This window comes from Mesocricetus auratus, unplaced genomic scaffold (assembly GCF_017639785.1).
Source record: "Mesocricetus auratus isolate SY011 unplaced genomic scaffold, BCM_Maur_2.0 Super-Scaffold_100007, whole genome shotgun sequence".
Lineage (NCBI taxonomy): Eukaryota > Metazoa > Chordata > Mammalia > Rodentia > Cricetidae > Mesocricetus > Mesocricetus auratus.
This window is the reverse complement of record NW_024429191.1, coordinates 36,994,382-37,065,471: the sequence shown is the minus strand read 5'-3', so window position 1 is coordinate 37,065,471 and position 71,090 is coordinate 36,994,382. Positions and strand designations below refer to the sequence as shown.

The 71,090-nt window shown below is 48.2% G+C and overlaps 2 protein-coding genes across 2 annotated transcripts; one reads left to right on the top strand and one right to left on the bottom strand.

The window, feature by feature from the left end:
- The first annotated feature begins 38,866 nt into the window (after nt 1-38,866).
- Hand1 (heart and neural crest derivatives expressed 1) lies at nt 38,867-42,189 on the top strand. Its single transcript, XM_013111600.2, has 2 exons — nt 38,867-39,645; nt 41,178-42,189. Exons 1-2 carry the CDS (start codon nt 39,103-39,105, stop codon nt 41,280-41,282), a joined length of 648 nt encoding a protein of 215 aa, XP_012967054.1. The 5' UTR covers nt 38,867-39,102; the 3' UTR covers nt 41,283-42,189.
- A 20,352-nt stretch (nt 42,190-62,541) lies between these two features.
- Nucleotides 62,542-70,765, bottom strand: Sap30l (SAP30 like). Its single transcript, XM_005067734.4, has 4 exons — nt 70,158-70,765; nt 66,810-66,932; nt 64,837-64,935; nt 62,542-62,811 (listed from the first exon to the last, which is right to left on the bottom strand). The coding sequence occupies exons 1-4, from the start codon at nt 70,353-70,355 to the stop codon at nt 62,683-62,685; spliced, it is 549 nt and encodes a 182-aa protein (XP_005067791.1). The 5' UTR covers nt 70,356-70,765; the 3' UTR covers nt 62,542-62,682.
- Between the last annotated feature and the right edge of the window lie 325 nt (nt 70,766-71,090).

Genomic DNA, 71,090 nt, shown 5'->3' with positions numbered 1-71,090 from the left:
ATTTAGTTAGTGTGCATGCATGTTGGGGGCAGAGCTGAGAGGACACCGTTCAGGAGTCAGTTCTCTCCTCCTACCAAGTAAGTTTAGGGGATAGAACTCAGGCTTGGCAGCAAGCACCTGTACCCACTGAGCCATCTAGATGGTCCCATAAGTAAATACAATTTCTGAATGGGTTGGGTGGTGGTGATGTATGCCTGTGATTCCATCACTCGGGAGGCAGAGGCAGGCAGATCTCTGTGAGTTCGAGGTCAGCTTGGTCTACAGAACGAGTTCCTTGACAGACTCCTAAAGCTACACAGAAAAACCCTGTCTTGAAAAAAAACAAACAAACAGACAAAATTGTGACTGGATTTATTACAAGGAAAAATATAAACAATATCTCCTTTAGAATGAAACTACAATGAAGTGAAAATCTGTGATCATGAATCCCATTTTTAAACTGGATATCCTCTTTGAGTGCTTGGTTTATAGCATAGGTACCAGCATCCTTAATTCAGGATGCATAAACCAAAACAAGGCTTGCCCGTGGTGGCTTAAATTGCAGCCTGTGCAGCCTGTGGTCTTAGTATCTCACTATGGTGCCTTCCCTCAGTCTATACCCAACACTCTCATCTGGTCCTCTCTGCTTGTCAAATACTCCATTCACCAAGACCAGGCTTTGATGCCCAAGCTTCCTCCATCTCTGCTGTTTGTCCTCTGCATTCCCATGAGTAAGACCCAAACTTCCCTGGGCCCATTATGGATGCATGCAAGGAACAGGGGTCTCCAGAGCCTCCATGCAACTGGACTGCACATACCCTGCTGTGCAGAGCAGAAACTGGCCTCACCCCAGGGACACTCACCTAGGTGTTTAAAAACTGATGCACCGAAAAACAAATGCATATACAATCAGAGATGACTGGGGCCTGTTGAGGCAGGGCGCTGAAACAGGGGAATGTCTTTGAAACCTCTGGGAAGTAGACTCCCAGGCCTACATAAGCAGTACCAGCAGTGAGGAACCAGGGACCCCATCACCCACAAGGGCTTCTGGGAAAAACCAGAAGACTGGGTGGAAGGGCATACAGGGCAGGACATGGGGTCCCTAAAGTGGACCGAGGGTCCAGAGGGCCTCTGCAGCCATTTTTGAGGCGTGCCATTTGATTCCTCTGTAAAGGAAGTGGCTGTGATTTACATTTTTAAAAGTGTTCTGGCAGGCTGGGGAGGATCAGAGGACCAAGAGTGGAAGCAGATGGGTCCTTATCTCTCCTTCCCCACTTTCTGGGCCAGCCTATGTCTTATCTTGCTTTCTAGAGAGCTCCTTCAGGCCAGGGAGGATGCCTGTCTCAGAGGTTGCAGAGCCCAGGCTGTGCCTGTCCATGGATAGGATGCTGTGTGTCTCCAGGCCCAGCCTCTGTCCCAGGGAAAAGTCCGGGACACATTCTGCTCTCTCTTCCTGCCTCCCACCTCCCCTACCCCGCCTCACTCCCTGGCCCCAGAACCAGGGAATGTTTGACAGAGGCACGTGTTCTCCAAACACAACTTGACGCATGATTTCAGGAGAAACACGCAAACAGACTTCTGCCGAGCATCCATCAGGCGAGACACAGGCTCTATAAACAAAGGCACAGCCGGTCTCCTGCTCTTCCATGCAGACGTTTTCCCTGTGAACCTGGCAGCCCCCAGTCCCAGCCTGACCATGTAGGACCAAAGCCCCTCAGTAGAGATTCCTGGACACATTAGTGCAAACCTATACTCCCAGTTTTGGGGAGGCTGAAGCAGGAGGATTGCTGCAACTTTGAGGATAGCTTAGGCTACATAGTAAATTCCAGGATAGCCCAAAATATGGAGGGAGACTCACGCACACAAGTAAGAAAGAAAATATGCTGGGTGTTGGTGGCGCACGCCTTTAATCCCAGGACTCAGGATGCAGAGGCAGTCGGATCTCTGTAAATTTGAGGCCAGCCTAGACTACAAAGTGAGTTCCAGGGCAGGCCAAGGCTGTTACACAGAGAAACCCTGTGTCAAAAAAACAAACAAACAAAAACAAAACAACAACAACAAAAAACAAGCTGGGCAGTGGTGGCACAGGCCTTTAATTCCAGCACTGGGGAGGCAGAGGCAGGCGGATCTCTGTGAGTTCAAGAACAGCCTCGTCTACAAGAGCTAGTTCTAGGACAGCCTCCAAAGCCACAGAGAAACCTTGTCTCGAAAAACAAACAAACAAACAAACAAAAAAACACCAAAAAAAAAAAAGGCAAATGCACACATTTTGTCATACGTGTTTTACCTAGATAGATTCCACTATGAGGTTAGGCTTTTATTCTCCAAACTTTTATGTGGGAAACTTCAGATACAGGGAGCAAGACCAGCCAATTGGGGCAGGGGCAGCCCAGGGAAGCTCTGGTTCTGTGTTCTGCTGGGTTCTATATGAGTGCCCCAACCTCCAGCATCTGGCAGGCTGGTCCCTACTCCTAAGTTCTACCTCCAAAGACACCAAGGTTCAGGGAAGGTAGCTGCCCCCGAGTGCTCTGTGAAAGATGAGGCTTGGAGCCTGCATTGTGGAAACAAAGTCTCTGCCTGGTTGTGTGGGTTGTTCACAGCTGCCGAGGAGCCTCAGTTTCCCCATGGGCTCAGTGGAATGACTGTCACAGCCCTGCCCCTCTGCACAACACCTTCTATGACTCCTAGTGGTGGGGGTAGAGGATGGGGCAGGATTACTATGCCCTGAACAGAATCAGTGGAATGTCATGCAGCCTGGTTCTGGGTTTAAAGCCCCAGGGGTGATGCTGGGCCTGGCCTCCTCCATGGGGAGACCCCCCACCTCGGGCTCCAGCCCAAATTGCCAGACACAAGTTTGAGAAGACCACCCCCCTCCAGGCAGGGTGACCAGGAGCCAGCCGGCTGGCCATTTGTCCACAGATGGGTGTGCAGATAGCAGGCGTCTGGAGATAAGGCAAGGGGAAGAGAGCCAGGCCAAGCCAGCCATGCAGAAGCCTGCGCTGGAGTAGTCCAGGCGCCTGCCTGCAGAGTGCTGCCTCCCAGCCCTGGGGCCAGCCCACAGCTCTCTCTGCCACACTTCCACAGGCCTGCTGTCCTTCCCTCTCCCGCACTTCCTGCCTTTGCCAAACTGAATAAAGCCAGCAAACTAACATGGATTTGTGAGAGGCTTACAGAGGGTCCTGGGTTAGTCCTGGAGGTAGCTTGGCAGTCAGCCTATGACGTCCCTGCCCCAAGTCCAGCCTCAGGAGGTTCAGCTGCACAGTGAAACAGAGACTCTTACTGTCCTACCCTTGGATGATGAAAAACACAAAGGTGGAAACATTAGGTCACAGCTAGAAACCAGTGTCTCTGGGATCCAATTTAGGCAGTCTGGCCTCGGGGGTGGCCTCTCTACTGCTTCAAGTGTCACCTATGATATCATTACAGGAGGAAAGAAAAAACAGCTGAGCCTATTTGATTTTTCGTTTTGTTTGCTTTTGAGATAGTGTCTCACATGGTCCATAGTGGCTTCAAACTTACTAGGTAGGCAGGCTGACATTGAATGTCTGATCTTCCTCCTTGAACCTACAGAGTGCAGGAATTACAGATAAGTACCCCACTCTGGGTTCATGCTGTGCTAGGGTCTGAACCTAGGACCGCCTGCACATTAGGTGAAAGCTCTACCAACTGAGCTGCTTCCCCAGCCCCCACATATTTCCATGTATGTTAACTTCGTGTTTGGGAACATAGAGGATCATACGGCACACAACCACATGTCAGATCACAGATAGGAGATTACGTCTTCTGGTGACGTGGCTGTCATGTAAGGTCAAGTCTCTGTCTGCAGAGTAAGGAGATTGATTGCTCCTTGACGCATTTCTCACAAGACTCCCTGACAGGAGATGTGATTATAGAGGCAGCACTGGGCAGCAGGGCAGGGCTGCTCTTTCATGCCCAAGCTATGATAACGAAAAAATACCCCCAGGCATGGTCAAATATTCAAGGCGGCCATTGCTCTGGAAGGTGTTCCTTGCTTAGGTCTGTGTGCAAGCCTGATTTGTTGTAATCAGATGAGCCATCGATAACGATGGAAAGTGATGAGTCAAAGTGATGGACGGATGGGTTGGGAAAGGGCGGAAAAGATGAATGGACAGTGAAGGCACCAGAGGAGAAAACAGAGCCTGAGCTGAGCATGGTGAATCTATGAATCTGGGACTAGCCTGGTCTCCATAGTGAGTTCCAGGCAAGTCAGAACTACACCACAAGAGCCTGTCCAAAACTACAACAAAATCAGAGCCCGAGCTGGGTGTGGTGGTACTCACCTGTCATCCAAATACTCTTGGGGTAGAAGCAGGAGGATCAGAAATTCAAGGTTAGTCCAGGTGTGGTGGCCCACGCCTTTGATCCCAGCACTCGGGAGACAGATCTCAGCCTGGTCTGCAGAGTGAGTTCCAGGACTACACAGAGAAACCCGGTCTCAAGCAAACAAACAAACCAACAAACAAATAAATACAATAAAAAGAAAGAAAAAGAAATTTATGGTTATCCTCAGATAATAGGAATTTTGAGACCAATTTGGGATAAATAAGACCATGTATAAAAGGATAGAGTTGGGAAGAAAAATATCAGAGTAGACCGAGACTATTAGTCACCTATGCCCCTCCCAGTTTAACAGGAAAGGAGAGGCCTGCAGAGGACAGGGACTTGACTGCACTCATAAACACACCAATGCAAGGCAAAATGGAAGGCTCAGGGCACTGGCTCCAGCCCAAGGCTCTGGACCCAAGAATGTGATGAGGCAAGGCAGGGGCTGGCCATTCCAGGAAACCTTTTTTGCTCTTGCAGATGGGGTTCTGGGGCTTGAGGGCAGGTTACCATTCAGTCTAATTTCTTTAGATGATGTTTGGAACATTCTGGAGACAAGGGACTCCCTAGGTCACTTGGTTCCTGGAGCTCTCAGTATGGCGGGTGTGCACGCTCTCTGTGTTGAGGCATGGGATCACTCAGCATGCAAAAGCCGACAGAGACAGAGATAGGACACTGAGTTATATAATTGGTTTTGGTAATTTTCACTCCCCTTCTCCTCTCTCCCTCTCTCCTGCTAGAATCCTCTCCAAATGCCTCTTTTTTTTTAACTTTTGCCTGGGCACAGGTGGGAATTACTCGTGGGAGAACAGGCCATTAGCAGAGGCTGCAGCACTGAATTGCCAAGAGTCCCTCAGGGAGGGTGCAGCCTCAGGAGTGCATCCCTACCCGGGATGCAGAGTGGGTAAGCGGATGGGCTCAGTCTTGTACAATTAGCCACAGCTGAGATGAGTTCTCGAGTGCAATGGCCAAGCCATGTCAAGATAACATCTTTTTGTAACACATTGCTCTTACCTTGGCTATTACATCCTTTCTGTAGACCCCAGCCTTTTTTCCCATATTACCTGAGTTTTGGAGGGAATGATATCGCTGTCCCACATAGGACCAAGTACTTGTCATCACTTAGTCTCAGTTCTTACCAGTTGTAGTTTCTGTATTAATCACTGCTCAATTCAGTAAGATACTTCCCTGATGAAGGCTGAGCACAGAACTAATCTCAAACAGTGACCTGCAGCTGGGAGTGACACGGTTCTGTAGACAGGACAGGCAAACAAAACCTAGCATGTGCCTACATCAGACTCCCAGACATAGGGAATGCGGACACATGCTGGCACATGGGTAACTGGACAAATGAGCCAGCCAGCTACTAGAAGATAACTGTCTTTTTTTTGTTTGTTTGTTTTTGTGGGGTTTTTTTTGTTGTTGTTATTGTTTTTTGGAGGCAGGGTTTCTCGGTGGCCTTGGAGGCTGTCCTGGAACTAGCTCTGTAGACAAGGCTGGTCTCGAACTCACAGAGATCCACCTGCCTCTGCCTCCCAAGTGCTGGGATTAAAGGCATGTGCACCACCACCGCCCAGCAGAAAACAACTGTCTTAAGAGCCCACGTGAAGTACCTGCTTCATTCAGACTCCAGAAATATGAGGTGGGGAGCTGGGGACAGAAGAAGCTGTTTTCGTTTTTTGTTTTTCAAGACAGGGTTTCTGTGGTATATGCCTTTAATCCCAGCACTTGGGAGGCAGAGGCAGGCGAATCTCTATGAGTTTGAGACCAGCCTGGTCTACAAGAGCTAGTTCCAGGACAGCCTCCAAAGCCCCAGAGAAACCCTGTCTCAAAAAACCAAAAAAAAAAAAAAAAAAAAAAAGACAAGGTTTCTCTGTGTAGTCTTGGCTGTCCTGGAACTCACTCTGTAGACCAGGCTGGCCTCGAACTCACAGAGATCCGCCTGCTTCTGCCTCCCGAGTGCTGGCATTAAAGGTATGCACCACCACCACTTGGCTCAGTTTTGTAAAATGAAATCTGGAGCTTGGGTGCACATTAATGTGCTTTTATGTGTGAGACAAGGTCGCATGTAGCCCAGGCTAACTTTAAACTCACTGTGTAGCTGAGGATGACTTTGAACTTTCTGATCCTCATTCCAAGAGCTGAAATGATGGGTGACTTGTGAGTATACATAATACCATTAAGTTGCATTAAAATTACTACACTAATAAGCTTTATATTACGTGTATTTTGCTACAGTCTTTAAGAAGATGAGGAAAAGCCAGGTGGTAGTGGCACACAGCTTTAATCCCAGGACTCCACAGCCTGGTCTACAGAGGGAGTTCCAGGATGGCCAGAGCTAGACAGAGAAACCCTGTCTCTGGGGGAAGGGGGGATGCGGACGAGCAAGAGGTGAAGCAGAGCCATTGTGAACCACACTCCATCTAACCCTTCATGCCTGGCAGTGGGAACTCAGAAGGGAACTGACAGAGAGTGCAGCCTCATGCATCTGGAGACAAGGACTGACTCAGCCGCCCAGGGGGGTGGATGCTACTCTGGGAAAGTTTGCCTGAAGCTCTGTCTCCCTGTGGACTGCAAAGTCCACTGCTGTCTTCTGGGGTGTGGTGCCCTGAGATTAGCTGGGTCACAAGTTAGGAAGGGGGTGGTAAGAGCAGACACTAGAAGCTGCCCAAACCTCTGTGGATCTGGCCCCGCTGTGCTAAGAGGGGCTCAGTCCTGAGGTCAAACACCATACTTCTGCCTCCAGATCTCCAGACATCTCTTCTCCCAAGGAGACTTCCTCCTTTCAAATTGTGACAAATCGTGACCGATGTCTCTCTTACCATGTTGGGAAACACAGCTCTCATCCCATCAGAAGAACCCAGAACAAGCTACCATGTATGGCCATGTGGTTGAGATACAGGACAATTGAAAGAGATGGAGGGAACTAGGAAGACGGGCCATTGATTTAAAATTTTACTGTGATAGAATACACAGAATCAGACATGCGCCATTTCATCACAAGAATGTGAGGGAGCAGGGCATTGGTGGCACATGTCGTTAATCCCAGCACTCAGGAGGCAGAGGCAGGAGGATCTCTGTGAGTTTGAGGCCAGCCTGGTCTACAGAGTCAGTTCCAGGACAGCCTCCAAAACAATACAGAGAAACCCTGTCTGGAAAAACCAAAAAATAAAAAATAAAAAAGCATACAAATACATACATAGACACACACACACACCTCAACTTCTATAGGTGGAGATTATCTCTGGAAAGATGTGAGAAATCACACAGTCTGTCGAGGCCAGTGGATGTGAACAGATGTCTATATGATTATATATATATATATATATATATATATATATATATATATCATATTTGAGTATGTTTTATTGGTGTTTCCCCCACAGGCAGTCCTTCAATTCTGACTGAACTTAGGACTCGGTCTGTAGACCAGGCTGGCCTCGTCTTAAAAAGCAAACATTAGGGAAGCAGGTGAAGAGATGGCTCACGGGTTAAGAGTACTTTAGGCTCTTCCAGAAGGTCTGAGTTCGGTTCCTAGTACCCGACTCTGTGACACACAACCTCCTGTAACTCCACTCCCAGGGGACCCAATGCCTTCTTCTGGCCCCTGTGGGCACTGTACTCAGGTGAGCAAACACACACATACACACACACACACACACACACACACACACACAGACTTAAAAATGAAATCTTTAAAAATAAATAAAGGAGTGTAAAAGTTTCCTTGGATAACACAGCACCCTGAAGGTACACAATGAGTTTGAGGCCAGCCTGGTCTACAGAGTGGGTTCTAAGACAGCCACAGCTGTTGCATAGAGAAACTCTGTCTTGAAAAAAATAAAATCAACTTAACAAGGTGATCTAGCACCCTGCCACTGTGTGCATGGAACAAGGTTTATGTTCTTTTTCTGTGTTTAGCGGGGAAACATAACTTTTTACATTTTAAGATATATACTAAAATATTTACACACAAAAAAGCAAACAAAATAAAACAAAACCCAGGGCTGGAAAGATGGCTCAGTGGTTAAGAGCACTGCTGCTCTTCCAGAGGACCTGGGGTCAATTCCCAGAACCCACATGGCAACTCACAACTGTCTGTACTTCCAATTCCAGGGGATCTGACACCCTTACACAGAATACGCGCAAGCAAAACACCAATGTACATAAAATAAGAATAAGTAAATCGTTTAAAAATTAAACCAGAACAAACAAAAACAAAACATACATATTTCAGGAAAAAATAGCCTGTCTGACCATGTTTCATGTTTCTGCCTGGGATTTACTGAGTTCTCAGCGTCCTTGAGGCATTTGTGTGATCTCAGTTGTTATCCTAAGGGTCTTTAATATCAGAGTGAAGCAGGGGGTGTCTAGGAGAGTCTATGGCCCTTAGAGGTCAGGGTTCTGCAAAACTTCCTGAGAGCTGAAACTCCCACTGAGGAGGCCACTGGGGGCCCTTAGAAGCTCCACTCCTTCCCAGCCCCCCTGTGACACAGCCTAGAAAAATCCAGACCAACCAGTGAACAACTCACGAAACTCAGTCTCCCCCTCTGGCAGTGTAGAACTCCACCCCAGGACTCACCTAGACCTCAGGGGTCATGGTGGAGACATAGGACCTTCACATCCTGAACAAAGGGTGTTGAGGGTGAGCTGGCTCTTCTTACGGGCCAGGGGTGCCTTTGTACCATCTTGTGTCCCCCAAAGACCCCCACAGAGCCCAGACTATTCATGGCGCCATGTCCCCTGCCCTCCCTCCAGGGCTCTCACTGAATTTTCATCAGAATTCATTGGAATAGCTCTTTAATTCCACATGCCTGGAGGAGCCAGGTGACGCCTCTCCCAGCTCTAGGGTCCCAAGAAGGATTGCAGAATCTCCTGGGCTGGCAGAGGTCACCTATGTTACCCAAGCTAGCAGCCCAAGACTCTCCAACCTACCCTTCCTCACTGTCACCCACTCTGGCCACCTCCTGCTCTCCCAGCAGGGACCCAATGCAGATTTGCTGGAGTACATGAGCCATGCTGGCTATAGCTCGTCACCTATGGCCTCCTCGAGTGAGTTCCACACCCCAAAGACTGCGCAGCTAACCTGCTTACCTCCAGCTATGTGCTCAGAAGAGTCTTCCTTACGAAGCTTCAGGCACTGCTTGAGAAAAGCCAGTCCACCCAAGACTACATTGCAGTTGCATGAGTCCACTTCAAAACACCAGGAACAGGCAAATGCCTAATGGCAGAAAGTAAGTTGATGGTTGCCAGGGACTGGAGATAAAGGGGACCCAGGAAAGACCCACTTCATGGTTTCAGTGTTCCCTGAGGGTCTGTTTCAGAATTAAACTGTGATGATGTTTAGGCGACCAACTTTGCTAAACTCCACAGAATTTTGAAGACTTTCAGCAGGTAACTGGAATGGCAACCAAATCCTATCACAATAAAGGTCATTTTAAAGTATTTTAATTGATTGGTTGGTTGATTGGGAGGTATGCATGCAGCATGGCATGCCACACCATGCATGTTGAGATCAGTGGACAACTTGCAGGCATTCATTCTTTCCTTTCACCACGTGGATCTTGGGGGGGGGGTGGAACTCGTCCTCATGCTTGACAGAAAGTACCTTAACCCTCTGAGACACCTTGTTACATCCAGGACTTTTTGTTTTGTTTTATTTATGACAGGGTCTCTAGCCCAGACTGGCCTTCAAATCTCCATGTAGCCGAGAATGGACAGGAACTTCCAATCCTCCTGAGTGCTGGGTACCAGCTATGTGCCAGCAAGTTCTGTTTATGCTGGCTTTGTGCTGGCTAGACAAGCCCTCTACTGACTGAGCCACCTCCGTAGTCCAAGACATTTCTTTTTAAAGATAGGAACTCAGAGCTGGGCGTGGTGACACAGGCCTTTAATCCCAACACCTGGGAGGCAGAAGCAGGCACATCTCCGAGTTTGAGGCTACCCTGGTCTATGGAGTGAGTTCTAGGACAGCCAGGGCTACACAGAGAAACCTAGTCCCAGAGGGAAAAAAAAAAGATAAGAACTCTCTAAGTCCAGTTACAGAGGATCTGAAACCCTTACACAGACATGCATGCAGGCAAAACACCAATGCATACACACAGAAAAACAAACAAACAAATAAAAAACCACCAAAAAACAAAACCAGAAATGGAATTTACTGTGTAGAGCAGACTGGTGTAGAATTCACTATGTAGACCAGGTTAGCCTGGGCCTTGAACTCACAGTGATATAATTGCCTCTGCCTCCCAAGTGCTGAGATTAAAGGAATGTGCCACCATGCCTGTTCCAAGATATTTTTTTAAGTGAACCGGGGAGCTGGAGAGCTGGCTCAGTGGTTAAGAGCATTGACTGCTCTTCCAGAGGACCAGAGTTCAGTTCCCAGCACCCACATGGCAGCTCACACTGTCTGTAACTCCAGTTCCAGGGGATCCAACACTGTCAACCAATGCACATAAAATAAAGTTAAATTAAATTTTAAAAAGTAATTTAAAAAGTGAAATGGACAGCAAGTGGCCTTGTGAATAAGACGTCCCTGGCGATGGTATTTGAAACTGCAATTCCTCTCTGCCCCCCATGCCAGCCTAAACTGCACTTTTGGTCCTCTGTTCTGTATATGCCTCTGTGTTGCTGTCTCTGCTCAAGTCATCATCCGCTTCTACTAGAATATCAGCAGGAAGTAATGTCTTGCTGGCTATTGTGCCCTCCATGTTTGACACGGAGCAGATCTGTACTGGACAGCTGTGGGACTCATCATGCATTTCATCAGGGTGAGGGCTCCCTGCCCAGGAGCTCTGAGAACTGAGGAAGCAAAGCCTCTGAGTGAGTGCCTTTGAACCAGAGTTGCACGCGACTTCACTTTCGTAATCCAGCAGCCTCCTTCTCATTCCTCACTCCCCACCTCACGGAGTCCTTCCGGGTTCCCTCAAGGACAGCCTCCTGCCACACCTTCCTCCTTCCTTCCACCCGGCACCTGGACTGCTTCCTTACTACACAGTATACAGTCCCCTCTTTGAATGGCTTGTTGACTTCCCACTGCTCTAGAATAAAGGTTGACATCACAGCCTGAGGTTTGAAGCCTGTTGGGACCTGATTGCCACCACCCTCCCCTCCTACGAGACCTTTCTCATCTCCAGAGTGTGTGCTGCAGGCAGCCTCTTTCTGTGCCTCCGACTGGAAAAGCCCTTGTCACACATGGCTGCTCCTAGCACAGCCGGTTCCCATTGCCCGCAATACTTGTTCTGTTGCTGTGCCCCTTAGAGATCAAGTTCAGCTTTCCTAATGGAACTTTCTCTGACCTGGAACTTGCATGTAGAGCACACTGGCCTTGAACTCACAGAGTTCTGCTTGCTTCTGCCTTCTAACTGCTGGGAAATAAAGTTATTTCTCTTGCTGTGTTTGTTTGTGTGGCAGTCTGACGTTCGTCCAAGCTGAACAGGCGCAGCCAGTCCTGGTGGGTACTAGATAAGAAACTGTATTCAAGGGCCCATACAATGACTCAGAGTGGGGCTGGAGAGATGGTTCAGTGGTTAAGAGCACTGACTGCTCTTTCAGGGGATCTAGATTCGATTGCCTTCAGATCTGGGTTCAATTCTCAGCACCCACACGACAGCTCACAACTGTCTGTAATTCTAGTTCCAGGGGATGCAACACCCTCACAAGCCAAATACCAGTACACATTAATAATAATGATGATGATGATGATCATGACTCAGAGGGTAAAAGCACATGCCATTAACCCTGACCACCTGAGTTTGATCCCCCGAAACAACATGATAGAAGGAGAACTGTCTTTTATAATGTTTCTTGTAAGTGCTCTTCTGAGCTCAGCATGTACACTGAAGTATATACACACACACAGAGGCAAGTAAAATTACTACCAGCAAATAAAGAAACAAACTCACACACTCACTGCTTTTCTGTATCTCCTTGCCATGCTTCCTGTCTGCCTTCTTTCCGGCTGCCAGGTGTCTCTCAAGTACCCCATACTCTGGGACTGGACTTCAGGCCTTGTGCCCAAAACATACCAGATAGTTCTGGGACAGCCCTTGGTGACATGGAAGGTGGGGGAGTCTTCAGGTTGGTGTTTTCTTTGTGGGTCTTTGGATTCTTTTTTTTTAAAAGATTTATTTATTTATTACATATACAGTGTTCTGCCTACATGCCAGAAGAGGACATCAGATTGAATTGCAGATGGTTGTGAGCCACCATGTGGTTGCTGGGAATTGAACTCAGGACACCTGGAAGAGCAGTCAGTGCTCTTAACCTCTGAGCCATCTCTCCAGCCCCGGGTCTTTGGATTCTACCAGCTGGCAATGGGCAAGTTGGTTGGAGTTCGGTTTTGGCTAAAGTATGGCACACCTACTGCAAAATCTCTAGGATGCTTGGCAAACTCAGATTACCAGGCCCAGGCTAGCTTGGCCTAGAATCTCCCAAGCAGCAGCAGTGTTGGCCCCTTCCAGGCCCTGAAGTACACAGGTGGTAACCTTCTAGTGACTTCCACTTTCTTATTACTGGTGGGGACTTACCAGGTTGTTTCTTCTGTCTTTTGTTTGCTTACTTGATTTTTTTGGTGTTGTCAGTTTTTTCAAAATGGGGTTTCTCTGTGCAGTCCTGGCTATCCTGGAACTCACTCTGTAGCCCAGGTTGGTCTCTAACTCAGAGATCTGCCTGCCTCTGCCTCCAAGTGCTGGGTTTAAAGGCATACGCCACCATCACCTGACTTGCTTATTTGTTTTTACTCTTGCTTTTCATTTAGCTCAGGTTTGCCTTAAACTTACCGTATAGCCAAGGATGTCCTTGAACTTCTGATCTGACCTCTTCTGACTCCTGAGTGCTGGGATTAAAGATGTGCACCACCATGCCTAGTCAGTCCATGCATGCTTGATGATACTTTCTTTTTCTTGTTCTTATTTCTTTTTTGGTTTTTCGAGATAGGGTTTCTCTGTGGCTTTGGAGGCTATCCTGGAACTAGCTTTTGTAGACCAGGCTGGCCTCAAACTCACAGAGATTCGCCTGCCTCTGCATCCCGAGTGCTGGGATTAAAGGCATGCGCCACCACTGCCTGGCTGCTTGATGATATTTTCAATATGCCAAGAATCTATCAGAAAGTAACTTTATGAGCTGAGGGCATCTGCATTTGATTCTTCCTGCCTTCTAAGTAGGACTGAATAAAAAGCAAAACTATATGGTCATGTTAGGGTTCCTGTGGGGGACTTTCTCAGGATTGCTCCTTCTCAACCCTCTGGAAAGCACACATATGTGCACACACAAACACATACAGTGGGTCTGTGACTTTGTTGGTGGTGTGAAATCTTAGCTCCTTACAGCATGGGGTATAGATCCTTGCCACCACAGAACCCCCAGCAGTTCAGGGCTGGCCTCAGCTAGGAATTCACAGCCCTCTTTCCTAATGATCCCTAAAGGGAGCCCTGGCCCCAGGACCAGCCCCAACCACACCTGTGGAGATGATTCTGCTGCCTGGGGGAAGGACAGCCCTGGCTTTCCCACCACATCAGCCGAAGCCTCCAGAGTTGCAAACTGAGGCCATATCCTACCACAGATGTGTTCAGTTTGGATCAATCACACGGAACATGTGTTTCAAGTTAGAACATTTAAAAGTGGGCGATTTGATACACTAATCTCACATTCCTGGCTGGTCCTGAGCATGTATAGTGTTTGGTGGCTTTGCACCCATGGTCCCAGGTGGCCACACTGGCCCCCAGGGTTAACACTGACAAGACTAAGATGACAGGACACTGCCCTCCAGCCTGAATAAGTCCCACCTGGCTCACTTTAGTCAATAACAGTTTAGCCCAGCCTTGGAAGTCCTGCTCCTCCTCTTGGGGGACTCTGAAGACACTGTACAGTGACCCATGGGCACATCTCCATGGGCTTCTGTAGGCCTTTCCATTGGCTGAAATACATCTCAAGTTGCCCGTGTGGTAGAAAATAATGGCATGTTAACATCCATAGTGTAGTGAGTGCTCATTACAAACTGGATACAAGCTAAGCTTTTCTTCACGCTTCCTTTAGGCCTTCCACCAGGCTTCCTACGTATGCCTGTCTCTGTTCATCTGGTAAAGAAACAAAGCCAGGCACTCGGGAGGCAGAGGCAGGTAGATCTCAGTGAGTTTGAGGCCAGCCTGATTTACATGCTGAGTTCCAGCAAGCCAGGGCTACAGAATGAGACTCGGTTTAAAGAAAAGAAAGAAAGCCCAGGAAGCTTAAGGCGCTTGAACAATTGACACCCACACCCGTAGCAAGTGAGGAGCCTGATTCCAAACTCCAACACTCAGCGTGCTGGGCCCTACTGCCTGGGGAGCAGTGCTGAGTTGCTGAAAGGTTAAAGTGTGACCCTAACACAGAGAAGGGACTGGCAAGATAGCCACAGCACATGGGAACAAATGTGGAAGGAACAAAACATGGTTTTGGGACCAGGGAGATTGAGTACTTGCCTAGAACACGCAAAGCTCTGGGTTCCGTCCATAGCACTGTATAAACTGGGTGCAGTGACTCGTGCTTGTAATCCTAACCCTTGGGAGGTGGAGGCAGGAGAATTAGAAATTCAAGGTCATCCTTGGCTAATGGTCAGAGTTTGAGGTCAATCTGGAATCCATGAGACCTTGTCTCCAGCCCCATGGTTAGGGGTCTAGACACAACTGGTCTCAAAGCCCAGTTCCTGGCCAGGACGTGGTTGCACATGCCTTTAATCCCAGCACTGGGGAGGAAGAGGCAGGCAGATCTGAGTTCAAGACCAGCCTGGTCTACAAAGCCAGTTCTAGGACAATCAGGGCAACACAGAGAAACCTTGTCTCCGTTGGAGGTGGGGGGCATTTCCTGGTGGTACTTGTTGCTGAATGTGCTTCAGAAGGCTCTCTGACCCCAGCTTTCTCTGGAATCTGAGAAATGGCACTTGGTGCCTGGCTGACTCTAACACTGAGTCATTGCATTGTGAGTGCTGTATCTGAGTTCCTTGGGGATAGGATCAGAAAGTTTTAATGTTAGCAAGAAGGGGTATTGCCAAAGCTGGTGTGGTGTGCACCTGCAATCCTAGCACTCAGGAGGCAGAGGCAAGAGGGTTGTAAATTGCAGACCAGCCCTGGGTTGTATAATAAAAGGCTTGTAAAAGAAACAAAGAACCAAAAAAAAAAAAAAAAAAAAAGACCTCGAGGTCTGGGGATGTAGCTCAGTGTAGAGTGCTTGCCTAGCATGACAAGGTTTGATTCTTAGCAACTAAGAGACCTAAGAAGGGGGAGGGAACAGAGGAAGAAGAGGGAGAGGGAGAGGGTAAGAGGGACAGGAGGAGGAAGAGGTAGGCTCTGGCTTGAGAGAAGAACTTCCTGATATGATGCTCAGAGAAGCCCAAGGAACCCTCACGTGTTTCCTGCACACTTGGCTGGCACTCTGTCAGTGGTCTCATTCCCCAGTCCTTATTTATTCTTTTTTCTTTATTTATTTATCATCTATTTATTTGTTTGTTTGTTTGTTCTTCTTATGCAGTGCTCACACCCAGAGACTGACACATGTTAGGACTTCTGCCAGCTGGGCTACATCCCCAGACCCCAAAGATTCGTGGTTATCCATTCTGTGTGTGTTTTATCCATTCTGGGATGCTGGGAATCAAGAGGTCAGTAATAAAATGATGGACCACCTTGACAGACAGCCCCTCTGGAACAACAAGCTTCCAGCTCCTTTTCTCTCCAGTCCTTGGCTCAGTGTCTTGGGACATGAGCCTTGGGTCACATTCCTACCTGGGTGATAATAGGTTAACTGGAAGCGAAGCTGGAGACAAAGATTCTTGTGCAATTCCATTATTGAGAAAACTGTCAGGAGCTAAGGAGGCAGGAAGCAGGATCACAGAGGGCAAGAGGCCAAAGATGTTTCCGGAGGTTGATCCCTGGGGAACTGTGGAGCATGAATTGCCTGCAGGACTTGCCTTGCTGAGAGGCCAGGAGACCCTGTGGATTCACAGTGGTCAGTCATCCACCCCAGGCCACCCATGGGGGACAGGATCGTACTGGAGGCCAGTCACCTGGGGCAGCCCCAGGAGGCAACAGGCAGCTGTGAGTGATCAGTCCAGTTACCCAGCCTTAACAGGGAAGCAGAGGAGGGGGCGGGTCTGGAAAGGGCCACCCGTTACAGTGTCCTTCAGCTCTAACATTATGGGGGGTATCAGGACCTAAGAAAAACTGTTATTTGCAGAGGAGGCTCTGCTGGGTTCAGGAAGCTGGGGAAAAATAAAAATAAAACAAACAAAAACCAGAACAAAAGAAAAGAAAAGAAACACAGATAAATCCTCCTCCCAGGCAGGGCCTGTCCTGCTCAGTGAAAGTCCTAAAACTAATGGTGGCTCTTATTCCTCATGGAACAGAATATGAGGACAGATATGTCAACCAAGAGGCTGGGTTTCTGAGATGCTGCATGCCCAGGGTGAGGTACAGGATCACCAAACCACATTTACGAAGTAGGCAACCCTTGGGCTGGGGGTGTGGCCCAGTGGGTGGAGTGCTTGCTTAGCAAGCAGGAAGCCCTGGTTTCTATCCCAGGACTTCATGAGAATCCGAGGTTCACTGTTACCCTCTGGTTTGAGGCCAGCTCAGACTGCATAAAACCCTTTCTCCAACAAAAACGCCTGGCTGTTTACAGTCCCAAAACTACACTGTGAGTGGCTTTTAAAGGTCTGGAAGAATTGCAGATTAAGCACACATTTTTCTTTTCCATACATTAAATTTTTAGATCTGGGGGCTGGAGAAATGTTTCTGAGGCTAAGACTATGCACTGCTTTTGTAGAGCGCCCAAGTTTGGCTCCCAGCACCAATATCGGGGTGGCACACAATCATCTGTAACTCCAGCTCCAGGTGATCCACTGTCCTCTCCTGGCCTGTGAGGGCCCCCCACCACACACAAACACAGACCCAGACCCAGATACACATCATTAAAAAAATACAAATAAATTTAAAAAATAAACAAAGAGCACTTATTCTTCTTGCAGAGGGCCCGAGTTCAATTCCTAGCACCCGCATGATGGCTCACAACCATCTGTAACACTATTTCTAGAGGATCCTACGCCCTCTTCTAGCCTCCTGAAGGCAAAACATTCGCATACATGAAATAAAATGAGTAAATCTAAAAACAAAAACAAAAATAAGCCCGCCCAAAACAGCAAACAAACAAACAAACAAACAAAAACCAAACAATTTAAAATTTGGAGTCAGGCAGTGGAAGTGCAAGCCTTTAGTCCCAGAACTTAGGAGGCAGAGGCAGGCCAGTCTACTATACTGAGGGAGTTCCAGGACAGGCGCCAAAGTTATACAGAGAAACCCTGTCTCGACCCCCCCACACAAACAAAACAACAACAACAAAAGATTGAAATTTGAAGTTGGATGTTGGTGGCACATGCCTTTAATCCCAGCACTAGGGAGGCAGAGGCAAGTGGATCTCTGTGAGTTTGAGGCCAGCCTGGCCTACAGAGCGAGTTCCAGGACAGCCTCCAAAACAATACAGAGAAACTCTGTCCCGAACCCCGCCCCCCCAAAAAAGATTGAAATTTGGAAACAGAGAGCTGGGTACAGAGTAAAGGAGCCTACCACCAAGACTGATGGACCTGAGTTTGATTCCCAGGACTCCCAAAAGTTGTTTTCTACCTCCATTCATAAATGGTGGCATATATATGTACATGTAACAAAAATGCTTTATAGTAATTTAAATTTTATTTCAAAACTCTAAGCATTTGAGAAGAATGGGAAATTATTTTCAAGATGTTTATAGAGATAAAAATTCAGCCCAGGCCAGAGAGTCCCATACAGTCTAGACTACAGAGAGTTCCATACAGCCTGGACTACAATAAAACAACCAGCGTGGCAACACCCCAACTTTCTCAGGTTCCCCCAAAGATGATCGATGCCCCCAGGTCAGCAGGAAGCAGTCTTAAGAACTCAACGTCCTTGATCCCGAAGCTGCCAGGTCTAACACCCCCATCTCTTTTTAATCATAAATAAAGGTGGGAATGAAAGGTTCAGGCATTACTCTGGCCTGCCCTGTTCCCTGGCAGGATGCACTCAGGCAGCACTCTGGCCAGCCCAGAGTTCCGTGAGAACCAGGCAGGTGCAAAGGACCCCTTTAAAGGACTGGTCCCTGCCCGCTTAAGCTCTCTTTTACTCTCATCTTCCTCTCCATCTCATCTCCTCTCTCTCTCTCATCTTATCTCTCAGCTCTGCACGGGTTGGTTACCTCTCACCCCCCTTTCCCTCCCTGTCTACCAATAAAACTCCACGTGGGAAAAAAAATTCAGCCCAGGTCTACAATAGAGAACTCCAGGACAGCAAAGACTACTGTTTTGTTTGTTTAAACAAAACAATGTGTGTATTATATATGCATATACAACAGGGTATTTTACTAATAATTATAAGAATTTCCCATAAATGGGGAATCAGCTGAGTGAATTAGATTTATCCACTCGGGGTATGGCATGGCGTGGTGATGCATGAATATAACCCCAGCACTTAGGAGGCTTACAGAAGATCCCTAAAATTTCAAACTAACCTGGTCTACACAATGATTTTAAGGCTAGAATGTTCTTCAGTCTTATAAAAACAAAACAACGCCCAAACAAACTTAGGTTGTAGTTTGACACTTCAGTTATAAAGTGAGATCCTGTCTTTACGAAAACAAGCAAAAACATTAAATAATAAAATATGAGCAAGTCTTGAGTATGATGTTTGATATCTGGTAAGTTTCAGGGCACTATGTACCCTTAAGATTGTGGAGAGCGTGTTTTCTGGACACTGGATAACTTAAGATCTTCAAAGGGACTTGTAAATGCATATTAAAACTTTATTGATGAGCTGGAGATGGCTCTCGGTGGTTAAGGGTGTTTGCTGTTCTTGCAGAGGACCAGCGTTTGGTTCCCAACATTCATGTCCTGCAGAACCGTTTATTACTCTGCTGCATGGAATCTGATGCCTTTCCCTGCCCTTCGTGGGCACTTGCATGAATGTGCGCGCACACACACACACACACACACACACACACGCACACATGTACACACACACACACCTACCTCTTAAAAATAAAAGCGAGTGATAGAGGAAGGCATCCCATGTCAACCTCTGACCTCTACATACATGTGCATGTTTACCTACACATACACTCTAACACACATTCATATATACATACACAGTAAAAGAAAAACACACATATGATGTCATGATCACACGAAACAAATAAACAACAAAACCCAAACTAACAACCATCAGTAATTGTGCCTCCATCAGGTACCCAGGTCCTGTGAAGTAAACATGACTCATTATCACCCTTCCTGACCCTAATAAGTGAGAAAAACAAAGAAGGGATAGTCTGTGATCTCGTTCTGGAAATGGGTGTTAGCATTGTTTTTACCCCCCCCCCTAATTCTGTATTGCTTTCTGTATGAAAACTAGTAAACTGAACAGGAACACAGTGACATGGTGAAGTGCTTGCCTAGAGTGTCGAAGCCCTGAATCCCATCTGCAGCACCACAAAGTGATAATGATGATGATGATGATGAGGAGGAGGAGGAGGAGGAGGAGGAGGAGAGAAGAAGAAGAAGAAGAAGAAGAAGAAGAAGAAGAAGAAGAAGAAGAAGAAGAAGAAGAAGAAGAAGAGCCCAGCACTTAGGAGGTGGAGGCAGGTGGATCTCTGTGAGTTCCAGACCAGCCTGGTCTACAAGATTTAGTTCCAGGACAGCCTCCAAAGCCACAGAGAAACCCTGTCTCAAAAGACAAAACAAAACAAAATGAAGAAGAAGAAGAAGAAGAAGAAGAAGAAGAAGAAGAAGAAGAAGAAGAAGAAGAAGAAGAAGAAGAAGAAGAAGAAGAAGAAGAAGAAGAAGAAGAGGAGGAGGAGGAGGAGGAGGAGGAGGAGGAAGAAGAAGAAGAAGAAGAAGAAGAAGAAGAAGAAGAAGAAGAAGAAGAAGAAGAAGAAGAAGAAGAAGAAGAAGAGAAATCTAACTGAGGGATAGCTCAGTAGGTAAAGGTCCTTACTGCCAAGCCTAGTGACCTGAGCTCCATCCCCAGAACCCACATCATGGAAAGAGAGAAACTATTCTCACAAATTGTCCTCTGACCTCCACACACCACCACTCCACAAAACATGTAAGCAAAATAAAAACATAAAATAGTAAATAAAGATCTAGTGGGGCAGTGGTGGCACACACCTTTCATCCCAGCACTCGGGAGGCAGAGGCAGGTGTGGATCTCTGTAAGTTTGAGGCCAGCATGGTCTACAGAGTGAGTTCCAGGACAGCTAGGACTGCTACCCAGAAAAACCCTGTATCAATACACAAACAAATAAATAAATATCTAACTGGACATGGTAGTGCATGCCTAATATACCAGTACAGAAGACTAAGGCACAGATTCCTGAGAACCATTCTCAGAAAAAAGTGTGAGTGTGGGGGGGGGGGAAGCCTGTGGTCCATTTGGAGTTGATTTTCCTACAGAGTGAGAGATAAGGACCCAGTTTCACTCTTCTACACGAAGACACCCAGTTTTCCCAGCATTTTTGTTAGAGGCTGTCTTTCTCCAGTGAGTATTTTTGCCATCTTTGTCAAGATTCTGGTGGCTGTAGATACCTGGTTTGTCTCTGTATCTTTTGTACATTGCCTTGAACTACATGTCTGTTTCTTGTGACCATGCCGTGATGGTTTTGGTCACTATGGCTTCATAATGTAATAGGAAATCTGGTACAATAACTCCTTTTAGGTCCTTACACTACAGTGTTTACTGAGTACTGTGCACAATGGTCAAGCAGCCATCAGTGAAGGAATGGACAAGGAAAACTGTAATGTATACACACAGCCAGTAATGAAGAATGAAGTCATATTGTCTGTGGGGAAATGGATTCAGCTGGAGACAATGATATCAAGCACATTAAGGCAATTTCAGAAAGTCAAATACAGAATGGCCAGATGGCTCAGCAGCTAACGCCATTTGCCATCTGAGTTCAGTCCATGGAATGCACTTGTGCCCTTGGGTACATGCCCTAGCCCTCAGGAGCATGCTCAAACCACACACACACACACACACACACACACACACACACACACTGTTTTTTTGTTTGTTTGTTTGTTTTGTTTTTTGGTTTTTTGAGACAGGGTTTCTCTGTGGCTTTGGAAGCTGTCCTGGAACTAGCTCTTGTAGAGCAGGCTGGTCTCAAACTCACAGAGATCCACCTGCCTCTGCCTCCTGAGTGCTGGGACTACAGGCATGCACCACCACCGCCCGGCCATACACTGTTTTAAAAAAGACAAAATGCTGGGCAGTGGTGGCACAAGCCTTTAATCCTAGCACTGAGGAGCCAGAGGCAGGTAGATCTCTGAGTTCTAGACCAGCCTGGTCTACAGAGTGAGTTCCAGGACAACCAGAGCTACCCAGAGGCACCCTGCCTCAAAAAACAAAAATGAAACAAACAAAAAAGACAAATTTGTTTTCTCTCATTTGTGATTCCTGTGTTTTATACAGTCACATAAAATAAATCATGAATGTAAAGATTAAATGAGAGAAGTGAAACTATGTAGGAAGACAAAGGGGGTTAAGGTGAGGGAAGGAAAGGAAGGATTGGGCTGTGGGCGAGTAAGCTGAACACAGCACTGAACATCTGTAAGGTTTTTTAGTTTTGTAAAATTAATTTTAAAACAAGCCTATATCTAACATCCTAGTCTGAGAGTGTATCTGCCAGGCCTGTGACAGAGAAGACTCAGGCCCCTAGATATGAGGGGGCCTCCACCAGAGTCCTCAGGGAGGGGTTTCCGGAGGGTCAGAGGCTCTGTGACATCTCTCAGGCTCTGGTCCCTGATGTCCCGGCATCCCTACCCTTGTCCCTTCCACCTTTATCAAGCCTCACACGTTTGGAGCACTTTGCTGTCGGACTTGACAGACCAAACGAAACAGAGGCGGGTGGCAGATAACCACAGCCTCTTCTTGCCACACATAGGCCTGTTGGCTTGTCGGACCTGCAAGCGAAGGCGTCTTACTTCTCCAACACATTCCACAGTCATGTCCCTGGGTCTCGAGCCTCCAGATCTGCTCCCCTAAGCCCCCAGGACTTTCACAGTAGAGACAAAAAGGGAACATTAGATTCCTCATTCCAAAGTCCCAGCTTTGCTGTGTGACCTTGGGCAAGTCCCACCCCTCTCTGTGCTTGAGTGTTTCTGCACCTGGACCTTGACAGGAATGGGGATGAGCTAAATAACTGCTGATACTCCCATCTTCTCCCCATGCCCAGGTCTGACTTCAGATCCCCCAGTTTATTAGAAACGGGAAAATGGTTCTTACATCTCTTGAGTGCCAGGTCAGAATCTCATGGCTGTGTCAGGCCAGAACCCATGATAAGAGCTCAAGAGGTGGGCATGTTCCCTCAGACCCAGGGCCCACCCACTTGAAGTGAAAATTTCACATAAACAGGGTGTGGAGGTTCATGCCTGTAGTCCCAGCTCTTGGGAGGTTGAGGCAGGATTGAGATAAGTTTGAGGAAAGCCTGAGCTATTCATAGTGAGTTCCAGTCCAGCCTGGATACATAGGAAGGAGCTTTTGTCTCCAAAGAAAACACATACACACACAAATAGATAAATAAATAATTTTTTTTCAAGACAGGATTTCTCTGTATTGTTTTGGTGGCTGTCCTGGAACTCACTATGTAGACCAGGCTGGCTTCCAACTCACAGAGATCCTCCTGCCTCTGCCTCCCTAGTGGTGGGATTAAAGGCATGCGCCACCAATGCCCGGTTTTGAATCCAGCCTGGTCTATAGAGAAAGTTCCAGGACAGGCTCCAAAGCTATACAGAGAAACCCTGCCTCGAAAAACCAATAAATAAATAAATAAGTAAATGAATAAATAAATGATAAAAGGGGAGTCAAGTCAGGCAGTGAGAATCAGAGGCAGAATCTGTGAATTCTAGACTACTCTGCCCTACAAGTGAGTTCCAGGACAGCTAGGGTTACACAGAGAAACCGTCTTGAAAAACAAATAAAAAAGAAAGAGAGAGGGAGAGAGGGAGAGGGAGAGAGAGAGAGACAGAGAAAGAGAGAGAGAGAGAGAGAGAGGATTGGAGAGATGACTCAGCAGTTAACACTGACTACTGTTCTTCAAGAGGACCTGGGTTCAATTCCCAGCACCCACATGGCAGCTCACAACTGTCTGTAACTCCTGTTTCAGAGGATCTGACACCCTCACCCAGACATACCTGCAGGCAAAACACAATGTACATAAATTATAAAGAGGGGGGAGGAAGGAAGGAAGAAAGGAAGAAAGAAGGAAAGAAAGGAAAAGAGGCCGGGCATTGGTGGTGCACGGCTTTAATCCCAGCACTCGGGAGGCAGAGGCAGGCGGATCTCTGTGAATTCGAGGCCAGCCTGGCCTACAGAGTGAGTTCCAGGACAGGCTCCAAAGCTACACAGAGAAACCTTGTCTCAAAAAACCAAAAAAGAAAAAAAAAGAAGGAAAGAAAGAAAGGAAAAGAGAAACTTGCTGCCACCAAACCTGATAAACTGAGTCTGATCTCCAGGACCCACACAGTGAAAGGAGAGAACAGACTCTCACAAGTTGTCCTCTGACCACCACATGTGCATGGGCACACCCACACAGACAAAATAGTAAACAAAACGTTTAAATCTAAAGATAAAAATAAACAAGAAAAAGTTTCACATAATGACACCTCTGAAACACGTTATGATATTTTCTATAGTTTATTAAAAACAAAATAACTCAGTAATAATCCATTAAGGACAGCTATGCCTATATTTCTGAACAAGGTGAGACCAACTCAAGCAATTACGTACGTAGACACGGAGCAAGTTAGGTACCCTAGCTTGTTGTATAGGAATGCATATGTGAGCATCAGCGGGGTGTCCATCTATGTACGGATTTTGACGATATTCACCTCCATTACTCTCACCGAGACCAATTTCCCCCAGGAGCCCCTAGTTTATAATGTTTACTTGTTTCTTGTGTGTATACACAAGTGCCGCAGTGGGAGAGGAGGACCACTTGTGGGAGTTGGTTCTCTCTTTTCGACAGGGAAATACTGGAGATCAAACTTGGGTTTATAGGCAGGGCAGCATGCACCTTTACCCATGAGCCTTTTCATTGGTTCCCTGCCTATGTTTATGCTGTGTGTGGTGTGTGTGTGTGTGTGTGTGTGTGTGCCTTTCTTGGATTAATTATGGTTGCTTGTATGACCATGGCTATTTGCTGTAGCATGGGGAACTTCTCAGTGGCTGAACCACGGAGAAAAGTGACTTTCTCCTTAGTCATGATTCTCTACTTAACATTTGACAATGCAGATGTCCCCACACTTTAGGAGTACACATGGAAGTAGGTAGGTGGGGGGTGACTTCTGGACTCTGGATCTGACTGCCAACCTTGACTTTTCCCAACAGACTGAGGTCTGACTTTGCCCAGGTTAGCCCAGCAGAGGACACACAGCAAAGGCTTCCAGAGATGATAGAATTCCATATCAAACACACCACTGAGACATCTCAGTCCCTTAGAGCTGAGTCCGGAAAGTGTTTTCTGTTCTGGCAGGAGTAAGCAAAGAGGCCAGACGCTGTGCAGTCTATGTTAACTCCACTGCATTAATGTGGTGAAAGCTTTAACAATACCTGATGGTAGACCTTTAAAAAATCAGCTGGTCATGCAGGGCAGTGATGGTGCATGCCTTTAATCCCAGCACTCATAAGGCAGAGGCAGGCAGATCTCTGAGTTTGAGGCCAGCCTGGTCTACAGAGCAAGTTCCAGGACAGTGAGGGCTACACAGAGAAACCCAGTCTCAAACAAACAAAAATGAGCTGGTAAAAGGAGAAAACTGCTATAGAAAGTATCCGACCTCCTCACAAGTGATTAAGACAAAAGCACAACTGCACCTCCTGGACAGGATCCCAGCACAGAAAAGGGACCTAAATAAAGTGGCGACATCTAAATAAAGCCTGGAGTTTGGTTTGACTGCAGTGCATCACTGTTAGTATCTTAGTTTTGATAAATGCACCTCAGCTGTGGAAGACGGCAATGTGGGAGAAGAGGAGGCAAATAGAAACTCTCTGCTATTTTTTGCACCTTTTCTGTCTGGAGTAGAAATCATTCTATCTAGAATTTGTGTAAAATAAGCGTGAGCGTGTTGATAATCCAAACTCTCTTGGAGAGGCAGGAAGATCAGGAGTTCAAGGTCATCCTCTGCTCCATATTGAATCATATTGAACCAGTGTGCGTTACACAAGACCCTGCTATAAATAAATAAATAATATGAAATGAGTGGGCCAGTGAGATGGCTCATCAAGTCCTGCTAGCAAGCTTGATAATATGAGGACGCACATGGTAGAAGGTGAGTACAAACTTCTGCAAATTGACTTCTGACCTCCACATGCTCACATGTATGCCACCCCACCCACAAATACAAAACTAGATAAATGCAATAACAAATCTCCAATATACACACAAAACAATATATACGACGTAAAACATGGCTCAACAAAGACATTAGTGGGGGGAAAAAGTACTACAATGATGCTTACAGTTTATATACTGAGTATACATTGAGTTCCAGGTTCCCCAACACATTATTTCATCCTGCACACTGTGGCAGAACCATAGTGACAGATTCACTCTTAGACCAGTCTCATTACCTCAAGACAGTCCCTTGAAGCAAGGGGTCATCCTTTAGTTTATTCATCCAACATATACACTAAGCTACTTCTATGTGCCTATGCTGTGGTTGATGCTGGGATATCTCAGTGCACGGGCAAAATATGTCTCCTCTCCTTGGGTTTGTGTGTTTTTTTTAAAGACAAGGTTTCTCACATAGCCCAGACTGACCTCGAACTCACTATACTGTCAAGTGTGATCTTGAACTTCTGATTCTCTTGCCTCTGCCTCCCAAATGCTAGCGTTATGGATGTGTTTCACAACGCTTGGTTCATTCAGTGCTGAGGATGGAAACCAAGGCCTCATGTGTACTAGGCAGGCACTCTTCCAACTGAGCTATAACCCCCAGGCCAGCTTCCTGGGGTTTATAACCTCATTGTGAAAAGTCAACACACACTACTATTAAAGCTGATTTGGTTGGGTGTGGTGTTACACCATTAATCCAGGCACTGGGGCAGAGGCAGGTGGGTCTCGGTGAGCTTGAGGCCAGCCTGCTCTCACTGGAGAGATGGCTCAGTAGTTAGGAGCACTCAGCCCGAGCAGAAAGCATTCTTAGGATATAGTGTTTTCAAGTGAAGAACTAAGACTGAATAAACACATTGTTAGCGGGACAGGTTCAAGTTCTTTAATTATTGTCAATATTTGTTGTAATTTGTTTGCTATAAATAAATTATAGTAAATAATAAGGTTAGAGTGTAGCCTGAGATTTGTGAGACCCTAGATTAGGTCCTCAGCACTGGTCCCCAATATATACCTGTGCATATATAAAACAGCTGTTGTTAATATTATATAGCATTATTAGGGAATGTGAAATATTTTAGCATGTTACTTAGCTGTAACTAAGTTTTGGCACTGTCAATACAAAACTCACTAGGTATCCCATGCTGGAATGGAACTCACTGTGTAAACGATGCTGACCTCAAACTTCTGGCCAACCTTTCTGCCCCTGCCTCCCTAATGCTAGGGAGATGGGGGTTTGAAACTGAGTTCTCTGGTACCCTCCATGAGGCACCTCAGACATTAAGAGAAGAATTCATGGGAAGATGGTGGCATGGGATCCAGCTGCCTTTGTACATGGGGAAGGAAGACTTAGCCTCAAGGGTTTGAAGAACTACACTTTTGTGAACTGAAAACATCCATCGACCCTGTTTCTGATGTTTTCTGTACATTTTCTTCTGAGGACTGGAGAAAAACTCTGTCCTCAGTGTTCTATTTGGTACAAGGTAGGGAATGCACATCTCAATCCCAACCCTCGTGGATGCTGTGGGCTGCCGCAGGCAAAGACAGCACTAAACTAATATCAGATAGAGCAGGCAGGCGTCTGTCAGATCAAGAGACAAGACCTAGAGAAGAGGCATGCACATTTGCATGCCAGGAGTCACATGACAAATATAGCTGTGTGCAATTATGGTTTTTTTTTTCCTAGAGTGGTGACTTTAGAGGCCATCTAATCCCACAGTTTCATGTAACCAATTATTTCTTTCAGCAAGTATGTTTTGGAGTCTGTGTCATGTTCTGTGCCTGAGGTGGGGCAGCGGAGATTAAGAATATATTGGTTTTTGGTGCACAAAACCCTAATCCTGTCAGCATAGGTAGCTTGTTGTCATCCATAAAATCTAGGCTGTCTCCTATGTTTTACATGCCTCATTCTTCCATTGGATAGACCACTTCTAGCTATTTGGATAATGACTTCCCTGAGAGCACATTGCTAACAAGAATCACCTTTGCAGGCAACTAACTCATTTTGATTAACTGCCATTTATTTCAAAAGGCAGAACTGACCCCCTTGCCTTCACCTTCACCCCCACTGCCCCCCACCTCCCCGCCCCATCCCCGTCCCCGGTCCCTGTATCAGGGCTGGACCCTGAGGCCTCCCTCACACCAGGCTAGTGCTGTATCTACTGAACTGCAGCTACAATTTCCTTGCCCTCTCCTTGAAATTCAGATCTCAAAGCTTCGACCTCCCTGTTCCATTGCCTACTGCCCAGCTTCAGCAATAGCAGCCTTCCTTTCTAAGGCTGTGTGCAATAAACTCTCCACGGGGTTTTCGAAGGTAGGTGTTCTTACATGCAGCAACAGATTCTTCTAAATAATCATAATCATAGTAACTGTTTTTGGTTTTTCAAAACATGGTTTCGCCTCCAAAGCCACAGAGAAACCCTGTGTCGAAAAAATCAAAAAAAAAAAAAACATGGTTTCTCTGTGTAGCTTCGGAGCCTGTCCTGGAACTTGCTCTGTGGATCAGGCAGGCCTCTAGCTCACAAATATCCACCTGCCTCTGCCCCCCACCCCACCCCCTACCCCCAGTGCTGGGAATAAAGGCATGCACCACCACCACTTGGTTCATTTTTTTTTTTTAGAAAATGACCCAGAAATATAAATGGATGAACTAAGTTGACAATGGGAACAAACACATTTACCTTTGACTGGGATAAAGCTGACTATGCCCATTCTCTAGTGCCACCGCTAACAGCATCAGTGATGTACTTTTAGCGGGTGCTATGAATCAATGTGCCCAGGAGAGTCCACTGGAGGGTATGTATGATGCTGGACCATTGTGACACTGCAGTCTTCTTGCCCAGGGTTTGTGTAACAGACTTTCCCTACAAATCATAGCACTGTTCTGATTCTTAGAGATGCGCCCTCCATTCTCCCAAGCCCAAAGTCTTTTGTGCTTGTAATCTTGGTGTTCGGTTAGCATCATCTGTCACAGCTGAAGTTAAACAACAAAAAACATGTCAGGTGAGAAGCTGAGAGAGACACTTGGCTGTTTATGAGAGCCATACCATTACCATCTAATTCAGGATGGAAGGAGACCTCTCCCCCCTCCTAGCCCTCACCTCCACTCTCCCCTGGGCTTCCAGGGGATGCCTTTTTCTTCAGGTTTGAGGATTAGCCTATGCTTCCAACCAGGTTTATTCTCTCTGACTCCATAGCAAACACTCTAGGGGGAAAAAACCCTCGCTTTGTGGATGCCTGGTCGCCTGGTAGATTCAATTTCTCTCAATTAGGAGACTCTGTTGGAGACACAATGGGTTTGGTGAGCTTGGATTCTGATTGGTTTTTATACAAATGTACAGAAAGATTTGATTTCCTCGGTGATTTTTATGGCAGGAGAGAAGAGGCAATTAGATTAATTTCTGCTCTGTTTTCTGGAACCTATCTTTCTGCTCTCTTCTCGTGCCACCTTTGTTTCTGCCCACCCTTTGGTTAATAGAGTTTTGGAAGCCTTTATTTTCATGGGTGAAAATGGTTTTGGTAATTGCAGTGGTTGGGTTTGGGTTTGGGGTCAGGCTCCACAGCTAGAAAAGCCAGCTCTCTGTATCACACTCAGAGACTAATGTGCACAACCTTCAGTCCCCTGGTGTCTGTGGGTGGCTTGATGAGGTTGTCTGTCCAAGAGGCTAGGGAGCAAGACCCTCACCAGGGGAGTCACGCAGCACGTCCAGGATGACTGGAAGGAAACCCATCCTAGAGGTTTGCTTCTCCGAATAGAAAACACAAGGCTATGTCCCTTTCCCCTATGCAAGGGTTTCTTCTCAGGGGTTTCTGAGGGCGGGGCAGAGCTGTGGTGGTGGAGCACTTGCCTGGTATACGGAAGCCCAGGGTCCCCTCCACAGCACCAGCCCAAGGGAAGACAGCGATTCTGACTTTTTGAGTATCTGTCCCCCAAACCCCTTGTAAGTCAGTTTTTCCCAGGACAAGACAACAGGAAGGTGATACAGGGCACAGCCGGGGGCAGGATTGGGGCTGCTTCTCCATGCCACATCCAAGGCCCTTCCACCCATCTTTAACTTTTTAATGACGACCTCCCTTCTGTGAGCAACGGAGACAAAGAAGAGTCCCCAAGAGATCTGAACTTCAACGAAAAAAAAAAAAAAAAAAAAAGGAAAACTCTGAACATTAGTGTCTCTCTCCCAAAGGCCAGAAGAGCCTGCCAAGGCATCTGCCAGGGCTAAGCGGTTTCCCAGTGTCGACCTCAGATCCCTTTTTTGTTTTTCTCTTTTAAAGTGTGTTTACAGTTGACCATTATGGGAGAGCTGACAGATGGAGCCTGGACCTGTTTAAAATAATCAGACTACCCGTCAGGCTGACGCTTCTTTCCTAAGGCTGTTGGGTAAAGGAAGGATTTGGAACTCTCCAGATTGCCACCCGTTTAATGGAGTCCACTTCGGGTATATCTTATCACCCCTATACCAAGCCATTGCAGCCCTGCTGGGCTGCAGGAGTTCAGTTAATGAGGTCTTTTCCATAGTGTACTCCTGGTGGCTTCAAGCTTTCTGTTCCAGGCTGTCAGCAATACTAGAGAATTTGGGGACTTGTAGTCCCTTAGAGCTCCAAGCTATAAAGAAGGGGGAGTCGAAAGAGGAGCCTCTGTCCCCACGTTTTATGACACAAGGAGTATTACATCAGCTCTTATTTCCACCCACAGATGAGATTTTTCTCTACTGGAAAGCATTGCATTTCTTTCAACTAAAACCTACTGTGAATAGATCATTTCTGTCACAATGGCAAATCCAACCAAGGGGCTTTTGGGGGCTGGCAACCTTAGAGTTTCCATTTCCACAAACTCTTTTGCCTCCGCTGGAAGAAAAAGATGGAGTTTAGAGCCTTGCATGTTCTCCCCGAGGCAGCTTCGCTGGGCTGGGCAAGCCTACAGAGGTTCCTGGTTTCTATGAGGGCTCTGCCAGTGAAAAGCACAAGGCCGCATAAGAAACACAAGTATGAGCCGGGCGTTGGTGGCGCACTCGGGAGGCAGAGGCAGGCGGATCACTGTGAGTTCGAGACCAGCCTGGTCTACCAAGTGAGTTCCAGGACAGCCTCCAAAGCCACAGGGAAACCCTGTCTCGAAAAACCGAAAAAAAAAAATACAAGTATGAGAGCCAGGCATGATGTTATATGCCTGTCCTCTACTTGGGAGATGGAGGCAGGAGGATCAGGAGTTCAAGATCAACCTCAGTGGGTTTCAAAATTAAACCATGGCAAAAGAAAGAGGGAGGTCCCTATTACAGTGTAGCTCAGAGGGAGATGCTTGCCTAGCACCCAGGCAAGGATCTGGTTTGACCTCCAGTTCAGCAAACTATGTAAATAAATGAATAACAGAAAGGGGAGGGAGCAGAAGGAAAGGGTTTCCATAAAAGCCCTACCAAGACCATCAGTAGCCTCTGTGGTCAACGCGGCCTCTAGCTGCACACCAGCCCTCAGCTGGGAGCATGGTCACCAGGACTAGTTGAAGCCTGTCCATTGATTTTGATTTGGCTGGGAATCCATGCCATGCTGGAGATGGAACACAGGTGCCTGGTGCATGCCTGGTATACTACCTGCCCTACAGAGCTACACCCCCAGCCCCCTGCGAATTCAGACTTGACTGGCAAAGAAAAAAACTTCCCAGATTTTGGAAGCAAGAGGTGAGGCCTCAAAACTGACCCTGCCAGCGCAGAATGCAGGTAACCTTCTAAGTGTAAAATGGCTGGGCAGGTGGCAGTCATGCGAACAAAATCCCAAATACAGGGAAACAAAACCAGTATGCCCCAAATACATAGGACAGTTAGCGGATCACTCCAGATGAGATTGTCCTAGATGCCACCCGGCCTGGTGAGAGAAAGCCACCTGCCTTCCTGTCCACTTAGTGCCCCACTGAGTGCTGAGGGACTGGAGGAGGGAAGCCTCAGGCTGAGAGGACAGGGACTCTCCCCAGTTCTGGGTAGGGGTGGAGGACACAGGGCAGAAGATGTCCGGTACTTCTTGATTTATCACCGCCGCACCCCAAGCCATCCCATAAATTTGAGGTCCGTTTTCACCAAAACCGTGAGTTACGATTTTTCAAATAAATACACTTTCCAATCAGACGGGGCTCTGTTTAGGTTGAAGGCTTCCCGGCTTCCCGAAGCAGACATCTCTCCGTGTGGAAAATACACACAGGAGGGAACGGAGCCGGGACGAAGCTCAGACAACATAAAAACTTGTGTAAACACGTTGTCATTTACGGACTTCGGAAGGGAAAGAGAATGGGGTGGGGGCACAGGGAAGGGAGGGGCTGGAGAAAACACATCCACGTTTAATTCTCTCAGAATCCTCTGGTCTCAGCCTGGAGGGAGGACACGGAAAATTTAATATTCTTTTTCCGTAGGCTTGATTTATGTTACTCATTAGAAAAAGGCAAGGGTGGTGGGTTTACCTTAAATAGATTTTGAATTTTTTGAGGTTGTTAAAAATGTAAGAATGGATAAGGTTTACACAATCCACAATCTCTCCCTCCCTCCCTTCCTCCCTTCCTCCCTCCCTCCCTCCCTCCCTCCCTCCCTCCCTCCCTCCCTCTCCCTCTCCTTCTCCCTCTCCTTTCTGTCTTTCATTAGGGAACAGTGTGGCCAAGGTAAACCAGGATGGATTTTTTTTCCACCCAACACTGGAGGATCTATGTGTAGCTGCATCCTTCAACAAGTACCTTCCCTTACTCTGGGTCTCAGTTGCCACCTGTCTATCTAATAAGGAGTGGATTAAAGACTCAAGAGGCCACGGAGCACACAAGAATATTTCATGAAATTATTAATCTAACATTAGATAAAAGTCACTTCTGAGCTGGTCGGTGGTGGTGGTGGCGTAGTACACCTTTAATCCCAGCACTGGGGGGCGGGGGAGTGGGGTGGGGGAGAGAGAGCAGAAGCAGGCAGATCTCTGCAAGTTCGAGGCCAGACTGGTCTACGGCATGAGCTCCAGGTTTCAGGACAGCCAAGAGTACACAGAAAAATCCTGTCTTGGACTCTTCTAGCCAGACCACACTCCTCATCCCTAGAAAGGGGTCCCAAGGAGGGAGGTAGTCTCTCCATGTTCACAAGGTTTGAGCCACGACTCTACCTTTCGGTCGGTGTGCCCTTAAGGAAATACCTTCCCCTCTCTGGTCTCATTTTCCTTGTAAATGTTGAAGTGGGTCCTTATGATATCACTGCAAGTCCCCCACACCAAAGCGACGACGAGGCTTCACTTTCTAACAGCTTCCTGGAGACATCAGTCCCCTGCCTATCTCTCTCTGCTCTGAGAAGCAAGCCAGGCCAGATTGGAAAACCCTAGACCCTCTTTAGATGCGACCGAGAAATGTTTAAGGGATTTGCGCGCTCAGGCTGCCGCTGCAAATGGCCCAGGGGCTGATTTATGGCGCGTTCCTGCGCGACGCGATTCCCCAAGACAGCGAGAATATTTTACACCGCGCTAATATAAACAGGCGGCCGGCCGGGTCCTTTTTATGGAGTTCCTGTAATTACCCGGGCCCTGACAGGTCCTTGATTTACTGCCCTATTTAGATAAGGGGTCCGGTGCGGGGATTGCCCGTGGCGTCAAGGTCACTGGATGCGGCGAATCGCGGCGTTTACGCGGGGTTTGCTGTGGGCACCGGGGTGCGTGCTCTCGGGAGCTTACAGGCCACTGTCGGGTGAGCAGAGAGGGGCCCAGGCCTCACTCCAATGCTTCACCACTGTATCATCGGGGAAGTTAAATCCCCGGAGGTGGCTGGCAGGACTCACCCCGCCCCCATACACACATACACTGGGGCATTAGCACAAAAAATTGAGGTGGAGGTCTGGACTGGGCTTTGGCTCCTCCAGGACTCGGTCTTTATCCTGGAGACATGGCAGCTGGGTTCCATAGGATCAGCAGGGTAAGGGGAGGACTGAGCCCAGTGTCAGCGGAATCCAGCGGCCTGACTGGCTGCCCTGAAGAAGGTTTTGCCTCTAGTCAAGGTGGCCGCTTTTCCTCAGCGGGGCATCAGACCAAACCTTAGAGCTGTTGGGAGTTGAGTTCGCTCTTATTTTATGTGGTACCACAGTACACCAACCATTGCCCCAGCACTACCCAAACCTCACCCAGCCTTCCACAGGTCCTCCGTGGCAGGTTGAGGAAACTGCCAGTTGCCCAGATTCATAGAGGAGCAGAAAGCGACCGTTTCAACCCAGGTGGGCTCAGTCCTGCTAGTGATTGCTTCTCCTGCCGCCTATTTAACCTCGGAGGAGAGTTCTCTCTTTTCTAAGAACTCAAGATTATCCGCCCAGTGTCACCAAGATCGTTGGGGACAGACCGGGGAAGCCTGCCTCTAAGGGTGCGAGACCAGTCGAAAGCACACGGGGGGGGACGGAGGGGGCGAGACGCTGGCAAGAGACCCCCTAGAGTTCTTGACTTCCGAGAATCGATCTGCAGAGGCAGGCTGAGGGAGAGCGGAGGCCTGCCTTTGGGGGCCTGCTGACCTTGGTGGATTTATGCGCCCGATAGAGAAGAGACAGAAATTACAAATTCAACCCTCTCCCCTCCCCCTATTTTGGCAAATGGGAAAATCGAGGCTTGAAGCTAGAAAGAAACAGTGAGTTCCTAGCAGATGCCAGAATTTGGCGCTGGGTGAGGTGGTGCACAGCACTTGGGAGACCTAGGCAGCAGCAGGATAAAGACTGTAAGTTCTACCGGAGCTACACATTGAGTTAGAGACCAGCCTGATCTGAGAATCAAAAGCCAAACAAACAAACAAACAAACAGAACTAAACTAGAGGCCTCATCTTTTAAGGCTCAAATTCCTGCATAACTACCCCCAAACACACACACACACACACACACACACACACACACACACACACACACACACACACGACACACGTAGCCCGGAGTAGGAAAGGGAAGACCCACAGCAGGACCCTGTCCCTCCCCCACCCTGTTTCAGGTTCTATTGTCTTCCTGACTCATCTGAGCCCCAGGTGTCATGCAAAGCACTTTGGAAGGCTGGGTCTGGAGTCTAGGAACCTTGTCCTCCCCTTGATATTCATAATTGTGAGTGGTGGGGAGTGTTCCACTCCGAGCCCCAGCAGATTTCACATAGGGCCCCCTTGAATCAAACCTGGGGCAATGGCACAGCCTAGGGTCATCCTTTTTTAACAGGCATTGGGGAACAGGCGATTTGGGAGACTTTAAGGGGCCTCTGGATCATGGGGTGTAGGGGGGATGACTCTCTCCTTGTACTGTAAACCATTCTCTACCAGAATATCTAATGCAGATATGCAGCCCTAAGTGATCTGTACAGTGTCAGGAAAGTGGGCCTCACATTGCCAGGTGGAAAGCAATGCCTTTTTATATAGATGCAAGTGTGACCCTATGTGAGTGTCCATTGTCCTTGTGGGTGACCTGATGATATGAGCATTGCTGTACAATTTCATTTTGTCAATGTGACTGTCTTCTAAGGCTGTGAAAAACATGCAAACCCCTAAATGCATGCGGTGTTTGGGAACCATGCAGCGTACGAAGAACAAACTGAATATGTAGACTTTGGATGCTGGTATGGAGCTTGCCAACGGGTGAGAATGCTATTCGTGAGCATCAGTATATCTGTATCATGTTGTCGTGTGTGTGTGTGTGTGTGTGTGTGTGTGTGTGTGTGTGTATGGGTGAGAATGCTATTCGTGAGCATCAGTATATCTGTATCATGTTGTCGTGTGTGTGTGTGTGTGTGTGTGTGTGTATGGGTGAGAATGCTATTCGTGAGCATCAGTATATCTGTATCATGTTGTCGTGTGTGTGTGTGTGTGTGTGTGTGTGTGTGTGTGTATGGGTGAGAATGCTATTCGTGAGCATCAGTATATCTGTATCATGTTGTTGTGTGTGTGTGGGGGGTGAGAATGCTATTTGTGAACATTAGTATATCTGTATCATGTTGTCGTGTGTGTGTGTGTGTGTGTGTGTGTGTATGGGTGAGAATGCTATTTGTGAACATTAGTATATCTGTATCATGTTGTCGTGTGTGTGTGGGGGGCAGGGAATGGCTGATGCTATTGTTGGTTTTGAGACTGGCTTTTAGTGCTGCCAAATCTGACATTTAAATTCTTAAATAGACTTTATTATTTAAAAACTTGCAAATAGATAAAAACATCACATACCAAGAACAACCAGACCCGACATCTGTACAACTCAATGGACTTCTATACAATTAGAACAAGCATTGGACACAGAAAGCTGTAACGCTTCACATTAAACTCGACACTTTCAGTACTGAATCTATTTTATGCCCATACCCACCACCAAAATCAAAATAAGCCACAACAGAATTAGAACTAGAAAAACAACTAGCTTTTTATCCCCCCTCCTAACTTGTGTCCATTGGCAGACATTTAATGGAACTCCTTGACCAACTCTACTCTCCTGCTTCAGCCTCCCAAGTTATCTCAGACTATTGCACCGTTGCCCAGCTGGCAAATTGTTTTTTGAGAGTTTGTGTTGTGAATATAAATCTGAGGAACTTGTAAAAAGATACAAAGTGAAATTGGGTGTGGTGGTGGCTCCTGCCTGAAATCCCAGAACTCGGTCAGGCAGGAGGAATAGGTTAGACTACATGAAATTCTGTTTTCAATTAATTAAAATGAAATAAGAGCTTGTGGTATGGCAGAATAGCTCAGTGGGCAAAGGTGCTTGTCCCCAAGGCTGGCCACCTGAGTTTGATCCCTGGGATGTACATACTGGAAGGAGAGAACTGCCTCCCAAAAGCTGTCCTCTGATCTCCCCACAAGTACACTATGGCACCCGTGTCTCTCCACAAATAAACAAATGCAGTTAAAGAGTGCTTGGACCTATGAAAACACGTGTGCACCCCTGTATCCAGTGCTTAGTGTTATGTGCCTTAGGTGAAACTATGGTCTTCTTGCGCCTCCATTATCCAAACCGGAAGCCCCTGTATTTAACCTACTCAGGGGGTTACAGACACCGTACTAAAAAAATCCTAAGAACATGTAAATCTTGCAATATTGTACGCTTGCAATGTCATTGTATTACTAAGAAGAATATGACCTGTAAGTATACTCGGGCGTTGGTGTGTGCCAGCGAAGGGGCCAGCCAGTGTGTATAGACAGACCTGTTTTAGTGCCCAGGGTGATGACTGCTGGGGTTAGGACTAAGCGAGCTGAGGATCCAGGCCCTTCTAATGGAGTTATTCCTCTCCACCCAGGTTCCTTCATTCAGAGAGTGCCTCCCGTTTGTGAGGCACAGGACCCCGTAAAACAGCGTCGGAACCGGCGCCCTCCCGGCGAGCCTCCTCTGGCTCCCTACTCAGCCCAACCGTAGAGCTGCCGGCGCCAGGCGCCAACAAGCGCGGCGGGTTTCCAGCTCGCCCCGGGCAGGAAAGAAGGGTCCCGGGACCTCTCTCCACTGCTGCCCACAACCTCCTGCACAGCAAGGGCCCCCAGCCCCGCTAGCACACACAGGTGGAACTTTGGCGCTCAGACCCCAGTGACTGAGTTTCCATCCACGCCCTGAAGCGGATGTAGTCTCACAGAAGTCCACGTTTACACAGACACGCAGGATCGCAATACGCACGCGTTCCTAGATTTTACACTCGAGGGCTGTCATCCGCCGCGTCCATGACCTGCTCCACATTCGTTTTCACTTACTCACTTGCTACTGGGCCTCACATTCCCAGTCTGTACTCTGTGGCCTTTCTCCTACTGTTCCTGTCTGGTAATTGTCTTACTAACAGAATGGGCCTCACTAAGCAACTTTTGAGTGGCTGGATTAAAAGTGAATTAAAAAGGAATTGACGTAATCTCTCTTCCCCCTTAACTCACACTTGAAAGAAGGGCACGCTTTTCTACAGCCCACCTAGGAGTAAGGCAAGAAATATTGGTAAGGTTGGAGGGGTCCTAGGGACAGGACCTTAATGGAAAAATCCAGAGTCCCAGACTTGAAGCTTATATCCTGGTCTCCCAAGTTATTGCCAACTCTTGGAAAGCCAACTCTTCATAAAATCCCAACTCGGAGAAGTGACCTAGGCCGGAGGGGAGTCGCACAAGGCAGTACAGAGATAGACCGTGCCTCAGCCGGCTGGGTGTGAAGTAGCCGGGGCTGTTTTCTCCGTGGATATCAGGGGTGGGGTGGGGGTGGGGGGCTGGCTTCCCACAGTGTCAGCTTCAGTGGAGGTATCTTTATAGGATCAAACGTTCTCATGCGGGTGGTGGGCCGGATGGAGTAAAGTTGCTTGCAATCGCCGCCTCTTAGCAATATGTGCTATGTGCGAATCTTCCGAAGTCACTGGGGAGTCCTGCCACAGAGATGCCTCAGGGCCAAGGCGCCGCCAGGCTGCCTCGCCACCAGCTCGGCCTGCCGGCGTTTACACCGAATCAGGCGCCTGAGAGGCGAGAGAAGAGATCAGCCACTGCCTCCACCCCCATTCCCAAGCCCGGAACAAACCGGTCAGTGCCCAAGAGCTGAAAGCCCTCTCCCTTTCCCGCCCACTTCCACCTCGGCCCCTGGAAAGGTTCCCCTGGGAGTCAGCAGCTGGGCGAGGAACCGAACCACTGAGAACCACCTTGTGCGGCTGTAGCTCCGGGTCCAGCCTGAAGCAGAGGACCTAAGGGCGGGGCTGAAGGTGTTAGGGCCTAGTCTACTTTCCTGCTGCGCCCGGTGGCCTTCAGGCTCCCACGATGAGCAGCGTCCTTAGAGTTCGGGGATGCTGGATATCCTAGTCTGAATTTCAGGCCTAAAAACAAGAGCCAGTTTTGCTCTGGTCCTCAGTCCCTATCTGTGAAATCGTGTGTGTGTGTGTGTGTATGTGTGTGTGTGAGTGTGTGTCTTTTCAAGGGATGATTCTAGAATATTTCCTTGGATCCATGAGGAAAGGGTGGTAGCTTCAGTACAGGGCGTGAGCAGGCCTGGCCTCAAGTTCGTAGCCCCCGCCCTCCCAGGAGGGGAGGGTCATAGGCGGGGCTGGTTCTCAGTCCCTGTGGTCAGCCTAGAATCGTGTGGCGCTTGCTGAGCATAAAACTTGGGACCGCCACCCCCTTTCCTCCTCCTGCCATTGGCTCCAGCTAGAGGTTGACATCAAAGCCGAGGCCTTATATAAGCAGGATCCCGATGGCAAGTCCGCAGAAGGGTTAAACGGGTCTTAGGGAATCCGCACTCTCCTCCCTCTCTGCCTACAGAAACCGTGAAGAAGCCAGCAGGTCCCGCGTGTCATCTCCAGCCTTGTTCAGGACTCCTCCAAAACCCAGCCAGTTCGCGGCCCCGGGAGCCCACGGGTGGCCCCATTCTGTGGGGGCGTATGGGGCGGCGCTAATTAGGCTGGCGGCACAGGCCAGGAGCCTCTCCATCATGAACCTCGTGGGTAGCTACGCACACCACCACCACCATCACCACCCACACCCGGCGCACCCCATGCTCCACGAACCCTTCCTCTTTGGTCCGGCCTCCCGCTGCCACCAGGAGCGGCCTTACTTCCAGAGCTGGCTGCTGAGCCCCGCTGATGGTGCCCCAGATTTCTCTGCCGGCGGGCCACCACCCACCACCACAGTAGCTGCGGCTGCCTATGGTCCCGACGCCAGGCCGGGTCAGAGCCCAGGTCGGCTGGAGGCGCTTGGAGGACGCCTGCCCAGACGGAAAGGCTCAGGACCCAAGAAGGAGAGGAGGCGCACAGAGAGCATTAACAGCGCATTCGCGGAGCTGCGTGAGTGCATTCCCAATGTGCCCGCGGACACCAAGCTCTCCAAGATCAAGACTCTGCGCCTGGCCACCAGCTACATCGCTTATTTGATGGATGTGCTGGCCAAGGATGCACAAGCGGGTGACCCCGAGGCCTTCAAGGCTGAACTCAAAAAGGCGGATGGCGGCCGGGAGAGCAAGCGGAAAAGGGAGTTGGTGAGTCCCGGGGCTTGCAAGCTCCAGCCAAAGGTGCGGGCTGGGTTAAGAGCAGGCCTGCAAACAGCCAGGGAAAGCTGTATTGTTCTGGATGCGATTTTGAAATGCTAGGGTGAAGTCTAAGACTGTCACAGTCTGTTACTGTGTGCATGGCGGGGAGGTAGAGTCACAATTAAATTCAGTCATAACTGAGTGAACAGAGAATCTTGCTTTTTAAAGGTGATCTTAGGGCCTTCTTTGAGGATGAATTGGAAAGTCGTGGGCCCCCAAGAGGTGTATGCGTAACATATTGTTTTAAATTAGAAGTTCTGAGCCTTCCCTTTCCTGGAAGCCAGGTTGAGAATGAAAGTAGGAAATGACGTAAATGCCGTATCCATGTATGAAAATTTCCAAAAAATGTTTTAAATTAAAAAAAAGAATGCAAGTAGGGGTTCCCTACTTCAATTTTCACGAGAATGAATATCTGAGTGTGGAATCAATTAGTGCTTTCCAAGAGGTTTACTGGAGAGGCTAATCTACCTCTATTATTGTACTAATTGGAGAAACAAATTCACTGGGGCTGTAAGAAGCGGGATGAAAAGTCAGTTGTAAGCCGGGGCCAGTCTGCTCCACCGACTGCCTGAGTGGTGGGCTAGGTGACCTCAGAGGCTTTGCATGCAAGAAGCAGGAGGGGTTCTGGCCTTTGGGCTAGCCTAGTCGGCCTGTCTGGTCTTCTCCAGTTTGGGTGATCTTTCTCCTCAGGGAAGCGGAACTTCTGGCCTCCCGAGTTCCTTCAGTTTGGTAGTCTCAGGCCCAGGCACATTAGAGTGAACCGGGGAGCTTTGCAGGCTTTTTATCTTACCCACAGGGCCTGTGGCAAAGTAGGGATAGCTTACCTGGAACCACCGGAAAGACAGACTTCCAGCTTCAGCTGCCTGAGGCCTGGATTGCTGGAGGTTCGGGAGAAGTACCTTATTGGAAGCAAGGGCCAGTCCTGACCCTGGTAGGGCACTGCCTCTTGCAAGTAGCACACCCTGGATTCCTGCTTGGAGAGCTGGGCAGGACTTTGGAGACCCAGGCCAATTCTTTCTTTCCTCATTGCATAGCGAGAGAGGCTTCCTGCACCAGTACTAGTGCCCAACTGCATCCCAGCCAAGATGCTAAAACGCCAGGCTGAAAACCCGGAACAAGTTATACACCAAGTAGATTACCCTTCCCACCCTTCCACACCATTCTTCTGAGTGAGATGCTTGCTCTCTGTGTCCCCAAGACGTCTTAAAGCCAAAACCTGGAGAGTCAGGGTTCCCCCAGACTTCTCGAATTCTCGGTAACAAATCTCCCCAAGTTGTACAGACCATTCCTGATCCCAGGAACTTAGAGCATAAAGGCAGATTTATGATCCTGGTTGTTTGCTTCACAAACAGACATCTGTCACTTATTTAAAGACGCCCAGTTACTGCTCCCGACATGTTCCCCTCCAAGCCGGGGAGACCGAACTGAATAACTTAAACCTGACTTTCTTGCTTTGTTTGTTTGTTTGTGTCCATTGGCAGCCTCAGCACGAAGGCTTTCCTCCTGCCCTGGGGCCAGGTGAAAAGAGGATTAAAGGGCGCACCGGCTGGCCTCAACAAGTCTGGGCGCTGGAGCTAAATCAGTGAGACCAGACCGGCGCCGAGGACCCGGCTGCGGCTGGCCCACCTGGCCACCCTGAGAGGAGAGAGGAGAAGGACGCTGCGGCCAAGGCCGGCCTCCGGGTTCCCGCGGTTTGCGCGCGCGCCTCGCCCTGTCTCTGCGGAGCGCCGGCGGATTGGCGGCTGCAACTACCCACTAGGATCGCACGTGCAATGTCATTTGAATTTGTTAATACAGTAAGAGAAAGAGAAATTTATATATATGTTCACTTCCCGCCAAGGGCGGTTCTTGGAGGCTCGACGCAAGAAAGGAGGGACTGCAGAAACCCCCGCGCCCAAAAGACGCACCCTTTCAACCCGTCTGGGTGGAACTCGACCCCAAAGGCCGTGGCTCGCGCCTCTCTCTGGCTCGCTCTCTTGCCTTCTTCGGGGTCTGCGTTAGTACCCCGGACCATTCTTCTCGAGTTAAAATGCAATAAGAGTAATCAGTAGTTTCCTGCCAGGAAGACGGACGCTGCCTGGGTCGTTCTCTTCGCAACAGCGGTGTTTTCCCTTTTTGTCGCTGCACTTCCTATCTAGAGGGAAGGCACTGCTTCCCTCCGTAGCACCTCTGCTTTCCAAGGGAAATGTTTCCCTTCCTTTTCATTTCCTTCCTTCCTCCCCCCTTCCTTTCTCCATCCTCGTCCCCTAACCCTCTCTTTCCTTTCCTTCTTTCTCCTTCATTTCGTTCCTTTTCTTTCTAAATAAATGCTTCCCCTTCGTTGCCGAATTTTTAACATATTTAAACTACCTATCATGCCTGTTGCTCTCAGGTATATATCTCCCTACCCCCACCCTCTTTCTACCTCAAATCCGTGTGACCACTCGCAGCCCCACCCTTTGCCAAAGCAATATCTATGCTCTTGACTTAATAAAAAGTTGTCCTAGACCCTCACAGGCCTGTGTGGTATTGCTGCCAGCATCTTTCTCTGATCCCTCTTGCCCTTGGTCTCTGGTGCCAGCGCTCTCCCATTCCCCTTTCCGAACCAAACTGCAGATCAAACTGAGACGAAGAGGAGGGCAGAGATTGGAAGGAAGAGTGAGGTTCTCTTGTGGGTGGGAGGGAGGAAGATGGAGAGAGGAATCGGATATAGGGACTCACTTGTTTGGGAATTCCCGCTTGTTCACGAGTGTGTGGATTGAGCTTTGTGGAGGTGAAAGGGCTGCTGCCACACAAAGGAGCTCCGCCTCTGCAGGAGAGTGCCGAGTTCATAGGTGTCTCCCATGAGAACCACTCCCGTGGAGCCTGAGACTGTTCTGGTCCTCTTTGCCTATCTCCAAACACTGCAGGCAGTTAAGGACTCTCTCCTACGGAACTGTCATTTTATACATAAATAGCCTCGTGTTAATGGTTAAATGGAAGTTTCTCTTTTACAACAGAACACTTAACATACTTTTGAGAGCATGTGCTGTGTATGATTCCCTCCCTTGTGGCCGTAGCCGAGCACTGTGTCTCCACACCCGTATCCACCGCTGGTGCATTTGCTTGGAGTAGAGCTCAACTGGGGTGCGCTAAGACAGGCATCTCTGCGTGCAACGGTCGCGGGCAAGCAATCGGTTCCCTGCGTGTAAACGCTGCCTAGTGCCTGCCGTCTGGGAACAGCTCCCAGGCACACCGGCACGAACGCAATTCTACGCTAAGTGCGCGTGCTCAGGCCTTGCCTCGCTCCTGCTGTGAACCAGGCGGGAAGGGCGCTCCCGGCCTTTGGCTGTAGCTGAGGCCGAAGATAGAGACCCAGGGCGGGCGCCTCCACCCGGCCTTGGGGTGAATATGGGGCCCCATTAGTCTCGGCTGTAAACACCGTGACAGGGGCTGCGAGGCCACGCGGGCCATTCCGGACACGAAGGAGTTAATAAAAGGTGTTTTATGGGCGCTAGGAAACGGTGGAGGAGGTGTGAGCTTCTCCCTGCCCGCGCCCCCCATCCTTTCTTCTTCTTTCCCTCTGCCACCCGCCGCCAGATCAAACAAGCCCGCGCTTTAACTAGACCAACACCTCGGTGTAATGAGCCGACCGGCGCGCCCCTCCCCCGGCCTGCGAGGCCTCTCGGGGACACGCAGAAAGGAAACCCGAGGCTCGTTATGGTTTTCTTTCCCTTTTGGAAATCCTGGCTTGCGTGAGGAAACGGAACGAGGCAGCAAATCTTCCTTAGCCTCGAACCCAGGACTCCAAAATTCATCAACCCTCTGGCTATACTTAGGGGTCCGGTTCCCATTTCTATTTTTAGTAGGGTAAAGCATCCTAAGCTCGGGAAGAATGCGCACCCGCGTCCTCTTTCCTTGCAGCCCCGGGGTGGAGAGGGTACCTAGCCTGGGTACCTCCTCAGTGTAGCCTGAACAGCCAGGCCTCTTCAGGACATCTGAGTTCAGTGGCCTCCAACTTCTCTTTGGGTAGAGAGGTGTAGACCCCTAAACATAGCCTCAGTTGCCTGTGGTCCCATTCCCAGGCCCTGCAAATGGGGACCAATACACATCAGCGACAGAATCTTGAGACTGACTTGGGGGTTCGGCAAGGCTTAAACATAACCCACCCCCGGCCATGGTAGGGCCCAGCCAGAGCGTGAGAAAGGGACCCTGGGCTTTACCATAAACCAGCTCTACCCAGGACCCTGACTACAGACTCTCCCGCTTTTGACCTTTTCCAGCCTCCCACCTTGGTAAATATCTTCGGAGCCTGAACCTCCACCCATTGTCAGCTCAATTACTATTATTTTATTAGATATATTATTTCTCAAAAATATTTAAACAACTCGAAAATAAGCCCCAGGGATATGTCACTAAGAAACAGGGATTGCAGGTTTTAACTACAGAAGTGGTGAACCAGAGAGTACAAAACAGCTGAAGACTCCAGGCAGGCTAGTTAGAGACCTACTTATAGAAGTCTCACAGGATAGTGGGGATGTTAGCCCTTAGAACAATCGCTGGGATTGACAAAGAAACTCTGAGTATATTAAGAAATGCCTCTCCAGACAACTACATGTTGTTCAAATCATTCTTTCATATAGAAAAAGAATGTCATTCATAGAAAAAAAATAGACCAGGCATCAAAACATTTATACCTCTATTTTCTTTTTTCTTTTCTTTTTTTTTTTTTTTTTTTTTTGGAGACAGGGTCTCACTCTACAGGCCAGGTTGGCTCAAGCTCATGGCAGTCCTCCTGTTACAGCCTCCCAAATACTGGGATTATAGATATGAGTCAATAGATCCTGCTTTTTTTTTTTTTTTACATCTTTTGATTCTGACCTGTGGAAACAAAGGCAATTTTTAACTTCCTCTTACTTTGCTATCTTTTTTAAAAACTTTTTTTGCTGTTGTTGTTGTTTTTTTTGAGACAGGGTTTCTCTGTATTGTTTTGGGGGCAGTCCTGAAACTCTCTTGGTAGACCAGGCTGGCCTCGAACTCACAGAGATCCACCTGCCTCTGCCTCCCGAGTGCTGGGATTAAAGGTATGCGCCACCAATGCCCGCCTTAAAACCTTTTTTTTACAATGAATAAATATTACTTCCCTTCGGTTGTCAGCATACTTCCTGTGCTGTCTATGCTAGGCCTAACACACATTTGAGTGCCTGCCACTCACCCAATACTGTAGTTACAGACATAAAGAATAAGAGATGATCCAAGTGAGGGTGAGAAATCAAGGTAGCCTAGGAAATTTGAAAGAGTTATAGCTTCCACAATAGATATATCTTTTTTCCATTTAAAAACAACGATTAAAATTCACAAGGCAGGCTCTTCAAACCCTTAGTATGCATTATTTCACAGAAGCCTGACTCACACTGGAGAGGTCAGATTAAGGCAGTCCTGGGTTTGGAGAGGTAAGGATTTTGTTCAAGGTCACACAGACAATAAAAGACCATTCTGGCTGGAATCAGAGAGAAGAGACCCAGGTTTTCCCTTACACTCTGTAACATCTCCACAGCATGTGCCTGTGCCTGCATACTTGGGTGTGAGTGTATGTATGCGTTCACTTACATATGCAGCCAAATGCAGTTTATTTCGTCTGACTTCCCCTGAAATAAGGTAGAGAAGAGAAGAAGGAAGGGGCTATGCATGTGAATGGGGCTGGGACTCTGACCTCCTCCCAGAGCCCTCTTTGCCCAGGAAAAGGTCAGCTCACACTTCGAGCATCTATCCCTTTTTGAGGTAACGTTATGATTCCAGGAACCCCCTTTCCAGCATTCTGTGAGGCAGTTTGTTTACATGGAATCCTCATTTTCCTTTCCCGAGTTCTCCCACTTCTGAAAAAAAGAGTGTTCATTATCAGTGCGTGTGTATGGGAGTACGCAGGCGTGGGCCATGACTGGAGAGTGGAGATCACAGGACATCCTTGCGGAGTCATTTTCTCTTTCTGCTTTTACTCGAGTCCCAGGGAACAGACTGGTCAAATGTGGGAGTCTGCAGTGCCATCCTACAGACCCTTTGAGCACGGTTTAATCCCGAAAGCCTAGTAGGGAGCCAAACAAGCATGAGGCTTCCTTGAAACAGATGCTGAGTGTGGAAGTCACTAGCTCAGGGTCACAGGGCCAGGGGAAAGAGCAGTAGGAACAGAGGGCAGCTGTGCCTGCTTGGGGGCACAGGGTTCTTTTGGAAAAGGCTAGAACACCTTCCTTCCACAAAACCCACAATTAAGCTATGGCCTAACTAAGTCCTCATAAAAGAAATGAAATTAAAAAAAAAATCAGCTAGCCTCATTTTTAAATGAAAAGTGACGAGGGTGAAAAAATATGCATGTTCTAAAGTGTCTGAAGCCGACTCTTGATTTCAACCCAATTTGTTTGGGTGAAAAAAGAAAACTTTTTTTTCAGCTGAGAGGTTTTACAGCTGAGCTCTCCCAACCCCATAAAAAACTCGGTTTATGTGGGAAATAGTGAAAGACTCTTAACTCTAATACACATCGTCTAATGTAAGCAGACACAGGCACTATATAAAGCTCCTGCAGATGTTATTAAAACCAACAGAAATGCACATTTATCCCCACAGAATGGACAATGTGAGGCGTCAGCCCTCAGCCCAGAAGCCCGCCCGCATCCACAGTGCAGCTAGGCCACTAGGTATCCCACCACTGAAGTCTTGAACCTGCATTCACTTGGCACAGTCCCTTCATTTCATAGAAGGGGAAACTGAGACTCCACAGACAGAGAGGAGGAGACTACTCAAGTTCACATGCGGTGCTTCCTTTGTTTACTATTGACCTCTATTCCTAAGGTGGGGTCAAGTCACCCCCTCCTCGTGTGTGTGTGTGTGTGTGTGTGTGTGTGTGTGTGTGTGTGTGTGTGTGTGTGTGTGTGTGTGTGTGGTGCTGGGGGCAGAACCCAGAGCCTCCCACATGCCGGGGAAATGCTCTACCGAGGAACCAGTCCCCAGCAGCCCAGCTGAACCTCATTTTCCTTATCTCCAACGGAGAAGAGTCTCCTAAAGCTTTGCTGGGCCCTGTGAGCATAGACTAGATAAGGACAGCAGAGCATTAGCTGCTCTCTGCAGCGAGCTCTTTTCGTTATTTGATTGAACCTGCCCCCAGCCTGGTTAATTAGGTTTGTTCACTTACTTTGGAAAAACACAGACTTATTTCTAGCAGGCTTGTGTTTCATCAACTTGCCCAAGGGCACACGGCCAGAGAATGAGTTCCAGGGTCAAAGACATTATACTCCATATGATGAAGGTAAACTGAGACTCACAGGAGGTGAATGGAGCCTACACAAGGATATAGCGTTTGAATAGAGGAAATTGTCAAAGGCATCACTATTTAATAGAAACTCTATGCAAACCACAGAGGTGTTTCACATAGTAATTAAGAATTGTAGCTATGGGGACTGGAGAGATGGCTCAGTGGTTAAGAGCACTGATGGTTCTTCCGAAGGACCCAGGTTCAATACCCAGCTCCCCCAAGGCAGCTCACAACTGTCTATAACTTCAATTCCAAGGGATCCAACACTCCCATTATCTGGAGGCAAAACACCAATGCACATTAAAGAAATGTAGCTACATTAAAAATATGGATAGGTTGACCAGAAGGCCTGGTGGGTAAAGGTGCTTGCTGCCAAGCCTGAGGACCTGAGTTCTGGGGATTGAAAATTGTCCTCTCCTTTACACATGTGCCTGACATGTGTGTAACCCCACCATATGTGCACACAGTACACACAATAAATACATGTAGTTAAAGTTTTCAAATTATTTTAAAATTTCAAAAAAAGTATGTTCTGTGTGTGGATGTTTTGCCTGCATGTATATCTATGAGCCACATGCATGTGTGGTACCCAAGAATGCCAGAAGATGGTGTCAGACCCTGTGAAACTAGAGTTACAGATGGCTGTGAGCCACCACGTGGTTGCTGGGAATCAAACACAGGTCCCCTGGAAGCAACCACACGCTCTTAACCAATGGGCTATCTCTCCACACCCTAAACATTTGTTTTAAAAAAGATGCAAGATGGTTGGGTGTGGTGGTGCATGCCTTTAGTCCCAAACTAAGTAAGAGAGAGAGAGAGAGAGAGAGAGAGAGAGAGAGAGAGAGAGAGAGAGAGAGATTGTGCAGCAGCAGAGATGACTCAATGATTAAGAGCATTGCTGCTATTGTGACCACATGGTGGCTTACAACTGTCCATAATTTCAGTTCCAGGGACCTGGCATCCTCGCCTTCAAGAGCATCAGGCACACATGTAGTGCATATATATACACGTGCTGCCAAAACACTCATCTACATAGAAATAAAAATAGTCAATCAGAAACAAAGATCAAAGATTTTCACTGATCATGTCAATAAACCGCTACTTTTTTTAACTGAATATTTTGTAATTGATTGATTGATTATGATTGGATTTCTTGGGTAGTCCAGGCGAGCCTTGAACTCTCTGAGTTCTGCGTATGGGAGGATGACTTCAATTTCTAACCTTCTTACTTCCACCCCTTAGGTGCTGGGTTTATAGAGATGTGTATACTCAGTTTATGAAGTGCTGGGAATTGAACCCAGGGTCTCATGTAGGCTAGACAAGCATGTGCCCAACCAAACTAACTCTCCAGCTCCTTAGTGTGTTTCAGATAGTGTTTAACCTATCTGGACTCGCCTGCTTCTTTAGACTGAGAAGCTCAGGTTTTTTTGTTTGTTTTTTGTTTTTGTTTTTGTTTTGTTTTTTGAGGCAGGGTTTCTCTGTGGCTTTGGAGGCTGTCCTAGAACTAGCTCTTGTAGACCAGGCTGGTCTTGAACTCACAGAGATCTGCCTGCCTCTGCCTCCTGAGTGCTGGGATTAAAGGCATGCACTGCCGCCGCATGGAATTGTTTTTTTTTTTTAAGATTGTATTTATTTGCCGGGCGTTGGTGGCAAAAGATTGTATTTATTTATTATGTGTACAGTATTCTGCCTGCATGTATGTCTGCAGGCCAGAAGAGGGCACCAGATCTAATGACAGATGGTTGTGAGCTACCATGTGGTTTCTGGGAATTGAACTTGGGACCTTTGGAAGAGCAGGGAGTGCTCTTAACTAGTGAGCCATCTCTCCAGTCCAAGTTCAGTTTTTTGCATGGTTTTTATTTTGTTTTTTTGAGACAGGGTCTCACTGTGTAACCTTGGATGATACGGAACTATGTACACTAGGTTGGCATTGTTACAGAGATCTGTCTGCCTCTGCCTCCTGAGTGCTGGGATTAAAGGTGTAATGCCACCCACCTAGGCCAAGAGTTGGATTATTTATTCAGTGTGTAACTACTAAGCTGCCCAGCTAAGGCTCAGACTCAGACAGCCTAGTTCTCCAGCCTGCAGTATAAACCACCACTGTCCAGGGTGCAGAGAGACTTGGGGCGTTGGGTGGTATAGGGTGGCATGTCTTGGAAGAGTCTTTTTGCCTCCAGACCAAGCCTCATTAAGTCAGGGGCCCTCCAACCATCCTCTAACATCTAGGATCAGCTGGACACATCTGCTCTCTTGTCCCGCTAAAATGGATACAAGTCAGTGTTTTGAAGCAGAATATCACATGCTGAGGTCAGCAGAGAGAGGTCCACTCAGAACCCAGAGTATGTATTCACAATCACTTTGAGCTGTTTGGATGAGCTGTGTGCCTTAGAGCAGGCTTTCTAACTGTTCTGAGTTAAGAGCTGTCTTTTCATGAAAGACAAGTGTGACTAGCTCCTGGAGATGGGGCAAGGATCCGGGAAGGGTGAGTCAATGTTTGAAAAACTGCCTGACACAGAGGAGGTGGGTGGTGGGCACCAGCCATTAATAAGGCTGCTGTGGTGGCTGGGATGGGCAGTTTGGATTGCTCAGAATCCCCAGGGCATGGCAAAGTGGGGGTAGGAGGTAGGCCTTTCACAGGCCTGAGGTGGTGATGATGGTGAAGGTGGTGGTGGCGGGGGTGTGTGTGTGTGTGTGTGTGTGTGTGTGTGTGTGTGTGTGTGTGTGTAGCTAGTGTGGGGTAGAATACTAGGCTGTGTGGCCTTGAGCACTGGCCAGCTGCAAATCAAGGGCATGGGGCCAGAGCTCTAACTCCCATTCTGCTTTGCATGTCTAGGACCTGCATCAGTAACACTCAAAGCTTTGTGGGAGGGGACTAAAAATGTGTTAGTGGCCTGGGCTGCCACCGACTAGGGAGAGGGCGCCCCCTGGTGGCCAGACTGCCTCCTCTGCTCCGTGAGTACAGAAAAATCAGCAATGACTCCAAAGTCTCCCTTGGTAGAGTAGCATGAACCCGGAGTCCTTGTGCTAAGTGCCTAGAAGATTCGATGCACCGAGAGGAGACCCAGCATGCTCATGGGACTGTAAGTTCTAAGCCTGATGCAAAATTGCCATGGCAACACAGGGTCTGCAGTCTAAGATCACCTATGCTTTCTTTCCTGAAGGCACTTGGCAACAAAGTTTGTCTGGGCCTCCTTGCTATGCAAGGTCCAAAATGCAGGGCATATTTTCTTTGAACTGAGGCTACTCAAAGCATGGAAGTCCCTCGGTAATCGACCTACCTCCTGTTACCATTATACTGTACTGGGCTAATGGAAGACAAGGTGGGTTTCCCACAAGACTGACTACCCCATACTTCTTTCATCTCTCTGACACTAGCAACCTTCCCATTCTCTGTATTGAGGGTTGCACAGTGCGTGCAAGAGGCTCACCACAAGATCCTAGTAAACCACTTGATGAGAGCTTGTCTGAGTGACTGTCAGCACAGACATCAATGTTCCAGTGTTCTCTCTACTTCCTGGAAGGTGTCTAACAAGCATTACCCAGCTGTCCTCATTATCATTTTATGTCAAGCTTTGGAAATATCCCTAGACAGAAATATGGATATGATGTCAGCAACCAGAGGAAAACCACCCTCAGCTGGAGATGATGCAGTCACCAAGGAGCTGTTCAGGTTGCTTCAACCAAGTTCAACCTCATTTCATTTAGATAAATCCCTGGAGGGCTGGGGTCATGTCAGTCACGGCCTCCCTCAGTCCTCACTCTGGGCTGTACTAGGCTTTACCTCTGGTAACTGTCCATCGATGTGGTCAAGTGAGCTGTGAGGGGCCCCTTGCTGAGTGGACAGCAGCCAGGTCCCCTCCTGTATTGTGGGATGTTCACCCCCACTGGTGAAGGTCTGCCTGAACACAGGTATCTCCCAGCTGTTTGCTTAGCTCAATCTAGACTTTTTGTTGTGGTTGTTTTTAGATAGGGTCTTCTTGTAGCCCAGACTGTTGTCAAACACACCATATTGCCAATTTGAACTTCCAGGAGATCCCCTGTTCTCAACTTCCAAGTGCTAGGATTACAGGCATGTGCCACCACACACTCAGCTTTAATACAATCCGAATTTGCTGGTGGCCACGAGTCCTTGGTCAGCCTTCCTTAGCTGTTGTGGCACAAGCCTTTGGCATTTGCTCAGGCTTCTCCAGGGCTTCAGAGCTCACAGACACAGCTCTGCCCTGGAGCCCATGGACTCTGGGAACTTTGCTTTAGTCTCATCACAGTACTCTCCTGAGACTTGGAACCAGTCATTTATTTTGTTATGGTTTGAATATGAACTATGCCCCCAATGGCTCATTTGGTAAAGACCAGGTTAAAGAGTTTGGGAAGTGATTATCTCTTGGGCACTGCCCTTAGCAGACTCACAACACAATGGTATTGCTGGGAGGTGGGACCTGGCTGGAGGAAACAGGTAAGAGGCGTGTCTCCTAAAGGTGAAATAAGCACCTTTCCCTGATCCGCCCTCTTTATTTCTATTTTATTTAAATGTTTTTATTACATTGGGTGATGAGGAAGGATGGAATGTAGGCAAAAGAATACATGAGTCATGGAAGAGGATTAAAACTATCTTTTATTTATTTATTTGGTTTTTTGAGACAGGGTTTCTCTGTATTGTTTTGAAGCCTGTCCTGGAACTCACTCAGTAAACCAGGATGGTCTCATACTCACAGAGATCCACCTGCCTCTGCCTCCCGAGTGCTGGGATTAAAGGCGTGTGCCACCACGGCCCTGCTGTAAAGCTATCTTTTTTTTTCCTAGTTTCAAGTCCATCGTAGTTTTCATTCTTTCTTTTAAATCATGGTGGATAAGTGAATTCAACTTTCTGAGTACTGAGTAGCAAGACCCATTTTCAAATCGCAAAAGGATTCAACATGTCATTCCTTGGACTCGGTGCTCTAGGTACTTTTCCTGTTGTGATAAGACACCATGACCAAGGCAATTTATAGAAGAAAGAATTCCTTGAGGTTTACAGTTTCAGAGGGTTAGAGTTCATGCCATCATAGTGGGGAGTGTGACCGCAGGCAGGCAGGCAGGCAAGTCACTGGAATAGTAGCAGAGGGCTCACTTTTAAAAAATTATTGTTGTTTTTAGAGACAGGGTTTCTCTGTGTAGCCCTGGCTGTCCTGGAACTCAAATTGTAGACCAGGCTGGCCTCCAACTCAGAGCTCCACCTGCCTCTGCCTCCCAAGTAATGGGATTAAACATACATATCACCACCATCCAGATCACATCTTGATCCAAAAGCACCAGGTAGAGTGAGAGCCAACTGGAATGGCATAGGCTTTTGAAATCTCAAAGCCCACCATCAGAGACTCACCTCTTTCAACAAGGTCACACCTCCTAATTTTTCCCAAACAGTTTCACCATCTGGGAACCGAACATTCAAACATGAGCCCATGGGGACCATTGTCATTCAAACCACCACACTTAGTGACTTGAAAGTTGGACTTTTCTTGTGTGTTTTAATTAATTTTTTTTAATTTTTTGGAGACAGGGTTTCTCTCTGGTTGTCCTGGAACTCACTTTGTAGACCAGGCTGGCCTTGAACTCAAAGAGATCCATCTGCCTCTGCCTCCCAAGTGCTGGGATTAAAGGTGTACAGCACTGCTGCCTGGCTTCTTGTTTGTTTTTGAGACAGGGCCTCACTATGTATCCTTGATGGATACAGACTGGAGCTCAGTATATAGACTGGGATGACCTCTGTCTCCTGAGTGCTGGGATTAAAGATATATGTCCTTATATTCAGTGATTTCCTTTTATTTTAAACATCTGGATAAAACTTCATTGCGTATCTGTACTACATATTCATCTATTGCTGGACATACATTCCCTCACTATTGTGAATAGAGCAGCAAATGAATGAGAATGTACAAGTGTTTCTGTGGCAGGAAATGGAGGCCTTTGGGTATTTTCCTAACAGCAGTATAGTTGGGACAAATGAAAACTCTCCTCTTAAATCTTTGAGCGGCCTCCACACGGGTTTCCATCATAGCACTCTCCCCAGCAGTGAATGTGGTTCTTCTCTTCCACACCCTCGACAGTATATACAATTGTTTCTTTGGGGGGGCACACATCACCTTTCCAAATCTGTTTCTTCATCTACAAATAGTGGTAACCCCACTACTTACCACAAGAGTCCCCACGGAGATGTAAGCAAGGTCTACCCCTCCTCCTAGGACCCCAAAGACAAGCAGAAGTATAGTCTCACTGGTTCACCCTGGGAAAGCAAGCAGTTCCTGTGTTTCCTTACACTCCACGGTTGAGGGGTCGTCCCCAGGAGCATGGGTGACCCCAAAACAGCTGCACTGGCAAGTAAGTCTTCACCCAACAGAGATGATGGCTTCTCCACAGCCACAATAGATGGAGCCCTTCTTTAGTTAAGATCCCTCAGATAACAAACCCTAGCTTTTCCTGAGTCTCTATAGGCCAAGTGAAATTAGGGTAGAATTACACAAAAATGGTGGGTGGGGCAGCTGGAACCGCAGGTGGGGGTCTAATGGCCCTGTCCACACCCTCCATCTCTGAAAGAGTATCAACAGTCACTGGGCTCTATTAAGCCAACGTGGCCTCTTACTAGCAGGCATAGCTGTAGATGGAAGCTTCTGTCCCATCAGGTCCTGCAGCCGTTCAGTTCCAAATAAACACACAGAGGCTTATATTAATTATAAACGGCTTGGGTGATGGCTCAGGCTTATTATTGGCTAGTTCACTCTTAATTATTAACTCATTTTTATTAGTCTGTATATCTCCACATGGTCTTGGGTTACTGGTGATGCCTGGACCTCTTGCTTCCTTGATAGCTACATGGCATCTCCCTGACTCTGCCTACCACCTTTCTCTATCCCTGTTTGGATTTTCCATCTACCTAAATCCTGCCCATCCATTGACCAAAAACAGGTTTATTCATCAAATAATAAGAGAAACATATATTCACAGCATACAGAAAGACATCCCCATCACATAGCTGGTCTGATGACGATGGCAGCAGTTTTGCCAAGGAACTGTTCTATAGCGGCTGTCGAGGCACGGAGGTGCTTAGCATGGAGCCCGGCACACAGCGAGTTCTGCCTAGTGACAAATATAGCACCAGTCAAAGAGTTTTTCTCTCTTCTTCCCCACTACCAACCACTGTTCCATAGCACGTGAAGAAAACCTATGGCGAGAGCTAGGGGATGGCCCTTTATAAGACACAACTGCTGCCCAGATTTAAGACTGCATTGTGGTGTGTGTTGTTTGTGGGGATGTGGATGGCACCCAGGGCCTCGAATGTGGTAGGGAAGCACTGTCAATCTGGAGTTACTCGAATGTGGTAGGGAAGCACTGTCAACCTGGAGTGACTGCTTACGCTTTTGCTTTCCTACACACGTGAGTGATAGCGCTCAAAGAGAGCAGAGAGCATGAGGGCCTTTGAGCAGTGGCTTCAGTGAGCTGGAGAGACAGCTTAGCACTTAAAAATGCCTGGTGCTCTTCTAGAGGGCCAGGTTTTGGTTCCTAGCACCCACACTGGGTGGCTCAGAGGCACCTGTTAACTCCAGTTCCAGGGTGTCTGGCACCCTCTTCTGGCTTCTGCGGACATGCACATAGGTGGCATACATTTACACATAATGTACACATAAATGTAAAAAAAATGGGTTGGGGATGTGGCCTAGTTGGTAAAATGCTTGCCTAGAATGCACGAGGCTATGGGTTTGATTCCTGGCACCCCATCAAACTGGACATGGTGTTGTATGCCTGTAATCCTAGCACTCAGGAAGATCAGATGTTCAAGGTCATCCTCAGCTACATAGCTACTGAGACTACACGAGGCTGTCTAAATGTTAGGGAACTCAGAACTAGTGACTATTGTACACTTTAGATAACACCCAAAAAACATCCCATTCCCAAGCCTACCAACCAGGGCTCTCCCTGTTGGCACGTTGCTGGTGGCCTTTCCTGGCCGGCTGTGCACATGGTGCCCAGGGAGAGAAGGAGCAGGCTGCAGCTTTTAAGAAATACCTACTGACTTCCAGAAGGCAGGCTCTTAAACAGAAGTATGCTCCTGTGCTGTCCTTGCCCGCCTCTGATGGTTTCCTTAACCCATTAAGCCCTGCAGGCGCCTGCACGCCTTTGTACACCCATACTCTTGGGCTCTGGTGGGCTGAAACCTGGCTGGAAGGCTAGGCGCACCTTGTTAACCTCCATTAGACTCTATTAAATCCCTAACTATAGTTGTAGTGACTTCTTGGAATCCCTCATTAAAACTGATGGGGACCGGGGTGACCTACAGCGGCACTGCTTCAAAGAGCAGCACTCCCAGTTCTTCGCTACGAGGCTGACAAGTGTTCCTGGAGTCAGATGAACCTTGGGTCCACTCCTCAAGTAGTTCCAGCACCTCAGGGTCCTTTTTGAGTGGGAGGCAAGTTCCATAACCTCTGAGTGTACTTACATCCCTATAGACAGGCATCAGCAGCCCAGCCTATTTATTGGACTGTGGTGAGGTCCGTTGAATGAATGCCTACGAAGTTCTGTGTGCTACACAGTGCACTTGACAGCTCACAGGTAGAGCCCTGCCAACTACAGAAGCAGAACATCCAGCCCCCTGCATGTAGTGCCCTCCGGCATCTTCTAGATTGCTGCCACACAGGTGGTTCGTCTCATCGTCCTCCTCTTCCTTCTCCTTTCTGACATTCTTGTCCGCCTCATCTCCTTCACTAGTGTATCTTGTAGCCCAGGCTGACCTCAAACTCATTGTGTAGCTGAGGATGACCTTGAACTCCTGATCCTCCTGCCTCTGCCTCCCAAGTGCTGAGATGACAGCTGTGTCATCACACCCAGATGATGTAGTTCTCGGGTTCAAATCTGAGGCCTCTTACACCTGGGCACATGTCTGAGTCACATCTCCAGGCTCAGGCAATCTGCTTTTCTCTTTTGGTCCTTATTTCTTTCTAAGAAAGTCTCACTATTGAGACCTGATTGGCTTAGAACTCACTAGCCTAGGCTGGCCTGGAACTCACAGAGCTCTGCCTATGTACTTTCTGAGTACTGGGATTAAAAGTGTGCACACACCTCCCTCCCCTCCACCCTCTGCTCACTAATTTTCTCTTTCACTCTTACTTTCCCCCAACTTGTTGTGTTGCCAGGAACAGCACTGAATGAACTACTGAGCCTTTAGTCTCTGCCTCCCAAGGGCTGGGATTACAAGCATTCCTTCCACCCCTGGCTCACCTTCTCATCTCTCATGAGGATGCTGATGAGGGGAGGAGCTGGACTTTGGAAACTTCCATCAGTTGAGCTGGCTGTGCTGGAGCAATGACTTCACACCTGTGGCCAAACAAGTCATGGACCTCAGGGGAGAACCCAATACCATCACTCTGCTAAATGAACACAGTCTTATGCAGACTCCTAATGACTTACTGTCATATTCACAGATCAGAGCATCTCTCGACCCTAAGCAGAGATGCTTCTCCTTGTAAGTAGGTAGTAATAAACATGAAACCCCAGCATAGATTGGGGAAGGTGGGCTGAAGAGCTTTTGGCATTTGACACCTGCTGGGAGGGTTGGTTTTAATGATATGACCGATGGGTAGGTAGAACACAAGTCAGGGCAGGTTTCACTCCCAAGACTAGTGGGCAACACAAACTTGACTTGATAGAGAAAGAAAGAAAAAAGACAAAATCCCAAAGTAGGAAGGGATGGGAATTTAGAAAGTGGTTATGAGAGTTGGTGTGTGTGTGTGCGCGTGCGTGTGTGTGTGCGTGTGTGTGTGTGTGTGTGTGTGTGTGTGTGTGCATGAATGAGTTCAAAATACATTGTATGGGATTCTTGAAGAATAAAACCATTGTTAAAATTTATCTTTAAAAAAATCTCGTTAGGGAGGGCAGTACACTCCATAACCCCAGCACTTAGAGGCTAAGATAAGGTGGACATTGAGCTAAGAGTCTAGTCTGGTCTACCTAATGAGAACTTGTTTCAAAAAAGTCAAAAGAAGGAAAGGGAAAGCCATAGCCAGGTGTCACATCCAAGAGGCTGAGGCAGGAGGATCCATGAGTTCACGGCTGGCCTGAGCTGCATAGCCAGACTGTGTTGAAAAATGAACTCAATACAAGACAACAAAATAAAGCTATCATACACCTTCCTTGGCCTTCTACTGAAGACAGAGGTGTGGGTAAGGCACTCAGGCTGAGTCTTGTGTGCCCCTAACAGTGTAAGGCTGGGCCACGAGCCTCAGAAACCTGCAGACTCAAAGCTCGGTCACAGAGCCCAGGCTTCTCAAACTGTGGGGTGTCTGTGTGTGTGACTAGTTTGGGGACTAGCAAAAGCAAATGTCAGTGCAGGGGGAGACACAGCTTTGCATGAGCTGGTTTCCACACTTTGGCACTGGAATAGTTACAGAAGGGTCTGAAGTTCCATTTCTCTTATCAGAGGATCTGTTCAAGCTGGTCTCCCCACAGAGCATGGGCAGAAGGGTCATGGGAGGGACCTGGACAGTCCTCTGCAGCCTGCCCCTGTGGGCTTTCTAGCTGTAGTCTTCTATCTACTTCATCTGGAACTTGAGTCTTCTAGATAACCATCAGTAAACTAAGGAACTGGGTACCTATTACCTCTCTCCAGGGGAAGGACACACAGGGGAGCAGGACTTGGGTCTACCCCACTGCGATCCACACATCTCTGCCTGCACTGAGACTAAAGGGCAGTATAAGTGTGAGTATCAGAGGCTGTCACACACCGCTGGGGCCCAGCTTGGGTAGAAGCAGCTGGATTCTGAGGAGGAATTCAAAGGGAACCATGAAGGATGTCTCTTGCTCATTCAGATCATTTATTGAGAATAAAAGTCGGGCCATCCCATCGGTGTGACACTGCGACAGGAGTCACATACATGCTAAGGAGAGTCCAGAGAATTGAGACCTTCAACAGTACAGAGCCACAGGCACAAAAATCAAAATACAAATGCCCCCTCCCCCAAGTTTGGCAGGAAAACAAATACAGTTGGAGGCCTGGGATGGAAGGGCACTTACTTTTCAATAAGGCAGTTACAAAGCGGACAAACCCCATTCCCCAATGGGTGTCACAGGCAATAGAAAGCAGGCGAGGATGGCGCATGACAGTAAGCAGAGGGAGGCTTTGTGTTCAGAGCTGCCAGCAGGGGGAAGTGACCCACCAGAGATGGTCTGCCTTAAGCCCCAGGCCCACTTTGCCCACTTCAAATATCACAGTGACTTTTCTTTTCCCAACCATAAACTTGAAAGCAGTCTTCAATCCAATGAAATAATGAAAAGGCACCCCCAAATGCACGGTGCTCCCCAGAGCATGAGCCTGAGCTTGAACCCTATCATCTCACTGCCCTGCTTAGTTCAATAGGGACCTGGAGTCAGGACCATCACCCAGCCTCAGAAACAGGGTGGAAGGCAGGAGTTGGACAGAGATCAGAGGCAAAGCCCACTTTATAAGGACACAGTGCAGACTAACGTTGCATCCCACAGGTCCAAGCCTACTTTATAAGAACACAGTGCAGGCTAACATTGTATCCCATAGATGGTGGCTCAACCTTTGGCTTTTCTGGGCCTAACTGTCATCAACAAAAATTCATGCTCAAGAACTCTACAACTGAGTTTTAAAAATTGTAAAACAAATCTCATAATGCTTCAAATAATTTATGATTCCATGTTGGGCCACATTCATAGCTATCCTGGGTGGCAGGGGCCTGGGGGCAGTGGTGGGCACACCTGCTGGGGGGCTGCTCCTTGGCCAGTCATTTTGCTAAGCTCAGCAGTCCCTATCCTTACCTCATCCCACCTGGAATTCTGCAGGGCTTGTCCCTGGGAGCCCAGCTGCCCTGGAGTGGCAGGGATAAGCTATGAGGCATGTCAGCGTGGCTTACTCTTAGATCACCTGTCACCTTGCAAAAGACCTAGGGGTGGAGCACAACCCCCCCCAACATGTGAGCTTGGCAAATCTCTTAGGACTTTATTTCCCCAATTCACTAAAAAGTGATGGGAGTCACTTGAGTGACTCTGAGGAACCAGCTAGCATCCCTCTGACAGAGACGTGGAGTGCCTTCAGCTCTGCTGGTGAAGCCCTCATGGGAGCCAGAAGGCACGAGTCCTCAGTAACCTGAGGACCTTAGACTTCAGGCAAAGTCGTGTGCTGTTTAAACTCTTCAGCTGGTCTCCCCTCAGAGATGCCATAAGACTGTGGCCAGCATGGGACTAGGGCCTTCGATGACTTGGATTCTTGTTAGCAGGCTGGTGCTCTGCTGGCAACTTTGGCACGAGCAAGCGAGGACACAGGGCTGAAGGGTTTCTTCAACATTTCCCAACAAGGAACCAAGACCAATACTTAAGGGTAAGGGCAGTCAAAACACCATGTTATAGTCGGCTGTTCTCTTCTAGAAAAACGTACAATGTGTGGAACAATGCCAGGACTGGATCCTTTGCCCAGTGAGCCACTCTGTCTACATGGCCACCAAATTTCAGAGAGCACAGAAAAGCCATCAGCTAATAGAACAGTCTTGCCCAGGAGGTAGTGAGCTCTCTGTCCTTGGAGATGGCCAAGTGCAGACTGCTTGCTGGCTGAGATGGGTAGGCAGATGTCAGCACCAACGGAGAATATGCATGGGAGGATTCAAGACTCTTTCAATCTTTTAGATCTCGTCATACAACAGAGAGCCTTCAGATGGTGTTGATAAGGCAACTTCTTTGCGACTATGCCTGGCACCACCCACTGCAGTGGACAAGCTATCCTACCACCAACCACCAGGCAGTCACTTGGTAAAATATTAACAGAAGTTCCTATACACACACGCACATATACAAAGGCAGCTACAACCTCTACCTGCAACATTAAGATCTGCTCTCTGAGAGGCTACTATGATTATAGCTAGCTATGGTAGGGACATGCAGCACACAGAAGTAAAGTTCCTCAAGTCACAACCCCCACCTGGAATTTTGGTTTGCTGTCTTTCCTGAGGATTGGCTATGATTTTTTTTTCACAGTTTGTCCCATGAAATGAGATACAAGAAGCCTGTCTATTTGCGTTGTAAAAAAAATTAAAGCCCAATATGAATGGTAGGCTATGGATGTCTCCGTAAGAACACCTTTAGGGCTCATCAAAGAACCATACCAGGCTAGACCAGAGACAGGATGGGACTGTGGGAAGCCATGCCAGTTCTGGACTTGAAATTCCAGTTTTGCCAAGGAGCACCAAGTAAAGACCACACTGAGCATCACAGACTAGGAGAGGGAGTGTGGGAGGCCTGGACAGGTGTTATGAAAATAAATACAGGCACTCGAGATAAATGTTGGTCTCTCAACAAACCCTGTGGCTCCCCAAGCCAGGCTCAACCCTTCTTGAAGGCAACAGGCTCTTGCCATGGCTAAGCCAGCAGATGGGAGGCAAGGGGCTAGCTACTATGTAAGTTCGAATAGCTTTGCCTTTTCTGTCAGGTGACACTTTGAAAGGTTGAAGAAGCTAGCCCTGGCCTCTACTTCTCCGAGGCTGGGTGCATCAGAGGACAAGCATTCCGTGATGATAACTGGCTGGAGGGCAGATGTTCTCCAGCTTGAATATGGACAAAGAAACATGGGAACAGATGGAGCCTAGCGCCGCATCTTGCAGAGTGAGCCTATCCACAGGAAACTACACTTGACGCTGAAGAAACAGTGATACAACTTACATGCCCACAGTTTTGGCTTGAATATCAGAAAGATACATTTTCTTTCTTGACATTTCCACAGGGCCAGTTAAATTAAAGGTCCTGTCTGCCCTCAGACACCACCTTCCCCTGGGCCCTCCCGGGTTGCCTCCATCAGTGGTAGGAGGGAGACCAACTTCTGCATGGAGTTGAGGATGTAAAACACCCAGAGGCACCTCACCAGCCCTTGCTTGCAATCAGGACACCTTTCATAGTCTACTTTCATATTTACACGCGCTCTCCCAGGCTGCAGTCTGCTTTGCATGCATTTTGAGAACTCTGGGAGCCTGGCCACAATGGAACACATTGCAGATTAGTGACACTGGGGGCCCTGTCCCCATTCCACAGAAACATGGTGTTCTGTTCCACAGAAGGGAGACTGTCTCACACTCCTTCACTCACTGTGGGGTTAACTTTGACCTGAGATGGTGCTCAGGAGAAGCCATCTAGAGACAGTAAGACTGCTGGGCCAGGCCTCTGCTGTCTGTCCTCTTGTCAGTTAAGGCTTAAGAAGAACTCAGAATTGAAGTGAAACAGGAAAATGAGACATTTGACCAAATACATAGTAGGATGGTTGGAAATTAGCAATCTTTTTCTCTTATCCTCGAACCCATACCCTTTGTCCTGCTGACCGGAGACTCTGCAAACATCTTTGGATAGGAAAGTTCTGCTCTCCCAGGATGCTTTGGTTCTGACATAACTAGACAGCAGAGTCTTGAACAATGAGGAAAATTAATACTTGCATTCTCCCTGGAAGGAGGCAGGGTCTGACTTTTCCACTTGAGCATCAGGTAGAAGTGACCTTTGTTTCCTTTTGTTTTTTTGGCCTTCAGGGCCAAGGAGCCAAGTCCAACCACACTGTCTTCCTACAGCTGGTGGGCTTCTGAGCAGGACACAGGTTGTGAACTAAAGACTGGAAACATGAGCCTAAACACTCAGTCTGTCAGAGCACTTACTGTCAGGAGCATAACGGGTCATGGTATATACCTCATTCTGGGTGAAGTGCAAAGTGCAGAGACTCATGGAAGGATATGCTTTTGCTTAGAACTTTTAAAAAATTTGTTTATCTATTGTGTGTGTGTAGGTAAGAGGACAGTTTATAGGAATTGAACTCAGGTCATCAGGCTTGGCAGCAAGTGCCTTTTCCTGATAAGCCATCCCCAGGTTCACTGCTTTGTTTCTGAAACAGGATCTTTAGCCTAGCTTACCCTTGGGCTCTCTATCCTTTGCCCGTCCTCCTGAGTGGTGGGACTAAAGCATGTACCACCATGACCAGCCTGTGACATCTTTGTGTAAATTCTAGAATCTCAACAGTTTGGCACGTGCAACTGCCCAGAGGTCTTTGCTTACCTCAGCTCCTTGTGGAGGGGCAGGGTTTCCTCCACGTCTAGTGGTTAAGCAAAGAGTAACACAAATGACAGGTCTCCGTGGTAGGAGGGAAGCAGAAGTCGCATGGCTGTGACAGCACTTGGCCAATACATGCTGAGTGCCCACTGTGTACCGGCCAAGGGCGATCAGGGGACCACCGTTAAACCGATTTGCTACTAAATGGCAAACCTTGCAATAAAGCAGCATGCCTGTGTCCCCAGTGGACAGGGGTCAGTCCAAACAAGGGCCCATTCTGTGCTTCCACTGTCACTGAGCCATGCCACCAGGGCTGGGCCTCACCCGAGGCAGCTGGGTATTGTACAGTGACTGCCAAAATGTGCATCACCCAGCAATTTCCAGGAGAATTGATTTAAAGCTTGGCTGAGTATTCAAGACATGGTTTTAAAATTCCTTTTATGATACTGTTTTTTTCAGTCTGAGAGGTTGAAAGTCTTTCTACACACATGCTAACCTGTAAGAATATCATCCTCCTGACAGAGATATTTACAGTATCCATCATTCAAACTTTATTTACAGTAGATGTGAACAGTCCTTATGGGCTGAGATGTGCAGACACCACCTGTCATCAAGCATCACACTGCTGTCCTCTCCCCAAGGCCTTGCCTCACCCGGCCGCCAGCGTCTCACTCCAGCTGCTTGCTGCCCTCTGATTTCTGGTCCAGTCTGCTCCTGTTACTCTTCACCATGTAGATGAAGTAGGCAAGCGTCTCTTTCTCATTCACTGGTATGTTCCTGAAGTGTCGGCTCACAGTCTACACAGGAGGAAAGACACATCACATCCTACATTCTAGACTCTGCAAAGGAGCAGGACTGCTTCCAGACAACTTCTCGGCACTTAGACTTGCCAAGGAGCTGCAGGATGTAGCGGTCTCCTTGCTCCAGGGCTTAGCTGCTTTTCCCCTGGGGCTACCAAAAGCATACCATTTCAGCCCAGGACACCACTAAGGCACAGGTATATACTTCAACAGCAGCTAGTCATCCCTGACATGACTTCAGCTATCCTGTGGTATAACAGGAGATTGGGATTTCCCTGGTTAGTCAATTGACAACAAGCCTTTCAGGCTCTGGAAATGGACTCCTCCCCCCCAGCCCCCTTAAAAAAAGATTTTTAAAAGTTGTGTCAAGCTTGGGGCAGTGGTGGTGTACATTTTTAATCCCAGCACTTGGGAGTCAGAGGCAGGTGGATCTCTGTTGAGTTCGAGGCCAGACTGGTCTACAGATCCAGTTCCAGGACAGCCTCCAAAACAATACAGAGAAATCCTATCTCGAAAAAAACAAAAAACAAAAAAAAACCAAAACCAAAACAAAACAAAACAAAAACCCAACAAAACAAAACAACAAAAAACTCAACCAAAAACCAAAACAAACAAAAAACCCCAACTGTGTGAAGCTGGGTGTGGTGCTTAATGCCTGTAATTCCAGCTCTCAGGAGGGTGAAACAGACGGATCAGGAGTTCAAGACCACCAGCCTCAGCTGCCTTGAAAACACACACATACACACACCCCAAAAATCAAATGAACAGTCAAAACAGATGTGTCTGGCCCCAAGAATTCCTCTAAGTGGGGATGCCTGCCCCTGGGGAAGTGTGCCAGCCTGAAGGAGAGTGCTCACTGGCCATGCCCTGCTTCTGCCTTTGTTGACTTAGCCCTGGAGAAAAGCTTCCTCTTGCCCCACTCTTCCTTCTAGCAGGCAGTGGGTAGGCAGCAAGGCTGTGTACTGCTGTTGTACCTCTATGCTGGTGAGGGAAAGGCTGAAGATTGAAGACACATCAGACAGACCCAAAACCAAGCCGGCAGGGAGCTGAAAAGCAGACCCCCCCCCCCACATGGTTGGAGGTGGTCAGGGCGGATGAAGAAAGACCTGGAAATAATAAAGTCTTGGGACTGTGTTTGTCTTTTCTCTGCCTCTCAAATTTTCTACAACAAAAGGCAGGAAAATTAAGAGAGACAAGGAAGTCAAGTACTGTGATATGTGCCTGAAAGGGAAGCTGAGGCAGGAGGATCACTTGAGCCCTCAGTATTGCTAGATCATATATGGGGGTGGAGGAGACAGAGAGAGAGACAGATATATATATATATGTAGAGAGAGAGAGACAGAGACAGACACACAGAGAGACAGAGACAGAGAGACACCCAGAGACACACACACACACACACACACACACACACACACACACACACACACAGAGAGAGAGAGAGAGAGAGAGAGAGAGAGAGAGAGAGAGAGAGAGAGAGAAAGAGAGCGCTGCTAAGGGTAACCCCTTCCTCTTCCCACCAAAAGAAGTTAAGAACTTAATGAAGAAAAAAAGAAAGCTCTTGGATGCCACAAATTATATATAGCACCACAGGTCAAGGAGGGGGCATGGGTAGGTCCTGGAAGTTGAGGGGTAAGTTCACTGGTAGATGACTTGCTTAATCATACACAAGGTCCTGGGTTTGATCCTCACTACCGGGGGTGGGGGAGTGGGGTGGGGTGGGGCAGAACTCTAACCCTAAAGGCACAGTGGCTAATCGCTCTGATATACTGAAAGGACTGGTTCTATCAAGAACTTTGTAAAAAAATGATGAGAATTAAGGGCCCTCAAGTTGCTGTGTGACTTTAAGCAAGCCCATCCCTGTCTGTGAATGGCTTCCTATTCTGCATGGAAAGCTCCTGAATTCTATGTCATGCAAAAAGAACAGATTGGCCTCTAGAGCATGAAGGAGATGCAATGGGTGGATGATCTGTGGTAGGACCACAGGAGCATAGGCTGGGCCTCTCTGATTTATCTACCTACTTCTGCTAGCTGGGCCTTGTTGAAGCCTGGTCTGGTCTGCAGCTTGTAGTGCCGTTTGTAGCGTCGGAGAGTGTTCACCTGCAGCTGGAACAGATCAACCTAGAGAAGAGGAGAGACAGTTATGTCCACCTGGCCAGGCACACAGTAGGGAGTGCTGGAGAGGGAAGACATCGGAGACGCTGTTCACCAACGACTAGGACCTGGCAAGGAGGCCAAAGGCAGCTTTGGAAAGGGCTCTGTGTGGGTGGAGGAGGGGAGGTCAAGGCAGAAGAAGGCAGTAGAGAGATAGTGAGAAAGAGGAGAGGGGATGATTCTGAGCATGGAAACCTGGAGTGGAGGCCAGGCTTGGTCAACAAGCAGGGGGTGGCATGTCCTGGAAGGTGGAAGGAACTTGGGTTGGGGGAGATGCTTCCGGGTGGGGCTGGAGATTGGAGGGGAACAGGGAGTTGCTACTGCAGCACTGGCCTACTAGTGGGGAGACAGGGCTGAGCCTCACTGCAGGCAGAGCTGGAGGACACTAGAGTGTTCAAAAGGCCAGCTCAGGGACACTGAAGGAAACAAGTTAGAGAATGGACTGGCAGAGCTCCCAGGTGGCATCAGAAGAACACAGATGCTCAGCCTCAGGTGTCACCTTCCTAGACAGTTACCGTAGAGACCCACCTGCAGGTCGGGGCCAGGGTCTCTGCTGACGGCTGAGTAAGGGCCAAGAAGGACCCCTCTTTTTGTTCAGCTAGCCTAGGAAGGGGTAAGCTACGTAGCTGTAAAACACGGAAGGCCCAGAAAGGGTTGCCTTTACCTGCCTCCAAGAGAGAGGCTCTTGCTTTAGGGGAGCGGGACTGGTTTAAAAAAGAAGAGTGATCAATCAGTATGAGAGTCCAGTATCTTCCATTCATTTGAAAACATTCTTGGAAACCTTTCCTAAAATGTTCAGTCAAAGGGACTCAGAAGCTGAATATGTCTTTATGAAATAACCACAATGCTACAGGCAATAGAAAGATACTGGAAAGTAAGGCTAGGGAAGTGACATGGGGAGAGGGGTGGTGACAGGGTCAAGTTTCACACGCCCCTCCACACCTGCAGACTAAGGATTGCCTACTTCTACTCCCAGCCATGAAGGGTGGTCACCTGATGAGTCAAGAATTAATGCACATTGGATACAGTTCCTGTTTGCAGAAGCCCAAGTGAGAACACTTTGGAAGGAAACCCAGCTATTCCTTCCTCATATTCATGCCTTAACATACATGGGATCCTTCTGGGTGAGAAGCTGGGGCTCATGGCCTTTTAGGGGGCACATCCCAAAGGATATGTGGCAATGTCTGCAGACATTTTTTCACTGTCACAACTCAGGCAATGATGTCACTGGCCTCTAGAGGTCAGGGGTGCTGCTGACAATTCTATAATACCCAAGATGCACTCTCTCTCCTCAAATGTCAAATTTCAGCACCTGCTAAATGACTGCAGTGTGTCTCTGGGGACAAGGTTCAGTCCAGCTGGTGACACTGACAAAATGCACTTTTACTTTCAGGTCAGAAAGAAGGGGAGAGAGCTGCTCAGATCACACAGGCTCAGCATTAACTTTAAAGACAAGAACAGGGCTTTTTAAAAGAGGCAACACCATGGTTAAGTATTGGTAGGTTCCAAGAAGCAAAGTGCTACAGTCTACTACAAGGAACATAAGCAGAGCCTCTAGTCCCACCTGGGACCTCAGAGCCTGGGCCTGTCTGGAGAGTGACAGGGCAGGCAGAGCAGCACATCACAAATCTTTCAGAGTCAACATTACTGAGTCTAGAAAACACGTTTCACACAAACCACAGCAACACAAGCAAAGATGACTGGTTAGTTCAGAAAACGGGCAACAGTCAGGGTGAAAGCTGGAGGCAAACCCCACTATTCTCATTCTCTGGTTGGGAGGGAGGCTTTGGTCACAACCTATTCTCCCGGCTCTCTCTACCAGAGAGCATTCTAGCCTTTACCTCAGGAATGTCAGCATCATGCTCAGGGGAATCTCCGCCATCATCACTTGTCTTCCTCTTCCTTTTATTTCTGACACTCTGGATGAAATTTTTGTGGAAGTCGCAGATGTACAGGTGCCTGACCTAATGGGGAGAAACCTAAAGTCAGTGTTAGTCTGTGAAATCATAAGCCTACTCTTTTGGTCAGGTACTGGAGAGAGACGGATGAGCGAGGCAGGTCACAGCTTACAATCTTATTCGTATATGCTGCAGAAGAAGACTACAGAGGGCTGGGGGTACAGCTAAGTGGAAGAGTCCATACCCAACTTCTTGCAGCTGGGAGAAGACTGGCTTTACAGGTACCAGGAGGAATTAAAGTAGCAGTGTACAGAGACTGGGCAGCAGGGACTGTGGAGATGACACTCACAATAGCTACTACTGCAAGGTGACACTGAAAAACTTGACATCTGAGTCACAAAGGATCGGAGAGAGACAGAATTCTCACAAAGCAGAACCACATAAAAGGGAGTGGGGTATTATCCTGATTTTCTAATAAACACTGCAGCATATTAGTAAAGGTGCCAACAGCAGCTCAAATGTGAAGAACGTGTTTTTATTTTGAATGTGAGTACTACATTTCAAAACCACACAGAACCCAATGCCTGTGTAAATGGTTCTGGGTAGGGACAGCTGGTGCACAAATGTTCTGTGGAGACATCTGAACTGAAGTTTAGGCCTTAAATCCCTAAAGATAAAAGTAAGCTGACAGGAAGTCACCATCAATTAATTCAGGCCATTTTATGGAGGAAATAACAAAAGCTGTTTATTTGGATGATGATCAGTTTTATGTGGTTGTTTTAGTTAGTCATGAGTCATTTTGAATTTATATTGTGATGCTGTCTTGTACACAGCAGGTGCTCAATAAGTGCTGATGCACCAATATAGGCACTCTCACATCTGAAAACAGTTTATGTTGTTAAGAATCACCTCTTACAGGTCACAAATTGGGATGGCTTTGCCAGATTCCACTCTGGCAACAAACTTTCAGATATAAGTATATGCCACTGTCCTAAAGAGTAACACCTGGGTGATACAAGACTACAGAACTTGTATCACTGTCCCACCCCTGGCAGCTGGCACCTGGGTTGGCAATGTTGGCATGTGCCTCTTGAGAAAGCAATCTGCTTCTCTCATGTGTAACAGTAAACCGAGAGCAGCAGAATCGGTGTTTCTAAAGCTTAAATGGGAAGAGGTCAGACCCAAGGCCCTCCAAGCCTTGTTAAAAGTCCCCTTTCTCCTGCTACATTTCCTTGATATTATTCTCAACTTCAGCCATTCTGCAAAAGCAAAAAAGAAACAAGCCCACTGCAAGTTGGTTACGCATTAATACATTACAGAGGCTGCCAGTGTCTACCTGAAGGGTTTCAGTGTCTTATTTTAAAAGGGTGCCCACTAGATCCTTTTACAAGACAGATGTTCTCTGTCCTTAACCATGTTCAGCAACTTCAGGGCTCAGATGCCTTTGCGGGTGGGACGGCTTAGTGTGTGGTTGTCTTTCTTTTCCCCTCCTGTTTCACTTGCTACAACAGCTAAAAAAGTTCTTGTAACACAGTAGTCATTTGGGATTGAATTCCTGCCCAAGTCTGAGGGATGAAATAGAAACTGTTTCAGAAATAATGACCTCCACCAGCATCTTGAAATGGACTGAAACTGTTTTCAACCACACACCTTACCAAGCACAGTCTTTGGGAGACGCTGCTGTAGGGCAAAAGGGCCTTTCTTCCAGATGATTTGTGTGATGCTCAACACTGCTCCACATGGGTTTTCCATGGGCTGAGTGGGTAAATGGAGTCCCTACTGCCACAACAAAACCATCCAGATGTGAGACTGCTCACAGAAATACTGCCAGCAGCCCACACAGGAGGCAGGCACTGCTTCCAAGTGGATAAATTCATTGCCATTCTAGAATTTCCTTTCCTATATGTGAAATCCCATATGTGATTATCAGGGGACACCTTACTGTCTAGCCAGTTTTTGCTTCAGAGTAATTAATTCATTCATTCCTCATTAATTTATTGACAGACATTGAAAAACAAAAAAAGAAAGTCCCAATCATTTAAAAAACAGCACTGTTCAAAAAGAGCTGGCTACCTAAATAAAGCTGAGTGTGCAAGAGAAGAGTCTAGAAGAAAAATGATGACCTTATTTATTAAAGACGAATGGAACTTGGGTATAGGCCTTGGGAACAAGCCAGGTAATGGGTTTAGGAAATTCGCCAGCGCCTAAGTGCAGTGTGCATTTGGCATCATTGTTTCTGCCACATCATCAGTGTAAAGATGGGCTCCCCTTTCAGGTAACACAATATCTGAAAGCCCCTAAGTCAGTGATTCTCAACCTGTGGATCGCGACTCCCCTTGAGGTCATATACCATTTTTACATTACAATTTATAATAGTAGCAAAATTACAATTATGGGATAGCAACGAAGTAATTTTATGGTTGAGAGTCACCACTACGTGAGAGACTGTATTAAAATGTAGGTTGAGAACCACTGCCCTAAACGTGGGTCATTAATCATTCAAGTTCCCTGAATATAAAAGTTCCTTAATCCATTCCCAATTCTTAATCTGGAAGCTGCCACTCAGGGCTTGCAGCAACAGATGTCAAACTAAAAAGTTCGTAACTGGTTGGCAGTAAGCACATCTTCAGAACCGTTAACAAGAGCAGGTGAAATCACTTAGGAAGTTCCCTATTATTAGCCACAAGGCGCAGGGCAATCCCATTCAGTTTTAAATGTCCGCCTCCGTCTGCATTACCAAATATGTCATTCATCACGAAAACTGATTCCCCGCCCCCCTCCAATCACATCCACTGCGAGAGTCATCTAAGACCTGGCCTTGGCCTTATTTCTGCCACATCTCAGAAAAACTCATTCGCTGCCAGCGAAGCGGGCTCTGTGCTGCAGACACAGAGGCCGCGGGGAGACAGGAAAGTCGCGGCCACGTTGCTAGTGTCTGAAAGAACGACAAGGTCCCTGAAGGGAGGACGAAGTTGGAGAAGAGCCTCCGGGCCCCCTTGTCACCTCTTATCCCCAATTCTTGCAAAAGTAACCCACCTCTCTGTGTTCTACTATCCGGCGCAACAGTGACAGCTGGAAACTGCCGTCACTTTCCCAGGCAGGGAGTGTGCAAAGCCCTCCTCGACCCCCCACCCCCAGCCCACCCTCTAGGATGCGGGCAGCGTCGCGGAGCACAGAGCGGCCTCCACGATCCTGAGTCCCCTGTTCTGCACAGACCACACGGCGAGGCCCAGCGCACCGAGCGTCCCTGGGGTCCCTTCCCGCGGCCCTGCGCTGATCCCCGAGACTCACACTCTTGTCGATGTCCAGCTTGAGTTTCTTCTGCGAGATGCTCTTCTGCACCCTTTTGCTGAAGGAGGCGTTCCCCGCGGGCCGGACGCAGCGCTCGCCGTCCGCGATGAGGCAGCAGCTCTGGCCGTAGCCCGGGGCGGCGGCGGGGGCGGCGGGGGGCCCTTCGCGGCTGTCCTCTTCGGTGCTGAAGCCGTTCATCTCCTCGCCCCGGCCCGGCCCCTCCGAGGGAGGGCCCCTGTAGGCCACTCCGCCGCTGTGAGCCCCGCGGGGCAGCTCTCCGTCAGCCCTGCGCCCGAGTCCCACGGTGCGCCCCGGGTCAGGCGCGCTCTGAGCTCCTCGAGGCCCGGCTGCTCTGTGCTCCTGCAGCCCGGGCCCCGCCAGGGATGCACACGCTGAGGCTCCGGCCCGGGCTCGTGAGGCTCCCCCGGGATCCGGGCCCGGCCGCCCTGGGGCTCCCGAGGCCCCCGCCGGTTCCTGCCTGCTCCGCGCCGCACCGCAAAGTCTCCACCCCGCGGCTCCCCGCGCGGGGGCCCGGCCTCGAACCTGCCGTGTCCGGGCCCCGCGGTGCTCACGGCCCGCCCCAGCGCCCTGCCGCTCGGCGGCGCCCCGAGTCCCCGCGGCAGCCCCTGGGCCGCCCCGGCCGCCGCCCGCCCGACGCGCCGCACCACAACAGTGCGCTCCCCCCGCCCGCCGCGACACAGCGGAAGTCCCGCCTCCATACGCATATTGGCCCTATTTTCTGTATGGGCGGGGCCTTCGTCGCCGCTGGCTTTCCCTATTGGGCGCCGCCGCTGCCGGTCTCCGGTGCCAGGCTACTTCCTGGACTCTGCTGGGATGGGTTCAAAGTAGAGAAAGTGCAAGAGGAAAGAGTTGCCCGGGCGAGGGAGGGGAGCGGGCCTCAGGTTCAGTCCTAGCTGTAGTGTGGGATGCTGA

What these genes read in the sequence shown, in the direction of transcription:
- Hand1 (XM_013111600.2), top strand. Translation starts at nt 39,103, where the DNA reads ATGAACCTCGTGGGTAGCTACGCACACCACCACCACCATCACCACCCA. An exon ending in GCAAGCGGAAAAGGGAGTTG is followed by an intron (nt 39,646 to 41,177) that starts GTGAGTCCCGGG and finishes GTCCATTGGCAG; the next exon opens with CCTCAGCACGAAGGCTTTCC.
- Sap30l (XM_005067734.4), bottom strand. Translation starts at nt 70,355, where the DNA reads ATGAACGGCTTCAGCACCGAAGAGGACAGCCGCGAAGGGCCCCCCGCC. An exon ending in ATGATGCTGACATTCCTGAG is followed by an intron (nt 64,936 to 66,809) that starts GTAAAGGCTAGA and finishes CCTCTTCTCTAG; the next exon opens with GTTGATCTGTTCCAGCTGCA. An exon ending in ACAAGGCCCAGCTAGCAGAA is followed by an intron (nt 62,812 to 64,836) that starts GTAGGTAGATAA and finishes CCTCCTGTGTAG; the next exon opens with ACTGTGAGCCGACACTTCAG.